The sequence below is a fragment of the Crocodylus siamensis genome, chromosome 9 (genome assembly GCF_052110815.1).
Source record: "Crocodylus siamensis isolate JL-2025a chromosome 9, ASM5211081v1, whole genome shotgun sequence".
NCBI classification, from domain to species: Eukaryota; Metazoa; Chordata; order Crocodylia; family Crocodylidae; genus Crocodylus; species Crocodylus siamensis.
Window position 1 is genome coordinate 53,968,410 of NC_143403.1, and position 72,089 is coordinate 54,040,498.

Here is a 72,089-nt window from a genome sequence, read left to right on the forward strand (position 1 = left end):
CATACTGATACACATTATGGTTTCTTCAACATCCCCTTGCGTAACAGGTGCCTCCCAGAACACACAGGAGTTTGTCCAGGATGGGGGTGGTGAGGATTCCTCAACTAGCATCTGTCCTCTGTGTGGTGTTGCCCTGGACCAGGGCAAAGCTACAAATGGTTTCCCTTGTAAATTTAAAGTTCAAAGGAAAGAATAGCATTGATTTAAGCTGAAGGGGTTCTATAAACGGCTCAGTGGTAATCTCTCTTCAAAGTTGAGTCATCTTTTTGTACATTTTCCCGTGAGGCTTTCGTGGTGGCACAAGAGCATTTCTTTCATCCAGATATCTCAAGTGCTGTACCCCCATTGATTAGTTATGTCTTATAGTCTACTTGTGAGAGACTTGTAATATCTGTTTCATCTTAAAGAAGAAGAAACTGAAGCTTAGTAGAGAAGCAACATACCTGGTATCACAGAAGGAGGTGAAGAACCCCTGTGTTCCCCTGTATGCATGAAACAACGTGATCAGTCCCCTGCTCTTTGAAATGACTTTTGCTTTAGGATAGAAGGCCTGATTTTGCAGTCCCTCATCAGTGCTTTACACTGCAGTGAAACTACTCTTTTATCCTGATAAGTGACAGAGGCATTAGACCCAACTCTCTCTAGAGAGGCAGTCTTTGGAGGATGCTAATCACTGGTTTTTCTTTTCCCTTCCTTTCTTACTGCTGTGGGGAGTTTCTTTTCCCTCCTCCTCTTTTTCTAACATCACCAATTTGGGAAGGACCATCTGCTTATTTGATTAATAGCCCCTCTCTGAAAAAGCAACAGAGACAAATATCCTTCTGATCACTGCAAAAAGAAAGGAAGAAACAGGCCGGCTAATTTTCAGCCATTATTTTGGAGCCTGAACTCCTTCCCAGAATCAACTTAGCTATTATTTCAAAAACTAATTAATCTTTACTCAGGCAGCTCCAAGGGACCAGTGTTTAGATAATTAACAGCCCATGGATTATGAAAAGTCTTGCTTTCAGATTCTGCTACAGTGCTTGCCTTTAAGAACACTTATGCTATCGTTCTGTTCAAAACCCTTTCATCAATCCATCTTTTTTGACAATTAAGAGCAAATAATTACTCGTGACGGATTTTGCTTGCTTTCTTTCTGGGTCGATCTATTTGCAGGGGGTGGAGAGAGGAGAGTTCTTAAATGTACTCTATCTGTACAATTTTTGGTGGCTTTATAGCTAATTCTGGCAGGATGGGTAGATCCCATATGTCCCAGGAAGATTCCAGCCTTACTGCAGCATTCCCTTTCTGAATGGGAACATGAAGCTGTTGTCCTCTTCCTCACAAAACTGTGGACAGGTTCAAATCTACATTCACATAAAGGCATTTGTGATGGCAGCTTGTTATGGGTAAGATCTTAAGCTGCCAAAGCATCAATGGCTTTGGTTTGCACTGCCTTCAGATCATCCATGAGTCCAGAATGGGCTGACCTTGGATCCAGTTCAGTCTATCCTGACTGAGAGGTTTGAATTGGCCTATCTCTGTCACATTCTCCTCTCATTGTAGCAGTTGTATTATAATTCAGTCCCTGCGGATGAGTTGTCCACTTGGGTTATGTCTACCCAGCAAAATGTACTAGTCTACTTCTGCTAGCTTAATCTTGTTAGGATGGATAACCATAGCAGATGGCTTTAGCACATGCTAGCAACCAGAGTTCAAACTCTGCAGGGGTCATGTGCTAAAGTTCATGCTGCTGCCTCTTCATTGCTGTCTCTACAGAACAGGTACACTAGTATATGTTACTGTCATGCCCTCATTTTGCTGGTTATATAGAATCATAGAAAATTAGGGCTGGAAGGGACTTCAGGAAGTCATTTAGTCCAACCCCCTGCTCAAAGCAGGACCATCCCCAACTAGATCATTCCAGCCAAGGTTTTGTCTAGCTAGGTCTTAAAAGCTTCCAAGGATGGAGCTTCCACCACCTCCGCTGTTTTGCTACCCTTCTAGTGCAAGAGTTTTTCATAATATCTAACCTAAACTTACCTTGTTGCAACTTGAAACCATTGCTCCTTGTTCTGTCATCTGCCACCACTAAGAACAGTCTTCATTCTCTTTGGAACCTCCCTTCATGTAGTTGAAGGCTGCCAAAAAATCCCCTCAGTCTTGTCTTCTCTAGACTAAAAAATCCTAATTCCCTCAGCCTCTCCTCATAAATCATGTGCCCCAGCCTCTCACCATTTTTGTTGCCCTCCACTGGACTGTTTCCATCTTTTCCACATTCTTTTTGTAGTGGGGGGCCCAAAACTGGACATGGTACTCCAGATGTGGCCTCACCAGTGCTGAGTAGAGGGGAATAATCACTTCCCTTGACCTGCTGGCAACACTCCTACTAATGCAGCCCAGTACACTATTAGCCTTCTTGGCAACAAGAGCATGCCGTTGGCTCATATTCAGCTGATTCTCCACTGTAACCCCCAGGCCCTTTCTGCTGTCTAGCCAGTCAGTCCCCAGCCTGTACTAGTACATGGGATTGTTCCATCCTAAGTGCAGGACTTTGCATTTTGTCCTTGTTGAACCTCATCAGATTTCTTTTGGTCCAATCCTCTAATTCGTCGAGTTTTCTCTGAATCCTAGCCTTATTCTCCAGTGTATCTGCTACTCCCCCCAGCTTGGTATCATCTGCAAACTTGCTGAGGGTGTACTCTATCCCATCGTCCAGGTCATTGATGACGATATGGAACAAAACTAGCCCCAGGACCAACCCCTGGGGAACTCTACTTGATACTGGCTGCCAACTAGACATCGAGCCATTGACTACTGTCCTCTGACCCTGATGATCCAGTCTGTTTTCTATCCCCCTTACAGTTCATTCATCCAATCTGTACTTCCTTAGCTTTCCTGCAAGAACGTTGTGGGAGATCATATCAAAAGCTTTGCTAAAGTCACAACATCCACTGGTCTCCTGGCATCCACAGAGTCAGCAATCTCATCATAGAAGGCAACCAGGTTGGTCAGGCATAATTTGCCCTTGGTGAATCCATGCTGACTGTTCCTAATCACCTTCTTCTCCTCCAGGTGCTTAGAAATGGATTCCTTGAGGACCTGCTCCATGATTTTTCCAGGGACTAAAGTTAGGCTGACTGGTCTGTAGTTCCCTGGATCCTCCTTTTTCCCTTACTTTAAATATGATCTCGCTTCCCCATAACTTGGTGTCATCCACAAACTTGGCCAGTGAACTCTTCACCCCCACATCCAAGTTATAGATGAAGATGTTAAAAAGCATTGGACCAAGAACCGACCCCTGAGGGACACCGCTGGCCACTTCTTGCCAAGAGTTCACAGATCCGTTCAGTAGACCTCGCTGGGTTCTACCCTGTAACCAGCTTCCAGCCCACCTAACTGCCTCAGTTAAGCCCCCAGTCTTCCAATTTTCTTATGAGAACATCATAGGATACCAGATCAAAAGCTTTTTGCAAGGTGTACAATGTCAAGGTATACTTGTAGAAACCCTTCTTGTTACCCTTCACATCTCTTGCTAGCTGCAACTCCAATTGCACTTTGGCCTTCCTGACTTCATTTCTACATGCCCAAGCAATTCTCTTATACTCCTCCCTAGTTGTTTGTCAAAGTTTCCACTTCTTATATGTACACTTCCCCTTCTTATATGTACATTTAGTCCCCCACCTTTCCCCCTTTCATGACAATTCAGTGGAAAAAACAAACCAACACCGTTTTCTCCATTCAACCCCAGGTCCCTCTATCTCAATTTGCAAACAAGCAAAAACACTCTATGGGTTTGTCTCTGCAATCATAAAAAGGAGACAATTAATACTATTTGATTATTGTAGAGTAGAGATTTGGGAAGGGGCAGCAATGGTAGTGGAGCAACTCAGTGTTTAATGAGTTTGAACTCTGGAAACAGATTAAAGAGCTCTGCCTGATAAGGCCTCTTAGCTATGAGATTATGTTTATTAAGTAGCCTAGAGCTCACTATGTCTTCTGTATTAAGTCAATGGAGTAACATCAGGCTCATCAAGCTTTGTTTCAGTAAATTCTGCTTCTATTTTTGCAGTGTTCAACCTCCACCAAACTTTAAAGGGTAGCCCTGGCAAGGCAGTAGTTTGTGCTGTCCAGGTCAAAAGTGGGCCCCATGATTTCCAACTACAGACTTCTGGTAACCAGTGAGGCAATTGTTAGGCAAGTAGCCTGTCTTGACAAATTATCTGGGAAGTCAGTGACTTTACAAGAGGTGGCAGAAAGGAAACCTGATGAAGAAAATGTAATACTTCTCAGGGTGCATCTATTCTAATTAGCTTCAACTGAGTTTGTGGTGTGTGAATTTGTTCCTTGGAATAAAATGCAAATTAGCATTTAATCATCTTGTAGAAACTGATGAAACCTCCCTTTGTCTGAATGACAAAGGGGGAAAAGACTTAGGGGAAAAGTGAGAGAGACCGGTCATTAATTCCCACACTGTTTAAATGGATCTGAGAACTGATATTGGCCTTTTTTTTTATTGGTGTCTGTAGGAAGGAATTTGACTTAGGGGTAGAGGGAAGGAAGGAAACTGGACATGTATTAATACTACATTTCTCTGGGTTTCAAGACAATAGTTGTGGTGCATCCAAAATAGTTCAGGGACTTGGGGAATGGTACAAATGCAGTCAGCTTGAGGTAGTGAAGTGAATTGTAGGGGGAAGTATATGAAGTTTACACATTCCCACTCGTCTCTATCCAGTGATAAGAGGCTCCGTCTTTGGTTCTGAAATAGTCTGTGTTTGTAAAAGAGATGGATTCCCTGAGACGAACAAACTCTTCAACTCAAAGATGACTAATATTAACAGACCCCATTGTCCTACACTTAACAAAAAGAGTGGAAAAGTTCATGGGTATTGTCATGGTTAAGTTATCTGAAAGGCTGAAAAAGAAATATAAAACCTGTTATAATTTCATTGCTTATTGGGCATTGAGCAAAACACAGTGGGAGTTCAACAGAAATTCAATGTGGGGATAATATAAGCTTTACCTTTGGGGTAAAGCTACTTTGCTAGGTTTCATTCTCACATCTGAGTTGGGAGTAACTGTCAAAATCTACTGAGTTTTGCCAGTTTAAAGTGGGTGGAAGTGGGCACCGGCCCCCTGTTAGTTTCTAATCTAATGAAATACTTCCTTTAAACTGCTTATTATCTAGAGTAGATTATACTTGTGTCCCATGTATTTCTGCAGAAAAAAACAACTCAATCTAGCAGGTTGAATTCTAATTATTTACCAAGATGGTGCCTTACCTGGAAGAAGTCTTGTCCTTTCTCCTTGCTTCCTTTTACATATTAGAGTAAGAAATGACACAAAAAGATTCTTCCCCAGAAAATGTACATAGTAAAGTAATTCTCTAACCACTTGCACATGTGCACAGACTCTCAAAAGAAAATTCGTATGACCAAAGTTTTGCTGGAGGTCCCTGAAGCTGCTTCTTGACCGTAAAGAAAGGGCCTCTCTTGTGCTAAAGCTGGAAGTTTCCCCGTCAGATAAGAGGTTATCTCCTTTAAGAGTAAGGAGGTAATCAAAGAGTGCAGCTCGGGTGGAGGCAGCTGTGGCTACAGATTCTCCTGAGATTAGCAACCAATCTGCTTGAAGATACAATGTGTAGTGGTAGACTGGTAGAAGGGGGGAAAACAGAGAAATGCAGTAAGATTGCTACTAAGCAACTGCTGAAACACGGGTCGTGCATTGTGGAGAGATGCTAAAATGCAGAGAAATGAACCAAAGTGACACAAGCTCAATTTTTAAGTGGCTGAACTCAGCAGTATAGACAGCATGTCTTCCTCAGCTAGTTACTCATGAGTGAAAGAGAGCAGCAGAGGTATCTGTGAGCTCTGGAGACACAGAGATGGGGGTTGTATAACTTGAATGCTGAGAAACCTAGTCTTTTTTTTTTACATATAGTTTATTTTTTGAAAAAATGGGGGTTTCTCAAAACTTTTTGCAAGTTTTGGTTGAATTTGAGGGACAGTTTGAGTCAAAAGAAATGGAGGGGGGTGGGAAATAGAAAGGATCCAAATATTTCATTTGATCTGAAATGATTTTTAGTTTTTGTTTCACTGAGAAAAAGAAAAGAATATCTGTTTGGGATTGACCTCAAAATACTTTTTCTCTCCCACTGTTTTTCCAGTTTGGATGCCAAGCCAAAACCTATGAGTGATGTGTGCAGTCTAAGGATTAATCCCCCTGTGTGTCATCAAGGGGAATGCAAGCAGTCAAGATCCACCTCTGGATTCGATGAATGATCCTGAGGCAAGTCACTTAATCTCCCTCAATGTTGCACTTGCATAATGGGAACAATATTCTTTCTTTCTCTTACCTTCTGCCTGTCTGGACTATTTACAACATAAGCCTTCTGGGTCTGGGAATATCTCAGACTCTGTATGTGAAGCACCAAGCATCATGAGTTTGTGTCTGTAGCAACATTCCTCATGCACTTTTTTGTTATTTTACACCTGTTGGTAAGCAGCAGCATTTATTAACTACTTGCTCTGTTTTGGAAAGAAACAGTGGGTAGTCTTATTCTAATGAACCACCACAGACTGCATCCCAGGTGTTTCTGCTTGTTTAATTTTTGGAGCTGTGGGCTCTGGGGATGCCAGGGTTGTCTGAGGTCATGTATATATAGTAATTCTACTCCAGAGGTTTGGCACTCTGCGTTTGGCCTTTTGCATTTACTGAAACAAATGTTTTTGCAGTTTATTTTCCCTTTCCAAAGTAGAATTGTTTTGGCAGACCCAGAACCAGAGGCTGCTGATCTTTATTGCCAGTTACATATATGTCTGTTACTCTTCACATCATGTGACTAACTGAAATCAGCTATTGGTGATAGTGACTTAAATGCCTATAGTGCCTATCTTCTCAGAAGCATCCCAGATGAATTCTGCCCAGTCTTATTATATAGATGGAAGTAGAGTAAGATATTGACCCTCTACTCAGTTGCATTGCCTCCCTGGGATCATCCATGAATAGGAGACAAAGGAAGAGGAAGCCCTTGGGGCTTTGACTGTTTTTACCCATCAAGCAGATGAGTAAGGAGTAGGCAGAGAGCTGGAAGAGTCTAGACTCTGCCTCCTTGGCTGCCCAGAACAGTATAATGTAACCCAAACCTGGCTCAGAGCTGTTAGAAGCAACTCAACCCATGCCCTGAAGTAGACTGGGAAGACATTGTGACTCAGTTCCTTGTATAGAACTAAGCCCATGGGCATGATTACACTAACTCACAACCATATCTGAATGGTTTCAGGCACAGCTGAAATGCAACCACCTCTGGGGAGGTGTACAGGTGCTATTTAGCACCAGAATTCTTAGACAATAGTTTAGGACTGGAAGTTCAGCCAGATCCAATTGAAACGGAAAGTTAAAGTAAAGTGTAATTCAGGAGCAGGGAAAATACAGCCCATGGGCTGGATCTGACCCACCAGGCCATTTTATCTGGCCCGCAGGGCACCTAAAAAGTTTAGAAAATGAATATTTATCTGCTTCTGGCTGTCAAAGATGATGGGATCCAGGGGCAGTAGGACCCAAGGGAAGCAGGCAGGACTCAGGAAAAAGGCCAGCCTGGCCCTGCCTCCAGCCCCCTCTGCACCCCCCTACCCAACTGGAAGCCTCTGCCTGCCCCAGCTTTCACTGCTTCCTTGCACGCCTGCCTTACCACCACATATCCCTGGTGCTGTGTTGCTGGACTGCGGGAGCACAGGGCTGCACTGTGCCCTGGGGCCAGGAGTGGAAGAGGGCTCTGTGTGTGTGTATGTGTGGTGAGGGAGGCACAGTATGTGTGTGTATGTGTGTATTCATAGGGCGAGTCCCACATGCACACCCCACCATACATATGCACCCCCACTGCACTGCCATACACACAGACCCCCCCCACACCCTCTCACACACCCCAGCCCCCCTCCCCCCACACAGCCACCCACAAAACCCATACCTACCCACACCCCACATAACCACACGTATAGCCATATGCTCCCTCATTCCACACCTATTCAACCCCCCACACACCCACAGCCTCCCCACACCCACTGCCCCACAAACCTATACCCACCCCCCATGTCACCCATTCCCCTACAATATACAAGAGTAAGACTTCATTTTCAGTTATTGTGCAATTCCCTCTGTGTACACAACACAAGCAATGTAAATCAGGACAAAAATATTTTTTGAAATCAAATTAATGAATGTTGTAGATGTTTGATTTTTAGAATATAATTTGATATTTTTCTGGTTCTGAGATGGCAAACCCCCTTGCTGAAAGGAGTATTTCCAGGGGCAAGGAGGGGGACTTCTGGTGGCAAAGGTCAGGGATTGGGGGGTGGGACTTTTGGTTCCAAGATGGCGATCAAGGGGGTGGGGCAGCTGTCAAGGGGTGGGGCTACCCATGTGGCCCTTGATAGCTTGCCAAAACTCAGTAAACAGCTCTGAAATAATTGCCCGCCCCGGCGTAATTGGTAGAAGTAGAATTTAGCTGGTGCATGGAGATAAGTAGAACTGGACAGAAAGTGGGCATCCATTGCCCAAAACTCTTTTTGAGATTTCAGAAATTTTCCTGCTCTGCATCTTCTGAAAACTGAGAACTCCAGGTGCTTTTGGGGAAAAACCAGACTGACAGAAATCTGCCTCACAAGAGATAAGAGCTGGTGACCAGGACACACACCAGTGATGGGCAAAGCCCATGTTCAAATCCCTCATCTGAATCAGGAAGAGTAGGCAAGGTACCTACCTACTTGCCCGAGTACCCCAGATCTCCAGGAAGTGCCATAACCTCGAGGCTTATGGCTCTTTTGGTGTGAGTGGGTCTCTGGTTCTAGGCAAAAATTCCATCCTTGGGAGACTTTCATTCAAAGTGCTGCATTGGCACAAGGTGTTTGTTTCGACACACATTCTTTAGAGCAGTAGTGTGGTACTCACAAAAAGTTCCCATTGCATCCTAATAGCCAGCAAATGTCAAGACCTCAGTAGTGAGAAAGGGCTCCTTCAGCAGTGCATTGCCCTAACCTCAGTCAAGGTGTTGGTAAAATAGTGACTTGTGGGAAGCATGCCCCCTACAAAAGCACTGAGTTTTACCCCCAGCCCTCTTCTTCCCCTACAAGCTCTAACGTGATTCCAGATCCAAAGTTTCTAGAAGTTAAGGCTTTCCCAAGGAGCAGCTCTGGCTTGCTATAAAATGTTACTTAAACTGTCTCTCCTAGCAAATACATCCACAGAGGTAAAGGGCAGACAACTAAGAAGATTTATATTGGGGGTGAGCAAAATATGTCCTATGGGTTGGATTCAGCCCACCGGTTGGTTGCATCCAGCCCCTGGTTGCCTCCGCAGCACTCCTCATTGAGGCCACGCCATACTGGGGCAGCCTGTGCTGTGCCTGCTGACACCCTGGCCTCAGCCAGCATGCACAGCTTCTCAGTCAGGCTGCTCCTGCTGCAGCTGCAGCCACCCAGGTAGTGTTTAACTCCCCATCTCCAGTGGCTCCTCCTCTTGCTGTGCCATCCCGCAGAGTAGATAGTGTGTGGAAGTGGTGGCAGCCATGAGGACATGTGCCAGGCACTGCACAGCCAGCCAGGTGAGGGGAAGCTGCAGCTGGGCAGGTCCTGCCCCAGTGCATGGGGCTCTGGCTCCAGGCCCTGGCCACCTTCCATCCCCCCTACCTAGCACAGTGAGCAGCTGGCTCTGTGGGCAGGGGCATGCAGGGAGTGGGTCATGGCTCTGCCCTGGGCCCCTGGCCCCGCACTGTCACTGCTGTGTGGGCCCCAGCTCCAGGTGCACCTCCCAATCCCTCTGCTGGAGGCTGCTGCCCATGGCCCCATCCTGTCTCCCCAGGCTGGTTTCCATGGAGGACTTGAGATCACCACTGTGACAGTGCAGGGCTGGGCCCTGTGGCAGAGTCACAGGGAGTTTTAGTGAGCTGTCGCAGGCTGGTTAGGGGTGGGGGTACTGACCTGGCCCACAACAGCTCACCAAAACCCCCTAAGTGGCCCTCTGGCCCAAATAATTGCCCACTCCTGATTTTATATCCATTAGTTCAGTAGGGGTTAGGAGCAATTTGGATTCCCCATTCAATGACAGGCATCTTGTCCAGGATCAAAGAGCGACATTGTCAGTCACCATGTACTCCACAAATCTAGTATCCTGCCTCAGTCTGCCCAGTGCCTGATGGTTCAGAAAGTCAGCCTCTCCCTGCAGTGCACCTGAACAGTTGGACAATGCCACACATGAGGAGGGAAGATTACTCCTTGACTCCAAGGAGTCTATTTACAACTTAAACTTCATGCCTAAGCATAAGGGAATTGCCTTGTATGTGAGCTCAGTCTTCTTTGGCACAAGTGCCACAAGAGTCAGTAGAGCAGCTTGCTGTGTGCTGTCTGCGGGGGTCCATATTGCCATCATTTTGCAGGGGACTTCACTAACACGAATGAAGACAAAAGGGCCTTCACTCAGCGAGGTAACCCTCCAAGTGGCTGACAATTTTATTCCTGGGTGTCTCCTTTCTCATTTTAATTCTCCTTGGTTGGAGCATTGCTTGTTCACAGAGGAGGGCTGAGCTGATTAATTGCAGCTTCTTTCCTGTTAAAGAGAATCCACATGGTACTCATCATTCCAGCTGATACTTCTGCCTTCAAAACAATGGGAACTGGGTGAGTCAGCACAAGAGAAATGCTTTCTCTCCATTTAAATACAATAATGATGAGTACGCCAGGAGTGGTTTAGATAGACTCACTTGTAATCTTCACCCAACCTCTGAGCAGGTAAAACTGAGGCTCCTATTATGAGTAGGAGAAGACTCTGCACGCTTAATTCTCCTCTAAAGACAATGGACTCTAGTAGTGAGACACTCTCCCCAGCTCCGGCTGCTTCACATCAACTAAAAGAACTAGAGCAGCAAAAGATGCCCTGTGAGCCACTGATCTGCCGGAGTGGGAAAGGAGTTGCCTGTCTTCTAAGGACCTGTATAGAAGGCACGTGTCGGGCTAGGCAGGCTACTGTAGTTGAAACCTCCAGAAATGTCTGTTACACCAGGGACCACGTACAGTCAAGAACTGAGTGAATGGAAAGGTAGCTTAAAACTACCTGAATTCCCCTTCCCTTTTGGGAGATAAGCTCTATTTTCCAAGAGAGACAGTACAAAATATAATTCAGGGTATTAATATGATCACTGTACTGTGTGAGTACCCCACAGACATGAGCTAATCATCCTAACAACCTTTATCATCCCAGTTTTAGTGTTTAGTGCTGAGACAGAGAAAGGTGATGATTGGCCTAGGGCAATTGGACAGAGGCCTCATGTATTCAAATTCAGCGTCTTAATCACAAGACTCTCTTTCCCCCTATCAGAGAACCAACCTGTTGGGGTGATGAGAGGAAGGTGGATCCCCAGAGGCCATTTGTATTTGCTCTTTGTTTGGCTGGGGAGATGGTCTGGTTTTAGGTACTGACCTACAAGTGTGATGACATTGCAGTACAAACCAGGCAGAATGAGATACATGTACCTGGGTTTTGTTGAATTCACCCATTATTACAGTAACCTGTTGCTAAGTCTGAGAATATTATTGCTTTGGACAGTCTCTGCAATTCGTGTTGGTCCTTGTTGGTCAGGAGAATGATAGATATGAGTCTGGGAATTCAGTTTAGTAGAATGGGTCAAATCCTACTTGCCATACTTTAACCATCAGTTGCCCAACCAGCATAAGACCAGCTGGACCTTAGTCCAAAATACTGTTGCCTTGTATCATATGAATATGGGTCATTATCCAAACCAATATGGTGGTGGAAAAGCCTGAGCCCCTTCTCCTTTTCACTATATCTGGGCTCTGACAAGTTTTAGTTGTATAATCCCCTCCACTGCTAGGGTATATTGATTGCACATACATGAGCCAAGGAATTAGTTCAGTGGAAATTCAAGGTCAGCTACCAACTATGTTAGCAATCTTAAGAATCAAATGAGTCCCAAGCCTAAATAACTAAGGATGCTACAGAAGTATTTGATACATTACTGATTAGTTTGACAGTCAGTAAAATATTTTGCATGTACAGTGTGTGCATGTGTGCACACATGTGGGGGACATTCAGATAGTCCTTCTAACAGTAGGTAGTATTAGCTGCAAGAAACCTGACTGAGTTCAGGGTGCTTGATGCAGACCTCTCCTAGCCATGGAATTCCACCTGGATCTGAGACTGGTTTACTGCCCTAGCAGTGACCATGCTCTGTGGGTTTATATCAGATCATTGGTGGCAACTCATTCTGAGGACCTATTCAGCTGGTTTTGTTTGGGAATTTGGTCTCCTTATTAAAGCTGAGTTCTTTCATTCTGTTGCCACAGTTCAAAATGCTGCATAAAATATTAAATACTGGTAAATATTAATACAACTGGAACTGTCATGTTTAAGTCAGCTAAGTCTGTTTGGGAGCCAGGATTTTATAGACAGTTAATGCACTAGGGCTAGCTTATAAATTTTGGGCAGTATTTCTTAAAGGCCCCTGCACAGATTAGCTCATTGCAAACAAACTAATTCTTGTTGCTCTTAATTCTTGGTGTAAATGTCATTTTTTCCTGTGTATTTCTCTTTCCATCTCTCTGGTCACGAAGAGACTCTGGTATGTTTATATGCAGTATATATTTATCTCCATGTCAGCCTGCTTCTGTTTAGAAAAGATGTTTCTATTCTATTCCATCTTCTCTGCTAGGCTTTACTATTGGCATCTCAGTCTAGAGTTGTGGTAATTTTCTATCCTTATGAGCCAATACTCAGTAAATTGGCCTGGAGAGTTGTGGACTATCCAGGGGAAGGTAGAAAACCTACAGAACAGTGTAATATGTGCCTATGGGCTGGAAGAAGCATATAATATACTGTATGTGTTCTATGAATGAAGCAGACTTTTGGCTTCTAGCTGCAAAGGGCCGTGAGATGAAATGCATGTTTCCTGTCCCTGGCAAAGGAAAGAAGGAGTGAATATACTTTATTGTGAAAGGGAAATCCCTGTCTCAACCTAGAGGGAGCTTAAGAAGTGGTACTAGACTGGAAGGACTACATAGTAGAAGTTAAGTCCAGAAAGGTCCACAAGAACGTTCAGTTTTGCAAGTTTCCTGGGCCTCATGGAGCAGTAGGTCTGCCAGTGGTACAGCTGGGGATGTGGGAAAGGCCCTGGCTCCCAAAAAGGAGCACAGTCTTACCCCCAGCTGAGAGGACCTTGTCTACAAAGCTTAGGCCTCAGACCATCTCTATTCAGCAAGACACTTCAGCATAGTCTTATGCCCCGTTGAAGAGCCTGAGTCCTTGCTGCTGAGCAGTATTGAGGGTGAGAGGCTGAGCTCCAGGACTGGTGCATTCTGGAGCACAGTTGTCTGTAAAGATGCAGGTTTGCTTCTAAGAAGTTTTATTTTGTTTTGTAAATTGGTTTTAGTCTGGAGGGAAACAGAACCTTTTCCAGATTTCCTACAAGCTGGGAGGTCCCTGGAACCTGCTGCTGCTTTCTTAAAATGGACAAGGGCAATGTCACTGAGGAGGTGCAGAGGGTCTCCATCTCTAGGATAGACCTGCCAGGTGGATTGCTTAGACCAGAGAACAAGACAGCAGGCCAGGAATGCAGGCAGGGTTTCATGGGAGTCCTCCCTTGGATCTAGCAGAAGTTGGCTGAATTCTACAGACTGGCATTGATCAAGAAAATATTTGGATGGAAAATTTCCATCCAGTGCTGATCTAGAGAGCCATGGCTGGTATGTAGCTAGAGCCCTGTTCAACACTGACAAGTATCGTGTGCTGTAGTTGAATCATAGCAGTCCTGCTGTGGCTGCTCCAGGTGACACATCCATCTGAGCAATTTCATTTCTGTCATCATTACTAGCTGCTTTAGGAGATGCTCATTTCTGCTCTTCCCCTAAACTGTGTTTTACAGCTCAGAGAAGGCAAAGGCATCCTGCTGTTTCAGTGTTAATTATGTATCCCACAGTTCGTAAGTAGGATCTCTGGAGATCACTATAGACCTTTCTCTGGGGATTTTTGCTGCAAGGAGAAGAGACTGGTGTTCAAGGAGCACACCTAACGAGGATTCAGAATGAGTGTTTGGGGAGGGGGTAAGAGTTTAACATGCACATCTGGACTGTGCTTGGCACAGAATGCCTGATCTTTCCAAGTTACAAGAGCATCAAAAGAAAGTCCCTAGATGCAAAGCAGTGTCATACAATGACTTGCAGCTAAGCAAAGCATGGCATGCTCCCACTAGTTTGGGTCGGGTTTATAACTGGAGCTGTGGAGGATTTCTGCAGTCTACAGAACGTGAAAGACCATCCTGAAATTTGGATACCTTAGTAGGCAGTCTGTTATTCTCAAAAAACCACAGATTTAAAATTATAAAGCTTGTTTATTCAGAGAGCCTTCTTAGCCTACTGATCATCTGTTCCCTCCTGCAGTCTGCGGGCTAGCGTAACCACTTGTAACGCTCTTAAAGGTATCCACACAGCTTCTCCCTTTACATGTAACATAGTCCCATATTATATTCACATTGCCAGTTTAGTTCAGCCCATACTTAAAGCACATTTTAACGGGTCTCCATTAGTCTTTGTGTTGGCGTTTTATGGTCTTCTCAGTTTCTCTACATTCTCAACCCCTATTGGTTCAGTTCTTGTTTGGTTTCCTTGTTCAGATGTCTCTACTTTTGTGTCATTTTCAATCTCCTCTGTTGTTTCTTGTTGTTTTGATGTTTCCTCTGTTTCCTTTGGTGAATCTCATGATGCTGCTTCTTTTCTCCCCTTTAGGAGTGCAAGTATCAGCTGTTCCTTCTTAAGACCTGTCCTTCCAGTGCAATCTGGGAGCTACTTTATGGGAAGTGAGTGCTTTTTTTTTCATGTTCATCCATCTGAAATAAGCACCATAACTTTGTTGTGCAGTTGTGATAACTCCCTGGAACCACTGTCATAGTACCATTTTTGTTTAAGTTTGTCTGTTTTGTAAAAATGTTTTCACATGTTGCTTTTCATTCTGATGAGCATCAATGACAAGATCTGGTAGCCTGGTTTTAAGTTTCCTGTTAAACAGCATTTCTTCTGGGGACAATCTATGTTTCATGGGCGTTGCCTTGTAATTTAAGAGTAAGAGGTAAACATCGGTGTTTGAATTTGTAGCTTTTTTTCAACAATTTGTTCACTATTTGTACTCCATTTTCCACCAGAACATTGGATTGTGGGTATTTAGGATGTGAAGTGTTGCAATGGAATCCATATTTGTTTGCAAACTCTTTAAGCTCAATACAGTTGAATTGGGGTCTGTTCTCACAATTTGTGCAATTCCATGTCTGGCAAAAATCGATTTGTTGTGAGTTATGGCGTGGTTTGCTGTTGTGCTTTTGAAAATGCAATTTCAAGATAGTGAGAATAATAATCCAGCACTAATACATATTTTTTCCAGCATGTAGGAATAAGTCAATGACCACTTGATACCAGCGTTATGGGCTCTTCCATGACCATTGTGGACTCTTTTCCTTGCATTGATCTGTACTTTAGGCACGTTGTATAAGTCTTTACAGCATCTTCTGTGTCATCATTTATGTTGGACCAATATAGAGCACCCCTTGTTCTCCTTTTGTATTTTTCAAGGGCTTGATGCCCCTCATGTATTCTGTTCAACATGTCTTTCTTTAGGAGTGCTGGAACAACAAGTCATGAGCCTTTGAACAAAATGCCATCCACTGCTAACAGCTCTTCCTTGAACTGAGAATGGGGGCTAGGTGTATGTTTTCCAGGCCAAACAGCACAAATAGCTGTTATCACATTTTGCAAAGTGGTATCCTGAGCAGTTGCTTCTGCAATTAGTGCCCACATTTTCTGTGATAGGAATTGCTCTTTTAATTGCATGAACATGTAGTATGCCCGAGTCTGGAATTCTGTCATTTTCTGTTGTGTCGTATGCCCTGGACAATGTATCTGCAATAAATAGATGTTTTCCTGGCATGTACTCTATGTCTAGATCACACATTTGGAGTGCACCTGAACACTGAAAAAAGAGTCTCTCTATTCTGGGTGGCACATCTGCTAATCCATTCTTTGCTATAGTTTCCAAAGGTTTATGATCAGTTTCAGCTATTGCAGGCTTCCCATAGATGACTATATGAAATTTCTTACAGCCATATACCTGAGCTAAACGTTCTTTCTCAATTTGTGCATATAGACACTCTGACTTAGAGAGTGCCCTCGATGCATATGCTACTGGCCTCCAGCTATCCCCATGTTTTTGAAGCAAAGCTGCTCCAGTGTCTTCTTTAGAAGCATCGGTTGACAATTTAATGGGTCTCAAGGTCATAGTATTTTAGTACTGGAGCTTTCATTATTTTTTTTTCCTTCAAGTTTTTTAAATTCAGCTTCATGTTCATGTTTGCATGTCTACTGAGCATTCTTTTGTAGGAGTGATCTACAATGTTTGTTCTGCTCTGCTAAGTTATGGAGATACTTCCCCTACAAAACTGATCATTCCTAGTAATCTCTGCACACCTTCCTTATGTGTAGGGAAGGGTATGTTTGTAATAGCTTTAAACCTTGCAGGATAGATTTGCACCCCTTTCTCAGAGAGCTTTTCTCCCAAATATGTTATTTCTTTGACCCTGAATTGGCATTTTTGTTTGTTCAGTTTCAAACCTGCTCTTCTAGTGCCTTCCTTAGCTTCAAGTCATGCTCTTCTGTAGTATTTCCCTAAACTAATACATCATCACTGTAAACCATAGCTCCATCAAGACCTTCAAAATTTGTTGCACCTTTCTGTGAAATACTTCAGATGCAGAAAACAGTCCAAAAGGACACCTACAAAAGCAATACCATCCAAAGGGCGTATTGAAAGTACATAATTTAGTGCTATTCTTTTCTAGGGGAATTGCCAAAACCCATAAGAGGCCTCTAACTGGAGAAATACTTAGCATCTGCCACATTGTCAAAAACTTCTTCCCTAGTGGGAATGGGAAAATGTTCTCTTTTGATGTACCTGTTGATTTGCTTAGGATCCAGACACAATCTTAAGGATCCATCTTTTTTTCTATTATGACCAGTGAATGAACCCAAACAGTTGGTTGCTCTATTTTTTTATATTATGTCTATCTTAATTAATCATATTCCTTTTTCAGTTTCTCCCTTAGTAGAAGGCGAACATTCTTGGAGCATGTTACTAAGGGGGAGGACCTGGTGAACAATCTGTGGATTAAGGGGAAGCTTGGTGATAGCAACCATGAGCTGGTCACCTTCTTAGTTCAATGAAGAGCAGGCAAACCCCTCAGTAAAGCAGAGTTCCTTAACTTTGGGAAGGCTGACTTCTGCAAACTGAGAGAACCAGTCAGTCAGGCAATCAGAGGCTATACCCACCCCCACCTCCCAGAAAAGGGAGTACTCAAGGAACGGTCATTACTCAAAAACATAATTCTTGAAGCACAGGGCAAAGCCATCCCTTTTCCTAAGAAATGCAGTCAACGATCAAGGAAGCCCCTATGGCTGAATAACAAACTGTTGGACCTCATTAAGCTCAAAAGAGTAGCCTACACCAGCTGGAAAACAGGAAGCATTACCAAAGAGGATTACTGTGCACTCACCTGTACCTGCAGAGAGTGGTCAAGAAAAGCCGATGCACAAACAGAACTTAGGCTTGCTACGGGGATCAAGAACAACAAAAAGTCCTTCTTTAGATATGTGAGAAGTAGGAAAAAGAACAAGGACAGTATTAGGCCCCTGAGAGATCCAACGGTGCAACTGACATCAGATGCCCAAGAAAGGCCCAACCTCCTAAATGACTTTTTCACATTGTTTTTTCACCCTCCCACAAGGATCACACTGCCAGGAATGGCACAAACCAACTCGGAGGTGGGTGACAGGCCTAAAATTGATGTTGATCAGGTGAGGGAACAGCTTGAGAAACTGGACATTCACAAGTTCGTGGGCCCAGACAAAATGCACCGAAGGGTCTTGAAAGAGCTGGCAGACATCATTGCATCCCCCTTGGCAGGGATATTTGAAAAATTGTGGTGCTCGGGTGAGGTCCTGTATGACCGGAAAAGAGCCAATGTGGTCCCTATCTACAAGAAAAGGAGGAGGGATGAGCCGGGGAACTATAGACCAATCAGTGTGATGTCTGTCCCTGGAAGAATTCTGGAGAAAATTGTCAAGGAATCCATTATCGCCAGACTAATGGAAGACAAGCTTCTGAATGCCAGCCAACATGGCTTTGTTTTTGGCAAGTCTTGCCTGACCAACCTCATCTCCTTCTATGACAAGGTAACATATGCCCTGGGCAAGGAAGATGATGCGGATGTCATTTATCTGGACTTCAAGAAGGCCTTTGACCTAGTTCCCCATGATGTCTTCATGGTTAAGCTGGGGAATTGTGGCCTAGATCATCATACGGTCCAATGGCTAGGGAACTGGCTATGGGGTTGGACCCAAAAAGAACTAGTTGAAGGGAGCAAATCAGCGTGGTGTAGTGTTACCAGTGGAGTCCCTCAGGGCTCGGTACTTGGGCCAGTACTTTTTAACATTTTCATCAACAATTTAGATTTGGGAGTCAGATACAAACTGGCCAAGTTTGCAGATGATACCACATTATGGGGGAGGGCCATCACACTGCAGGACAGGCTGGGGATACAGGCCAACTTGAACACACTGTCAAGGTGGGCCAATGAAAACCGGATGGCCTTTAATACAGAGAAATTCAAGGTGCAGCACATCAGTAGGAAGAACCCTCAGCATGCTTACAGGCTCGGCAGTGCTATGCTTGCTAGCACCATGACCAAAAGGGACTTGGGCATCTTGATTGACCACAAGATGAATATGAGCCACCAATGTGATGTGGTAGCAGGCAAAGCTAACCAAACTGGCATGCATCCACTGATGTATCTTAAGCAAAATCAGGAAAGTCATCCTCTTGCTGTACTCGGCCTTGGTGAGACCGCAGCTGGAGTACTGCATCCAGTATTGGGGCCCCCTACTTCAGGAAGGATGTGGAGAAGCTTGAGAGAGTCCAGAGGAGAACCACTCATACGATTCAAGGCCTGGAGGGAAGGCTGTATGAGGAGAGGCTAAGGGACTTGGGACTCTTCAGTCTGGAGAAGAGAAGGCTCAGGGGGGACCTGGTGGCATCCTACAGCTTCATAAGAGGGGTAATCAGGACCTGGGAGAACAGCTGTTCACCAGAGCTCCCCATGGGATAACAAGGTCTAACTGACTTCCTGCCCTTTGGGCAGGGGGCTGGACTCGATGATCTCCCGAGGTCCCTTCCAGCCCTGATGTCTATGAAATCTATGAAACTGCCATAAACTCCAGGAAGGCTGATTTAGACGGGACAATAGAAAAAAGTTATTTGTGATGCATGTGTCCAGGGTCTGGAACAAACTCCCCACAGAGGTGGTGCAAACACCACCTCTGGATTCCTTCAAAAACAGCTGGATTTATTTCTTGCTGGGGTCACTAGATCCCAGCTGACTTCCTCCCTATGGCAGAAGGGCTGGACCCAATGATCTCTTGAGGTCCCTTCCAACCCCTAATGTCTATGAAATCTATGTTTGGTGGGAGTCTTTGGCCCTCTTAGCTCTATTTTGTATTCAGTTGACAGTTTCCCTATGCCTTGAAACACATCGTAAAACTCTTTCTAGTCCCTCAATGGCATCCATTCTCTTAATCAAACCTAGAGTTTTACATGTTTGCAGCCCACTAACTGGCACTAGCTTTCCTGGGACTGTTATAAACTGAATTTTTACTGTATTACACTTGTATATAACATGCAGTGCACAAATACCCTTGGTTGCAATCATGTTCCCATCATATGCTTTAAGTCTCGCTTTCTTATTCTTATAGTACACAGATTTAGTTTTCATGTTTTGAATAATGTATTCTGGTATTACGTTGACCTGTGCCCCTGTATCTAATTTAAAAGTTACCATTAGTCCATTAGTGTCCAGGATGACTATCCAATTCTCAGAAGAATGAACTTCTTGCATTGCGCCAATGAGGAATTCTTTCTTTTCCTCATTGCACAGAGCATGCATCTGCTGTTTCTTGTGTGTTGCATCCTGCTCCTTTCTGCAAACTCTTGCAAGGTGATTGAATTGTTTGCATTTGCTGTAGTGCTTACCAAATGCAGGGCATTGCATGGGTTTGTATTAACCCCCACAGCACCTACAGTTGACCATTGTTTCTTGAAGCAGTTCTCTTTGGCCTGCTTCATGGTGAGATCCTTCTTTCTATATTGTTTGTGTGTTGCCTTAGGTTTCTACAGTCTTGTAATCCTGTCTAGTTCAGCTTGTTCTGCTTTTTCCTTCAGCTTCTGCAGCCTGGCATTTGTTATCTCAGCTGTTTGGCATATTCTAACTGCCTTTTCCAAATTAAGCTCAGGATCCTTTAGCAGTCTTTTTCTGAGGCTTGTATCCCTTATACACAATACTATTTGGTTTCTGATCATGGACTCTTTTAGGGCTCCAAAGTTGCAAGTCTGGCTCAGCAGTCTGAGGTCATTGACAAACTCCTTTATTGTCTCACATTCTTTCTGCTGTCTCATGTGGAAAGTATACTGTTTAAAGGTTTCATTTTGTTTGGGTATACAGTATTCCTAAAACTTTTTTTTATTACTGTGCTGTAGCTTTTCTGTTCTGCTTCTGACAGTTGTAGGTGATTATAAAGAGACAGAGCTTTCAGGAATGCTATATTTAAAAAAAATAACTACTGTGACTGGATCTTCCTTCTCTTTAGCTCCACTGGTAATCATATATATGGGGAAACTCTGCTTAAATTTCTTCCAGTTTTCTGCTGCCTTGCTGGACAGCTTTAACTCCCCTGGAATTCTGAGATGCTCCATTCTCAAAAGACCATGGAGTTAAACTTATAAAATAATAAAGCCTATTTATTCAGAGATCCTTCTTAGCATAGTGATCTGCTGTTCCCTCCTGCGGTCCCCAGGCCAATGTAACCTTTTGTACATAACACTCTTGAAGGTATTCCCACAGGTGGGTCACACCCAAGCATCCAGTTCAAGGTCAAGAATTCTTTCGACATGGTCTGGCTACCGCTGATCAAACAACACAGAGCTCAGGTATAGAAAGAAAGTTCAGGCAGATGTCTAATTATTTTAGGCTCTGGATAACTGTTTACAAACAGTGGGGCTGGTATGAAATATATATTTACAGATGTATAATGTGTTGGCCCCATTAATCACAAGCAGGGGGAACTGAACATCAGGGCTGTGTGAAGCTTCAGTCTCAGATTCAGTTTGGTGGAGATTTGGCTTGATTCAGCAGCGAAATCTCTGAATCTGAATCAAATCAGGAGACCCTTTAATGTCTCCGAATCAAATTGGAACCCTCTGAATCGATTTGGAGAGATTTGATGATTTGGCCATAGACACAGCTTTAAATGTTTTTTCTACATACCTCAAGGTACCAGGCAGTTTGTGAACACTGAGATAGTGTAGTGGATGGAGCGTCCCACAGGAGTGCAGGGGGGTCCCCAGAGTGCTGGGCAGCAGACCTGGAAGTGGACCAGAAACACTTCTGGTCTACTTCTGGATCCACAGCAGAGTGTGTGGGGGACTCCCCTTGCCCCCTCACTTGACAACTGGTGTCTCCTGGGTCTGGGGGAGCACCCAGGGTCACCCCACGGCTGATTGCTGAGCCGGGGGGGGGTGGGGCATGCATGCTCAGCAGCGGACCTGGAAGTGGACCAAAAGTACTTCTGGGTCCTCAGTCGAGCACGTGGGGGCCCCTCTCCTGCACTCTTGTGGGACTCTCCATCTGCCCCATTCACAATGTTCACGAGCTGCACCTGGCACTTTCAGGTATGTAGAAAAAACATTTAAAGCTGGGTCTGTGGCTGAATTGCTGATTCTCTGAATCAGCATCAAATCTTCAGATTCAGCTGAATCGAATTGGAACAATAATCTGAATCAATGAATTGAATCGCTGTCCCCGATTCGGGCCAAATCTGAACTGAATACGGCCTGTTTCACATGCTCCTACTGAACATAGGGTATCTCAAGTCACTAGATTATAGGCAGGTAGCACAAATGTGTCTAAATAAGTGTAATGATCCTCTTTGTAAGAAGCTGGGTGCTTTCGCAGGTTGCCGCAGACCCACTTGCCAGCTCTACAGAAGCCTGCATGATGGGTTGTAGTCTGCACACACAAACTTTCCTTGTAGTTTATTTACTACCTTTTTCTAAAACGGGAATTTGTAGTTTAATTTTTTTTTCCTTCCCTCCTTACAGACTTCTGAAAAATGTGGGGTAATGAGGCAGCTTCCTTTGGAAAGCTCTTTTAGATCTAAGCCTGCAAAGCACAAGATGGGTGTTAATTTTGGTGGTGAAATAGCTCACAGAATTTTACTTGCATCAAGGGATTGCAGGTCATGTCCCTAACGGTATAAGATGCCAGGGGGGAGGGCTTGGGGTTCTGGATGAAGGCTCTGTTCTTGTTGAAGGGAATGGGCATTATGCCATTAACCCCACTGGGAACAGGATGATCCTGCAAGTTTACCCCCTCAATATAGTCTCATCCCCATAGAATTTTCTGGCTCTTCACATGGGCTCAGAAGTCTGTCTTTTCCAACTGGCTTGCATGGGTAGGGTCCTTAGGAGAACAGTGGCCAGGGAAAGAACAATCCAGTCTCTGCTGGGCTTTATTCATGACCAACCCTGGCATCCCATTTGACTGCATGGAAACAGCACAGTGCTCACTTCCTTATGTCTGTAGGAATCTGCTGAGTTCAGTGTAATCCTTGAATGTAGAACAGGGGAATAATGAGTTAGAGGGTAGGGAGGTAATTTTACCTATCTGTAGCAGTGGTGGGTCTCATCCTGGAATGGTGCTGCAGCTATGGCAGAGCTTCCCAAACTTTTTCCTCAGCATCACCCCATTTATGACCCCGTTTCCTCAACATGGCCCCTCACAACTAACCTGCAGCCCACCCCTACCACCCCCTGGCCCTGCCAGTGCTCCTCACTCTCCAACCACAGCCCCCAACCCTACCAGCCCTTCTGGTGCCCTTGACTCACAACCTGCAGCCCCCTGCTACCCTCAGCCCTGCCAGAGGGGACTTCCAGCTGCCAGGGCTATGGGACCAGGGTCAAGACCCACAGCCCCCTGTCCCCCCCCCCAGCAGCCCCTGAGCCCCAGCTGGCCAGAGCCTGGCTCCATCCTCTGCCCCTTCCTCCATGGCCAGCATGGCCAGAACGGAGTCCGTGGGTGGAGGGAGGATGTTGGCTGCCCACTGCTGGCTCGGGGCTCCCTGCCCTACCTCCAGGGCCTTTGTGGCCCAGTGGGTGGGACCTAGCATGGGAGGGTGGGGAGGCTCAGTGCTGGTGGCCAGAGCCTCACACTGGCCCTGCTGCCATGGCAAGGTGCCCCCTGCTTGCCCAGCAGCAGTGGTGGCAGTGTGGAGTTTTGCTGCTCCCCCCTCTCCCACTGCTGCCAGGGAAGCAGGGGGTGTCTCACCATGGCAGCATAGCTAGTGTGGGGCTCCCAGCAGCAGCACCTAGCCTCCCTGCCCCACTCTGCTACAGAGGCCCTGGGGGGAGTGCAGCAGGGCAGGGAGAACTGACCCATCAGTGGGCAGCCTGCATCCACCTCTGTCCCTCACACAAATCTTGGGGGCACATGTCCCCACCATGCCTCCCTCCCTGGGAATGCATGCCCCCATTTTCTTGATTTTTGTGAGGCCAAATGGGGTCATGACCACAAATTGGGAACTGCTGAGGTATGGTGTCTGCATTTTAAAAATGGAAGCTGAAAAACCCAAGCGGATTCAGATAACGAACCACCCAAATTATTCAAGAGCTGAAGAAAATGCCTTGCAGCAAGAGACTCAAAAAACTCAATCTGCTTAGTTTATCACAGAAAGGATTGTGAAATGACTTGATCACAATGGAAAAATAACTTTCCGGGGAGTAAATTCCAGACCGTAAAGGGACCTTCAGTCTAGTAGAGAAAGGAGTAGTGAGAACCAATGGCTGAAACCTAAAGCCAGGCAAATTCCAATGAGAAATTCGTCTCAATTTTATTTTATTTTTTTTAACAGTAATGGTGGTTTGCTGTTGGAACAAACTCACAGGAAGACTGGATCCTCCATCTCTTGATGTCTTTAAATCCGAATTGGTTGTTTTTCTTGAAGATGTGCTTTACTCATTGGGCTCAATACAGAGGTAAGTGCAGGAAATGCAGTAGCTTGTGATACACAGACTGGACTCGACTGATGCTTACATACCCACTCTAGCCACCCTGGAACTGCAATGCTTGCAGCATCCACTCCAGTGCACATCCTGAAACTGGGAGCAGCTGCCAGGACATATGCTGGGTCCATCACACAGGGCTAGTCTGTGGGTCAAATCTGGCTAGCAAACCAGTCTGGTACCCCACATCTGTCCCATGGAGCTGGATGCTTTTGGCACCCCTGATCTAACGGTTCTTTCTGGCCTTAAACTATGGATTTGGGAGAGTTTACACACCCTTCTTTTAAATGCAAGTCCTGTATATAGCCCCACAGTGCATCTCCTGTGCCCTGTTTCCTTAGCCTGTCTGGGTTTATCTCTTCCCAATTAAATAGGTAGCCATAGTGTTTTAAATAAGGCCCTGCATATGAAAGATTCCTAATGATTTCATTTCCAACATGTCATGAATTACTAGGCAGTCTAGGAAACAAAGCCATTTTGGGACAAGCAGCTCAGCTAATTAGCTTCCCAACATCCCCTTTGCTGCTGCCACGGCTAGCCTGCTACCTAATTGTACCCTCCACCTGGTTGTATTTTGCTGGTTGTCTTGGTTAATTTGCAGATCTTGATAGGCACTTGGGTGGATTTTTTTTTGCAAGTTTATTAATGAAAACCTTATCTGTCTGTGCAGATAATGTCAGAAATAATTAGCACGCACTGAGGTTTGTCAGCATCCTTAAGCAGCCTTCCCTACCCTTCCTCACTATTTATGGGTTTCCTGGGTCTGTGTCAGGGATGAAGCATTTTTTAATTTTTAAATCTCTCTTCCCTTTTTTGTGTTATGGTCTTAGTGATTCTTACCAGCTGGATTTTGTTATTTGGTATCTGCTGAGGAATGATGCTAATTGGACAGATGTCCTTGGTAAGAGTGGGGATAGGGGTTGGGCAGCTCCCTTCTGCACATATCCCGCACTGCAGCTGCAGGATCTATCCTAGGTTCAGACCAAAGAATGGAGAGTCGGGACTTGTGGGGACCATTTTTGCCTGTGACATTGACTTGCTGCACAGCCTTGGGCAAGTCACTCAACAGGCCTTTGCCCTTCTAGAGAATGGAGTTATTCATTCTTATTTGGTGAGAGGGGGCTCTGTTTATGGGGGTCAGGGAAGCTTCTTTGGCCGTGGGATTTTCATCTGAAAGTTGCAGTAAGCTATAATGCTCATCATGGGGTGGTGTGGCCTGTGCTTACTTCCATCTGTACTGTATATGCCCCTCTCCTTCACCTGAGAACTAACAGCTGCCAGCCAATGCACTGCTTGTGTGGATAGAGACATACCAGCAAACCAGTGCTTTTGCCAAGATGGCTTATTCCACCCTTGCTCCCAAGAGAAACAAGCCAGATTGGTAAAAATGCAGTGTTGCTGGTATAACTATATTTACACTAAGAGCTTCTGTCAACCCAGTGTTAGAAGGCAATCCACACCTTCAGCACCACCATCTGGTATCAGAGTGGCACTAGTTGCAAGGGTTAAGCTAACTGCCTACAGGAGGCTGATCTAAGTATATAGGCTCAGACCTTCATTTGAGCCTTTGCTGCTCAACACCTCACACTGCAGCAGCTCAACCTTGCTCCATCTTTTGACCCTCTATCCTCTGACCCTTGTGCCTTGTTGCTGCCTCAGACTTACCTTGGACCCCGGTACCCTACTTGTGCCTCCCCATCATGTATTCTGGACTCCACAGATCCTGGCCTACAGATTTAGATATCCTTATGGACTAGAAATATAACTTGGATTTTCAGGGCTGTGGCCCCTTTGTGCAGCTTTGGCCCTCAATCCAGAGTCTCTGAAGACCCAGGTGCTGGTTTAACTCTGTGCTCTTCCAGACTGCTTCCACCCCAGTCCTGACACTTGGCGCTGTTGATTGGGGATGAGACCTCTCACACCTTTGCCCAGCAGAACTAGGTCAACAGAGAGCTGCTCTGAACTGAATGGGCCCTGCAGTGTTTTTATTGGCATCGTACAGCGCTTTGTTTGATTGTGTTTCATGAGCCCTAAGTGATTCCCAAGCTCAGGAGTGTAAACATGGTCTTAGTCTCCCTGTGCCTCAGCTCCCTGCCTGTGAAATGGAGATAATACTCTTTCTCCCATCTTTTGTTTAATTGCTCTGTTTAGTTTATAAGCTGTTCAGACTAGGGACTCTCTCTTTTACGTGTAAGTGGTAGAGGCTGATCTCCATGGGGTCCTTTCAGCATTGTTGGAATGCAAATAGACCATCATAATGTCCTCCTTTACACTGCTATAAATCCACAGTGAGTCTCTGAAAGTCAATAGAATCACTCCAGATTTACACCCACACCACTGTGAACAGGATCTGGCTCCCTGCCCACAATATCAGTGCAGTCCCAGCCCTTCTTTTCTTTTTTACGTTTAAAATCACAATCTCCTTATTTAAATCTCTGAGCCTGATAAAGGATGACAGTGCTTCCAGAGTAGCTGGGATGGCATAAATAATTCCAGTGCTGAGTGAGAGATTTACAATGATATAAATGTCAGGAGTGAGCCCGCTTTGTATTAATGGCCTTATTAGTTATGTTGCTGTAAAATACTGATACTCCAGTTGTTAAGCAGCCGTGGCTTTGCTCTGCAGCATTAATTCAATAAATTGGGGCCTTTTGATATAAATCTTGAAGTCCACTGAACCCCATTAGAAAATCCTTCATGATATGTCAGGGATCTTAAAATGGCTTTAAGTAAGATAGACCTGTGAATCTGGTAACAAAAATGCCATTAGAAACACAAATCTTCAGCAGCGACTTCCTGGAATCTGTTGCATCTCCACCAGGGGTAGGCAATTCTTTTGGTTGGAGGGATGCTTAATGAATTTTAGTGAGCTGTTGAGGGCTGCAAGAGTAGCTCTGCCCCTTGACAGGTGCCCCAACTGCTGGTCACCATCTTGGGATCAGAAGTCCTGCCCCTACCACTGACCTTTGCCACTAGAAGTCCTGCCCCTTGCCTTGGAAATACTCCTGGGGGGAGGGGAGGAGGTTGCCCTCTTGAAACATGAAAAAAAAAACCAAATCAAACATTTACTATAACTTATTTAAATTTTATTTAAAAATATATTTTTTCCTGATTTGTGTGCGCTTGCTTTGTGGATCTAGAGGTGATTGCATCGTAGCTCAAAATACAGCCTTACTCTTGTATATTGTGGGTGGTAGGGTGTGGGTATAGTGGATGTAGGGGTGCGTGTGGGGTTATGTGGTGGGGGGGTGGGAGTGTGTCTGGAGGATGTGGGTGTGGGGGTGGGGATCCTCGGAGTCCCTGGAGTATGCAAGTCCCTGAAGCTGCATATGGTGGCAGGCTGCAGGGCCAGCCCCATCTCACACAGCTCTCCACACTTCTGCAGCGTGCAGGGCCAGCTCAGACCGATAGCATGCTCCCACCTCCAGTGGGAGCACCCGGGCCCAGCCCAGTGGGGCCCTTACCTGAATGTTCACGTTCGCAGGCAAGGAGGCTGGGAACAGCTACGGGGTGGTGAGCAAAAGCCCCTGCCAGGCAGAGGCTTCTTGTCTCTTCAGTGTTCCCTGGCTCGGAGCTGGGGCAGGTCAGGTTAGGCTGGGGTGGGGGGTGGTTTTTTAGCAACCAGAGTTGCATGTCCTGCATGGAGGCACCGGCTTGCAGAGGGGCACCCCAGGGCCAGGGCTTATGGAGGGGTCCTGTGGGCTAGATGAAATTGCCTGGCAGGCTGGATCTGGCCCACAGGCCATATCTTGCCCACCCCTTATCTACACCATGCTGTTCAGATAGGATCACCAGGAACATTTCTGGCAGATACTCCCATACAGGCAGTGTGACAGAAGAACGTCAAAAGGGGTTTGCCTCAGAAATGCTCCTGAAAGGACAAAGGTGCCTCTCAAAACCTTAAGTCTTGCCAACCAGGCTGGGAGGCTCATTAGAACAGACGTCCTTCTCATAGGCAATTTTCCTGCTTCTACTAGAGGAAAAAAACCTGTATTCAGCATGAGGTGGGTGGGTCTAATTGCAAAAATTCTTACCCGGCTTTCTTAGATGTTGCTTTGGGTTCATCTTAAATGTGCACATTCCCTAAGCTTAAAGATTGGTTTTCAACCTGGGGGAAGATGTACATGAAGGGAAGCCTCCAAATATTTGTAACTAGCATTTTGAGATTGAATAGGCAGAAGATGAGACTAATTAATGCATCGAGGGGAGACACTTACAGTTCCCTCCCTATCTCTTTTGATGCATGTTCCCCTTGGCCTCCCTGCTTCCTGGAAGCATCCAGCCAGGCTGCCACTAACTGCTTTATATTAATGGCCTAGCAGTGCGCAGCCACTGTTTCTTCATGTTAGCTCTGAGGGAACCTGACAGGTTTGGATATTGCACCAGATGTGGTATTCAGGTAGTATGCATGATCTCTTCCATCTGTCCCAAGGCAGGTTCCAAGGTCTCTGTCCTCACCACTGCTTCCCTGTCACTGTCTTGACATGCCACTGTTGGCCCTGCTCTCTCTCTCTCAAGCTGATGTTTTAATAATATGCGCCAAAAACCCCAAGTCTCCTCTGCCTCACCTTTCACTCATCAGCACCTTGTATTGGAGATAGTCGTTCCTGCAGCGGCTGTTCTGCAACTCTGCAAACTTTCCACTGCTGATCTGCCAAGTGTATGGGGATAAGTGCCATGATAATTGAAAATAAATGATGCATTATATGAAATAAATGTTCTGGTGCAGGCGGCTTACTGCTGCTGAGTGTTATTTATTTATTTTTCCTGTTAACATTTGGAAAAGAGGATGTGGCAATTTGACGGGGAAAATGAGATTTGAAATAATTTAATGAAACACACATGGCTCTGCAAAGATTTCCCTGTCTTGCTTTAGGTTCTCCTTGTAATGCTGGATATTGTTTTTCACCCTGCAGCAAAGACAATGTTAGGAAGATGCTGCCTGGATTGTGAGCACAGCTGGAATGGGAAAACGGTTGCAGGGCTCTTTGCCTCTCAAGGAGCAAAGGAAATTCTGGTGCCTGATCTAGTCTGACTTTCAGGGTTTCCTGAATGCATGCTGGGAGAAGCCAGGCAAAGTGTCCAAAGACATTGTGCAAATTCACCTCAGCAGCTTTATGAAATTCCCTTTGGACAGCTCTGTCCCCTTGACAGTTGCTGCCAGTACACTTCCATTCTGACCTGCAGGCCCCCTTGCCCCTGTGCTGCCGGTCCTAAGAGATCAGCAGCTCTACTGATGCACATAGCTACAACATTTTTGTTGCTTGATTCCTAAGCTGCAGCACACCTCCACCAACACACTGTTCTCCTGTTTTGCAGTGAGTTCTACTGGAGCCTTCCAGAGCAAAGAGGCCAGATGCAAACTTCTGGATTATTTTTTTGACTGCATGACAAGTTGTTGTAAAGGAGCAAGGGCTGGTGAGTTTACTTATGTGGAAAGGACATGTGTGCAACTGAAGTTTACTGACTGGCCCCAAATCAAAGCTGGGGTCCAAACATGCACAAACTTTATGAGAGGGTGTTTTTGGAACTGAGATCTACATTTTGTGAATGGCCTCTAGCTCTAGTGGACTAACATAAAAAAATCATAGACAAAAAGCATTCCTAAACTTTGGAGATGTAGAAAGAGGGTTGTTCTCTAGATCTGAATGCTTCATTCTGGGCCTGTGGCTAATAGTTTTGTCTCTTCAAGAGAACAAACCACTCAAAACTAGCAAAATCATGAAAGGAAAATGTTTCCCTATTCTCACTGAAGGGCTCAGATTGACTGACAGTGATGAAGGGTCTGATTCTCCTTCCTCTTACCCTAGGCATTGGGAATAAAACAATGGGACTCAGTAGCATTGCTTCTGTTACTGCTCACCCCAGTCTAAGGCCCTGATTCAGGAAAGTGTCTTTGTAAAGCTTTTCCTCGATGAGTTTAAAGTTAAGCTGTATTATGTGATTTCTCCTGTTTAGGCCTAAATTAGAAGTAATTCCACTGGAGTCGGTGTAGTTGTAACAACAGGAACCCTGTGACAGTGAGAGGAGAGCGAGACCCTAAATATCCAATCTGTACTTTTAGTCTAATTGCTAATTATCCCCCCAGCTTGTTGGCAGAAATTCCACTTGGTGAAACATGTGACAAATTTTTCTTTAATGCTCGAGTGTAAAACAGCTTGTAAAGCAAATATCTTGAGGGCAGATATTTTGCCCAACTTGAATTTCATGTGAAACCTTCCTTTGGTGAGCATTAACCCTGTGACACTGCTATTTGTTGTGGGAAGAGACTGAATTTTCCTGGGAGACTTTGGATTTAACCATGAACATTGAGTTTTCTTCTCTCTTGGGTTCTCCGTGTTGGAAATTGACCATATCACGGTTATTAGGCCCTGGTGAGGCTTATCTTGGATTACTACTTGGCTGGCTAATTAATCTTAGGAGTGATGTAAAGGCTTTGAATTGATGTTTGAAGATTGAGTGAGTGATTTCTAGCCCTGTCTAATACACAGGATTTGGAGTTAAGAGTCCAACTCTGAATTATATGTGAATCTTTTCACTCAGTGGGCAAGAGTCTCTACTGCATTACACTGTAGTCATGCTGGCTTAGGCTAGGGGCTATGGGACCCAGAGTCTGGCTGAGAAAAGCATAACAGAAGCCATGACTGAAAGTTAAGACTAGATAAATTCAAATGAGAAGGCACAAAAGTTTAACAATTAAGAGATTCATTATTAGAACAAGCTACCAAGGGAACTGTTGGATCCTTCCACTCTTTGTGTCAGGATGCCAATCTGGAGTTTAGCTTCAGTCAAACACTAGTTATTGGGTCAATGCAGGGGTGCCTGGGTGAAATGTTGTGGCCTGTGATATGCAGATCAGACTAAGTCCCTAGTGGCCCTCCTAGCCCTCAAATCTTAGTCTATGATCCTGCTGTTCCTTCAAGTCAAGCAATTTAAAGCGAGGTCTCTACTTGAATGAGAGAAAACTAAGGGATGACTACTTGCTGCAGGATGTGGTCGTAGTGACTCAATAAGCAGTGCTCTTCTTTTCTAAGTCACTACTGAGCCCATTGCACAGGTGCTTCTGGGGATCTGTCTTCTGGGTGAGAAGTGAAACCTAAATCCTAATTACTTAAGAGTCTATAATGTTACACAGAAGATAAGCAGGAAGAATTGGAAGTCCTTGCACAGTCACAGAACTATGATGTGATTGGAATAACAAAGACTTGGTGGGAGCTCACATGAGTGGAGCACTGTCATGGATGGGTACATACTGTTCAGGAAGGACAGGCAGGGGAGAAGAGGAGGAGGAACTGCACTTTACGTAAAAGAGCCATATGATTGCTCAGAGCTCCAGTGTGAAGCCTGTTGTAAGTCTCTGGGTTATGGTCAGAGGGGAGAGCAACAAGGGTGATGTTGTGGTGGGGTCTGCTATAGATCACCAGACCAGGAGGAAGTGGTGGATGAGGCTTTCTTCAAACAGCTAGCAGAAGTTTTCTGATCACAGGCTCTGGTTCTCATGGGGGACTTCAATGGGGGGACATCTTCTGGGTGGGCAATACAGCAGTGCCAGGCAATCCAGGAAGTTTTTGGAGAGTAGTGGGGGCAACTTCCTGGTGCAAGTTCTGGAGTAGCCAACTAAGAGCCCTTCTACTGCTCGTCTTGACCTGCCGCTCACAAACATGGATGAATGGGTGGGGAATGTAGCAGTGGATAGCAGCTTGGGCAGCAGTGACCACAAGATGATCGAGTTCAGGATCCTAAGGAAAGGAAGGATGGAGAGCAACAGAGTAAGGACCCTGAACTTTATGCTCCCAGGGTGCAGTCACCCTCCTTGGAGGTGTTCATGATGAGGCTGGACAGGTACCTTGTCAAGTTCATCTGAGCCCAATAACTTCCTGCCCACAGGAATCTTACAGGTCCCTTCTGGTTCTATGATTCTGCAAAGTAGACTTCAACTCACTAGGGGAACTCATGGGCAGGATCCCCTGGGAAGCCAGACTGAGAGGGAGAGGAGTCCAGAAGAGCTGGCTGGCTTTTAAAGAAGCCTTACTGAGAGTGCAGGAACAAATCATCCCAATGTGCAGAAAGCCTAGCAAGGCTTAAATATGGCAGAAGACAAGTTTGGCTTAGCAGGGAACCCTTCAGTAAGCTAAATCACAAAAAGAAAGCTTATAAGAAGTGGAAATGTTGGAAAAATAACTAAGGAAGAATATAAGAGCATTACTCAGGCATGCAGGGATGAAGTCAGGAAGGCCAAAGCACAATTGGAGCTGCAGCTAGCAAGGGATGTGAAAGGTAACAAGAAGGGTTTGTACAAGTATGTTGGTAGCGAAAGGAGGATCAGGGAAAGTGTGGGTCCATTACTGAATGGGGGAGGTAACCTTGTGACAGAGGATGCAGAAAAGGCTGAAGTACCCAATGCCTTTTTTTGCCTCAGTCTTTACAAGCAAGGTCAGCTCCCAGATTACTGCAGTGGGCAGCACAGTTTGGGGAGGAGGTGAGCAGCCTTCAGTGGTGAAAGAACAGGTTGGGGACTACCTAGAAAAGCTGGATGTGTACAAGTCCATGGTGCTGGATGGGATGCACCCGAGGGTGATGAAGGAGTTTGCTGATGTGATTACAGAGCCATTGGCCATCATCTTTGAAAACTCATGGCAATCAGGAGAGGTCCTAGATGATCAGAAATGGGCAAACAAACATAGTGCCCATATTTAAGAAAGGGAAGAAGGAGGATCCAGGGAACTACAGACTAGTCAACCTCATTTCAGTCCTTGGAAAAATCATGGAGCAGATCCTCAAGGAATCCATTTCTAGGCATTTGGAGGAGAAAAAGGCGATTAGGAACAGTCAGTGTGGATTCACCAGGGGTAAGCCATGCGTGACCAACCTGATTGCCTTTTATGACATAGTGACTGGCTCTGTGGATGCGGGGAGATTGGTGGGTGTGGTGTACCTTGATTTTAGCAAGGCTTTTGATATGGGATCTCATCACATTCTCCCAGGCAAGCTAAGGAAGTACAGGCTGGAAGAATGGACTGTAAGGTAGATAGAAAACTGGCTGGAGCATTGGGCTTAGAGGGTAGTAATCAATGGCTCAATGTCTGGTTGGCAGCTGGTATCAAGTGGAGTGCCCCAGGGGTCGGTCTTGGGGCTGTTTTTGTTCAATGTCTTTATCAGTGACCTGGAAGGTGGGATAGAGTGCACCCTCAGCAAGTTTGCAGATGACACCACGCTGGGGGGAGTAGTCAATATGCTCGAGGCTAGGGCTATGATTCAGAGTGACCCAGAGTGACCTAGTCAAATTGGAGGATTGGACCAAAAGAAATCTCCTGAGGTTCAATAAGGACAAGTGCAAAGTCCTGGATTTCAGATGGAGCAATCTCAAGTACCAGGACAGGCTGGGGGTTGACTGGCTGGGCAGCAGCTCTGCAGAAAAGGACTTGGGGGTTACTGTGGACAATAAGCTGAAGATGAGTCACCAATGTGTCCTTGTTGTCATGAATGCTAATGGCATACTGGGCTGCATTGGTAGGAGTGTTGCCAGTAGGTCAAGGGAAATTATTATTTCCCTCTATTCAGCACTGGTGAAGCCACATCTGGAGTACTGTGTTCAGTTTTGGGCCCCCACCACAGAAAGGACGTGGACAAATTGGTGAGAGTCCAGCAGAGGGTGACAAAAATAGTGAGGGGGTTGGGGGACTGAGGGAACTGGGCTTATTTAGTCTAGAGAAGCGGAGACTAAGAAGGGCTTAATAGCAACCTTCAACTACTTTAAGTGGGGTTTGATAGAGGATGGAGCTAGACTGTTCTCAGTGGTGACAGATGATAGAACAAGGAGCAGTGGTTTCAAGTTGCAGCAAGGGTAGTTTAGGTTAGATATTAGGAAAAACTTGCTCACTAGAAGGGTAGTAAAACACTGGAGTAGGTTACCCAGAGAGGCAGTGGAAGCTCCATCCTTGGAAGTTTTCAAAACCTGGCTGGGCAAAGCTTTGGTTGGGAAGATCTAGTTGGGGATGGGCCTGCTCTGAGCAGGGCGTTGGACTAGATGACCTCTGAGCTCCCTATGAACCCTAACTTTCTATGACTCTAAAAGCAGGGAGGTTAAAGCCAGGGCCCAGACTAAATTCCAGGTAAGGTTCAACATGTGCTATAATGCTGTACTGATCAGGGTCTGAAGCTACATGCTGTCCAAAGTAGTAGAGTATTTGAGCTGAACTCTGCTTCACATTTGGGGTTGGGACCAGCCTGCTCAAAGACTTGGTATGAAGAAAGGAAAGGCAGGTGAGAGAAGCCTTTTATTAATGCTGTACTGACTCTTTGAGTGGGGAGGGGAGGGCTCAAGATGGGAAAGGGATAATCACAGTCAGGCCCTGAAAAGCACCATCTTTTAAGAGATTTTGTATTGCATTTTTATGATTATTGGAACTAAAAATGGTTCCAAATGCAACTGATGAATTTGTCTGGGGCTGCATCAATTTGGCAGAGAGGCTGGGAAAAAATCTGGCCAGCTTCCTTGGAGTGCTGGGCCTACATTTTCCCCAAGTTCTTTTATTTATTACCACAGGCAGATGCCGGCAGCCAGTAGTGGCCTTTTATGGTGGAGACTGCAGATGAAACTGTTGTGCATTGATGTCTGTAGCTTTGGGGCAAGAGCTGGATTTCAAACTGAGCATTGCGTAAAACACAGTGTCAAGAGGCCAATCCATTCTTTCATACTTTTTAAAGTTTCCCTAGGAAACAACACTGTTCTCTAACAAAATAATTTGAGATGGTTCTGTTTGACTTAGGGGGATACAAAAATAACAGTCTCTCTCAGTGCCAAACTAGATGGAACAGAGATTTTATTTGTTCAAACCTTTTATTTTAAATACTTTAGAAATGGTTTTATTGATTAGCTCTTCAGTTGCTGCATAATAGTGGAACAATGGGTTAAATTCTTACCATCTGCTCTTCACACCTTTAACTGTTGAAGGCTTTTGAGTCAGACTTTCCTGCTTTATCTCCTGCAGAAGACAGTTTCAAGTATATTGAGCTTTGTTATTAATTTCATTTCCAAAAGGCCTCTTAGATTGCCTGTAAAAAAGGGTTAATGTCATTTAGACACCATGTAGATTAGCAGCTGCAATATTTAAGAGCTGTGTAAATTGCCAGTTCATCTAAAAATAATATGCACTATGGCTTTCAGAAGTGACTGGTGAGCCAGTGTGAAGCACATTATGGGGGTGCTCATTTGCAAAAAGAATAGATTATTCACTCTTTGAAAATGAGGGCTGAGAGTCTATATTGCACTTCTAATAGATGCAGTGCAAAATTCATAGCTAAGAGGAAGAGTTGCTAAACTGGCTTTAGTTGTCTAAGTTACAAAAACTTCCCTGGACTGTCTTATGGACTGCAAAGCTAAATGCTGTCACTCCATCCCAAATGTGCCCTCCTGGCATTAACCTCACTTCTAGCATGCCCCCTGAGACAGGGTAAAGTTTCCACGAGGCTGTCTGCACTGGATGAGCCCTGTCCCAGCCAGATCAAGAACTTTTAGGGCCTCTTTATGTTGTTCTGGAACTTCTACTGAGTCAGAGTGGGCTTTGGGTCATTTTCCTGTATGCTGTTTAGTTTTGACACCCCAACTTGAGGCATCCAGGGTCACAAGTCAATCCTCAAAATCCTGGCCAAGGATTCTAGAATAAATTCTTATCTTCCTTCTGCCCAGAGGCCAGCTACATGTTGGGCTCAGGAAAGGACAGCAGCTCCCCCTCCTCCACTCTTACCTTTTTGAAACGTTGATGAAAGGCCCACCTAAAAGCTTCTGTTCTTTCAAGGAAATGTCTCAACACTGTTAAGAAACAAAAATCTACTTGAGAAAACCTGAAAAGTCATTGTTTTTAAAGAGCTGTTTGGTTAAATAATCTGAATTTGATTAATCAAAAGAACTGATTTGAATAACTACTGGTAATAGCCCTTCAGCTTCCTCTTCCCACTCTTCTTTGGTTTGTGACTCCCCCAATGTCTTCTCCAGCTCTTGACTTGTGTAGAGCGTTCAGTACTGACCTCAGTGCAGTGACTGTACTCCTGGAATCCCATAGCCATGGCCAGTTCTGTTCCCTAGTTTGGTGTATTTGCTCTTATCTCCCTGTCTTCAGAAGCAGGAATAGGCTGTGTGGTTTCCTTGACTGGTTAGTGAATCCACAAAAGTGGATGAAACATGATCAAGAAGAGACCTAAACATTTAAATGGGGAACTTTGGGGTTGGATAGGGAGTTCTGTTCAGTCCAGCTATTAATAGCTCTCACACTATATGGTTATCACTTGACAGAAAACAGTGGTAGTGATTTGCAGTCAGTGCCGATTGGGTAGATGAGAAGACATACTTACAGAAAAGCCAGCTTTGCAGTGGTCCAGAGAGACAGGGAATACAGACTCCTGCATTTGATTTTTTTTTCGTTTTCCACATCAGTGGTCTTGTCCAGAGAAATACTGAGTGCCTCCAACTTTTACTGGAGTCATTGGGAGTTGAGAGCACTTAACATATTGCTGGCTTTGCCCCTAGCCTCTTGACATGGCTGAACTACATTCCTCAGGAGTAGGCAATCTTGCATTTAAAGGATGTTGCTAAGTTACATATTGAGCACTGTCAATGGGGCATGTTCAAGTTACATTAGCAGACACACAGTGCGGAAATGCTGTGATACTTCCTGCTGAAAATAGTGTGATTGCAACATGTATCCAATTAAGCTGAACCACAAGGATTCTTGAAGCTTGTGCTCATGGCGTGTGGAGAAGCAGTTATGTCTGCGGCGAATGAGCACTGGAGCCACTGGGATTTCAGCACTCTGGCCAGTAACAGGACAGCTAAGTCTGAGCCTTCTCTGCGTGCACTTGAAATGTAACTAGTGCTTCGACTCCGATGCCTGCAAAGCCAGGCTATTAGCTTGCTGTTATTCTGCAGTTTGTTGGCAGGCTGACAATGTGTGTGTGGATTTTTTTATGCGGATTTTCATCAGCATGGCTGCTGGAATGTATTCAGTCCATCTACTCCCTTCAGTAGTTCAGAAAGTGCTCTGAGCTACAAGTGTCTTAACTGCAACAGGAAAGAAAAAGTTATGCTATTTACCTGTGCGTGCCTCTACTCCTTGCACAGTGCTAATGGATATCTGGGGAAACTTGTGTAGATCAACAGGTGTGAGGCTAAGAAAGCTTAGCGCAGAGCTTCACTGGGGCTCAGGGCAAAGACCTAGGTTTTCTTTACATTGCAAATTTCTGCCAATGGAGCTAAAGTAGAAAGATTCCACCCCTTCTAGCTGATGTACCCTGCTAGCAACACCTGTGATGTGGTCTCAGCTTTGCTAGCAGAGGGAAGCTTTGGTCAGCAGAGCTTGTTATTTGGGCTTGCTGATGTATCTGCTTGCAGAAAAGCCATTAGAGCTGCATCTAAGCTCCAGCAGAGGGACTGTGGTCCTCTCCCTGCAGCAGTTTGCAACTTCTGCCATTAGAGCTGCATCCACACTGAGAGGCCTGCCCAGATTAGTGCTGTCTTGGTACTTAGAGCAGCAGCAGTCCCCATAATTTGCCTGCCCATAGTTAAAGTGAATGTTTTGTGAGAGTCTACGCTGACTTCATAGGCCTGGAGAGTGACATCCTCTGTATAATGGCAGGGTAAAATGTATCCATGCTGCTTTGCAAGTGTGTTTTATTCCTGAGTAAGTGGAACCAACCCTCTTTCAAGGCAAGAGGAGAGGTCATCCAGACTAGCCAATTTGTCTTTCCTTCTCTCCCTGGATGCTGATAATGAAGTGACTGTGTACCTGACTTACCATTTCTCCAGACCTCAGGATGAAGGAGATCATAATGCCTTCTTCTAGAGCCGGTGCCAACAACCATCATGCCAATAACCTCCCCAGCCATCACTCAGCCACCATCCTCCCTCTTGGTAAGGTTTCTAAGAAGGTGGTGAATCTCATCTTTACTCACACCTTGCCTCTGACCTGTTTCCCTGTCTATCATGATTCATGTCAGGCATGGCAAGTTGTTCTCCTGCTTCCAGGCAAGAAGCAAACTCCTCAGCAGAGGCTGTGCCTGCTCTCCATGGCCCTTACTGGTGCTAGTGATAAGGTCACATGCACTTCTGAGATCCTGTGGAAGTGAGTGGAGCAGCCACTTACTCCTCTTAGACACCGTCTGAGAGTTAAGATAGGCAACTTCTCAACAAGGCCCTTATCTTATGGGGTCCCACAAAGCTCAAGCCTCTTGCCTGTGTAATGTGTCATGCTCACGAGACTGTGTCATTGCCTCCATCTCAACCAACACACTGAGAACTGAACCAGTGACCTCTAGGGATAAAATTGTGAGCACCTGCAGCTTGACCCAAAGGGCCAAGGCTCTCTGCAAACTGGGCACAACTTGGGGGCATGTCACCCATGCTCAGCAGTGGGTTACAATGTACAGGATTTGTCCCTTCAATGAAAGTGAAACCCATTCAGGGATCTCCTCCATTGATGTATTCTCCATTATCACCACGGGGCTGAGCTCCCTGGAGCAGGGCCACCCCTTCCTTGTCCTCTGAAAGCAACAAGAATGTTGTAGGCACTCACACAAATAAAAAACAGCACACTGTCAGGTGCAAGGGGTCTTCAGAGGAAGAGGCCATATTTCCTCCCAATCCTAATCCAAGGAACTCAAGGGAGGGGAAGCCAGAAGCTGCTTCACTGACTCTGTGGCATCAGAGCCATGGGACTCTTTAGCCTGGAAAAGCGCAGGCTCAGGGGTGATCTGATGGCCACCTATAAGTTTATCAGGGGTGACCACCAGGATCTGGGGAAGCGTTTGTTCACCAGAGCGCCCCAAGGGATGACGAGGTCGAACGGTCACAAACTCCTGCAAGACCGTTTCAGGCTGGACATAAGGAAGAATTTCTTTACTGTCCAAGCCCCCAAGGTCTGGAACAGTCTGCCAGCGGAGGTGGTTCAAGCACCTACATTGAACACCTTCAAGAGTAAATTGGATGCTTATCTTGCTGGGATCCTATGACCCCAGCTGACTTCCTGCCCTTTGGGCAGGGGGCTGGACTCGATGATCTCCCGAGGTCCCTTCCAGCCCTGATGTCTATGAAATCTATGAAATCATGGAGGACAGTACCAGAACTTGTGTGCCTACCCAAGAGTCGCATGTGGAATGATGTCAGAACAAGCTCCTCCCATGCTCTCTTTTTCCAACTGTACACCCAGCTGTCTGCAGAGCTGCTGTGGAGGAACAAGGCAAATGGAACCCTCTCATGCCTTTCCAGTGAGCAAAGAGTGGTTTTTTCATACAGCCGGCTCCCTGAAGGATTTTATGGGCATGAGAGAAGACTCCAGGCTTTGGTGTTCCTATCACTGGTAGCACCAAGACCTACGCAGCCTGCCTGAGAGCTCCCCATCTACATGGAACGTAGTTGGTTTGGCATCGGGATGAGGAGGGAGCAGGAGGGTAATGGCAGCCAGTATGCCTTGGTTAGGAATGTATGAGCAAGTGAGCTTGTAATTAAGTTCTGAGGGAAGAGCCTCCTTCTTGGACAGGGGTTCGGGCCCACTCAGATTGTGTATTCAGCGCTGTTCTATTTCAGACAGGGGAAATGCAGAGTGCCAAAATGCTTCCTTTTGTTTTGTTGTTGCTGCTTGGCATTAATTGCTTAATAAACATCTAATAAACTACCACTGAAGTGTGACGGCTTGTTTTTTTCTGAATGGTCTGGGAGCACTGAGTGAGGGGAAGTGGTGCTGACAATGTGGCAACATGTTCCAACACAGATACACAGTGATTGAGGAATTCAAATGGGGCAGAGACAATTAAGAGTGCTATGCTACATCCACTCTCCAGCTGCCATGTCTTGTGGAGCATTTTGGGGAGGCACTGTGAAGAAGTCCAAGGATAACCCTTTTGGCTCATTTAAGCTCCAGCAGAGGGACTGTGGTCCTTTCCCTGCAACAGTTTGCAACTTAAATAAGAAGGGAGGGTTAATGGTAGGATTAGCAATCATAGTCTGGGTTCTAGGGCACCTGCTATGAATGACAGGAGAACAATGGCTAGCAGAGTTCGATCGTCACCTGAGGCAGCTCAACATGGACCCCACTGCCTTTGACTCAACAGCAAGGCTGCCTGAAGTCATCTGAGGATTTGGCTCCCTCTCTGTGTCACTGTACCCCAAATTCTGCTCATGGAAGAGGCCACATCCAGCAATGGTACATGGCTTGCAGATATGGGGGCAAAACATTTATCAGTAATAAACATTTATGAGTATCAAATGGGTTGCTGGGGGCTTCACAGAGATTGAGGGCAAAAATAATCCCTTGGTTTGAAAAGCCTGCAAAGTATTTGCAAGGCTTTTTTGAGCCATTTTGCAATGAGTCTCAGATGCTAATTAAGTATTTATCTAGCCATGACCCAGAACAGTCATGGAAAATAGAGCCACCTCATCGGCACAAGGGAACTGAAAGCAGCTGCTCCTGTCCACTCTTGGAGACAGAGGCTGAGATCTAATTTCTGCAGTCTGGAGCAGCAGCTGGAATTGGGTGGGTGCTGTGGCTGTTAATGCCTGGGATGGATTGTCTAGCAGCTGGATACAAGGGATTCATGGTAAAACATACTTGGCTGTGGGCTTCGCTTCTACTGAGGTCACCCTCATCTTTGTGAAGAAGTGAAAACCATTTGCAAAACGTTCTTTTTCTTTAAAATGATAATATTTCTTTTCAACTGAATCAAAAGAAAGGTTTAAAACTGCATTTGGAGTTTTGAAAATGGCTTCTTTTGTTCATTTGGATTTTTCAGTATTGTAACTGCCTGCCCTCTCCCTTTTCTCCTGGACACAATTCTTCCCTTACACCGTCAGAGTCAGGTTCTGCTGTAGTGATGCATGTGGCTCCAGGTACTTACTACCAAGTTTTATCAACTGCCTCAACTGCACTTAGGGTGAGCACAAGAAAACTGCACTGTTGTGCTGTTGCAAAGCAAAGCAAGTGTTACAAGAGGTAATAAGGAGATGCAGGTGTTCTCTCTGCAGCAGCTAGCCTGTGGTTTCTGTTAAGAGTCGCTAAAAATTCAGTGAGAATTGATAACACTGGGTTCTACCTGTAAAGTCTCAGAGAGACAGTGCAACACATCCTGGTCATTCATACATTTTAAGACCAGAAGGGATCATTCTGATAGACTAGTCTGACCCCCTGTATAGCACAGGCCAAAGTTTCACCCAGTAATTCCTATGTTATGCTCATATTATGTTGTAAAATGCAGTCTTGATCTCAGCCATTATAGATTTATGCTTTCTTTATAGCTCATTGACTAAACAGGGACTGGCCAAATCAATACACAAAAAGCTACAGTTGCATGAAGTTGAGCAGATGATTCAGTGAGCAGCAGTCTTTCTTCTGAGCCAAAACTAAATCAGTGCCCCAGCATACAGCTGATGACACCTTGCGGTTGGGAGTGCCATCTTTGTGCAAGTGATAAATTGATGCCCTGGCCATTCAGGAACACAAACAATTTCCATTATACCTTCCAGAAAAGTAGGGGTATCAACAGCAATAATCTGGATACATTCCAATACAGTCAATGGAAAATCTATCTTGTTGAAATTTTCTTAATTTGTATTAAGGAAAACACTGTTCACTATTCATCTTGCAACTGGATGGTGCAGAATACTAGAATAGTTATGTTTCAGCGCTGGGTGAGAGGGATCTTTATTTATGCAGCAAAGGTTTTAGGATCCTCCAGTGTTAAGGGGTGTCATGAAAAAGTAATGCATTCATTATGAAGATATATTATCACAAGGACAACGATCACTTAACATAGCTGATACTGATCATATTTTTATGTTCTAGAACTGCTTTGAAAAATGTGATTTGGATTATACCATATAGAAGGGGAAAATATTTGCTTCTATCAACCCAAAGATAAAAAGAGGGATTGGTTTTTGCCCTGAACAAAGGAGTAAGTGGTTTAATTTATTTTTAAATCAAGGAGTGTTGATAGCTCAGAAAAAAAAACCTTTAGAAGTGATGGAAAGCGATGGTAATACAGATCTGTGTAGCAGCCATGTTTCTCTTTGGCATGGCTGCCTTGGGGTATGTTATGTATACCACTTACCATGCTGCATCTGAATAAACGGTTTCATTTAATTTGACTTGCCACGGGTTATATTGGGATAGATGGCTGTTTTGCTGGCTTGCAAGGGGGAGTTTAAGGCTGCTATGCAGAACATCCCATATTTTATTTCACTGAAGCATTTGGTTTTGTTCTGAGAAAATGATGCATCACATTTTTTAATTTATGTCCTTCACAAACTTTTTCAACCTGTTGGAGGTGAGGGAGCTGAAGGTGTTATAGGTCCTGTTTGGTTTAGCTCCGTGTCTTTATTTTTTTCCTTTTTACCATATTCTTTTTTCATTGCAGGGCCAAAAGAACTATCCTGCCAATCACCTTTCCAACCCTAGTAGCCTAGGACACAACCATGGTGTTCACAGTGAGACCTAGTCACCAACATACACCAAGCTAGTAGGATAATTCAATATGGTAGAATGCTCAAAAGTGGACTTCCTAGTTGCTTGGCTTGATTTGCCCTTCAGGGTGAATTGCATCTTAGACCCAGATGCAACCCAGTCATCAGATGGGGAAAATGAGGAATGAGCCAAACTCATTGAAAGGTACATGGCTGATTTTGCAGTATATCAAAGAAATGCATTCAGGCCACTTTGGGTGTGACTTAAAAAAAGTAGCTCAAGTGCATAGAGCCTGAGTCAGCATTAATCCTTTTGGGGAAAACTGCATGGCACCGCAGTTCAACTTGGATATCTACCGCAGGTGCAGGAAACCATGAAGAAAGTCAGCACCATGAAGGTTTTTGAATGTACAGTCATTGCTATATTGGAAAAGTAGGACTTGAAATGAGGGTGGATAGAGAAATTCTCATAGCCAGGCTGCCAGTCTGAACCCACCCTATGCTGACAATGAGTAACCACCCTATGTTGGAAATGAATGAAAATTTGGGTGATTTATCTGAAATAACTTGATTTTTTTGTTTAAGCTGCAAGTGAGAGTGCTGTCCTCATTCCAAGAGTTATGGCTACTTGTTAACAAGCTTGCTGGAGGAATTAGGGAAAGGTGGGGGAAGCTTGCACTTCCATGGCCCTTGTTGTCTTTCTTCTGTAGTTGTGGAGAAATAAGAACTTTATTTTTCAGTGCTTTGCATTCAGAACATTCCCCTAGGTGCTCAGCTGCTTCGGGGACGTAAAACCAAGACAGATGCTGAGGGCTTATCTATACAGGGTCATCAGTAGACCTTACAAAGGATGCGACAAAGCACACCCCACCCCACCTACCTGAATCTATTCACCTGGTCCAGAGCTGGAAGCTCTTCCATGAGGCTGCTCTAGACTTGTTTCCAGCAGCTTTTCTCAGATTGCTTCAGAATCCAACAGCTTGATTATGGGAATGGGGGTGGAGCAGCCTTGTGGATGAACTTTTGGCGTTCGGACATGGAAGCAGAGTCAGGTTGATGGAGAGTGGTGGGGAATACTTAGCTCTGTCTTCCCTGGACCGGCTGCTAACACAATGTCTAGGCCAAGAACTAATTACCAAGACACATGGAATACATGTCAAATAGACAAACTCCTTTGAAGAAGTTTCTTACTGATGTGTCCATCTCTTGTTGCTGTGACCTTTGACTCTTTCACCATGCTGCAAGATTTATTGAATTACCTCCGTATATTTTCCATGTCTCTGCAATTTCTGAAATTCTTTCTTTAAAGCTTATTAACTATTCTGGGAAAGACAAGAGCTTGATGAGAAATCCCCCCCCCTTGTTGCTATCACCACCAATGAAAAAAGTAAACAGGCACTGAAGAAAACAAGTGAGCACTGAAATAAATCATAGGCAGTTGCCAGCAGCTGTTCTTCCTGATCCTGAACATCTATAATATTGTGAGTGAGAGAGACAAAATATCACCAGGTGAGCAAAGATTCAGTGTGATTTGTTGCAGTAAATGAACAGCTGATGCGTTGTCCAAACCTGATGCACCCAATCCTCAGTTGGGGTAAATCAATTGCAGCTCCATTGACTTCAGTGCAGTGATGCTGATTTTATATCAGGTGGGTATCTGTCCCTTGTTTCCAGCTCATGACTGCTTTGCTTGCTGTTTTGCAAACTTGCCCTTTTGCTGAACCCCAAGTTCTTCATAAATAATAAGTTGGCAGTAAGATTAATTCCTCACCAAGTGTTCAGCAGCACAGCTGTTGTTATCTAAAGTTATCCCAACTGTATGAAGATTTAAGTGGCATCCCTGTGGGTCAGTTATGGACTAGATTTAGAGAAACATTGAGCTGACCCATTTTGCTGTTCTTCCCTCTAGAATCTGGTGCCTGGTAATTTGTGGGTGTTAAACAAGCCATACGCTCAGCCAGTTTATGGCACCATAAAGTGTCAAACTAGCCACACAGATGATCTGTGTATGATGTAGAACATATTGGTGGCTGGTTTGTATCAAATTGAACATGTGGTATGACCCAGTCTCCGTGCTGACAACCAGGTGATTGTTGGGGTGGGGCTGCCCAGAGGTCTGTAAGTGCCATGTGGTAGGGACTGATCAAGGCACCTGGTAGCAGCATGGTTGGCTTTCAGTTTGTCAAGGGAGGGGAAGCTGATCTTCTGTGAAGAGCAAGTGAAGCCCACTACATTCAGTAGGGTATAAACAACACAAATCAGTGTCACCCTCTCCCCGGGCTTGTTTGGATCCAGAACTATGAGGATGTAACCCTGTGCTAGGGAACGTAGGACCTAGCTTGCATTCCCTGCTTTCCTTTCCAAGAAGCCTCGGAGAAAAATAGCGAAGGAGCAAGTCAGGGATGCCAGCTGGTAGGGGCAGTTTCAGATATTTCCAGAGGATGAATTTTTAGCCACTCAGAGCAACTTGGAGTCAACTTTCTGTCCTGTGCTGAGTGGTTGTTTGTTCCAACCTTTTCCCTGCCTCCCTTCAGTCTCTTCACCTCATCTTTCCTCTACACCTGGCCCTTCTCAACCCCCTTGCCCTCTTCTTCCCTTCAGTGGCCCCTCTGCCTTCACTTTTATTTTGATTTACCTGAGCTCCTCCTAATGAACCCTTCCCCTAATGTATCATGACACTAATATGCCATTTAGTGCAGCAGCATTATTCTCTGTTTGTGTGCTGTGTATCTTCCCTCCTCCTGCGTTTGTGTAGTCTAGTGAGACTGCAGACTCTTTGGGGCATGTGCTCTTGACTGCTCTGTCCAGGTTCTCAGCTCTTAGACACTAACATAAGAGACATGACTAATAATTTCTAGAACTGGATACGGCATTTTTGGAGGAAGTATGTCTTAGGGCTGTTTGTATAGCTCTGGAGAATTAAAAACACATGTAGAGCTGATTCCCATCAGGCACCTGTACAAAGCTTCTGACAGCAGAAGAGTGTCCTTAATGTGCTGTGATATGGCCTTAGAACTAAAGCCTGACAAGAGCAAGTGTGGCAGGTTTGAGCCTCAGCAGGAACACTTCTCAGACTCTTCTGAGTAGGCTCGGGATGGCAAGTTTGGCAACCTCCAACAGTAGTGATTGCTGCTACACATACACTTATGTTGGTTGCACAGCTGTTGTAACATTAGGCTATACTGAATCAGATATAAATGTGTCTCTTGCCCGCAAAGGGTTAATGGAGCCAGCATTTCTGAAGAAAAGCTCACTTGTAGCACTGTAAGAACAAACAGCTGTTTTCCCCTCATTGTTGGAAATGGTGGTGCTGCTAAAATGGACTCATCAGAGCTAGGGAGACAAACTTTCAATAGTTCTCGGCCTGTGGTAGGGTTTTGAAGTACTATTCACTCTCCAGGCTCCTGTGGTTTCAGCCACATTAGCCTGTGTTTGTAGTGCTGTTTTGTCCATGAACAACCCAATCTCCTGAGATCTTATGCCAGCACAATTGATCTGAATCATGCGGCCAGTGTGACTGCTGAAAATGGCACCTCATTTGCTCAAATTATCTTTGCTTTATAGCACAATTGACAAAATCTCAGGACTGGGTGAAAGCTCAGAATCCAGCTGGACCATTCAAACAGGGGGCTGCAGGGGAGACCAATCCTCTTAAGAAGGGAAAAATAGCAATTTCTGTTCCTAATAACAGTGGTGTTAGAGATTAGAGTCTCAGTCACCAGCAAACTCCGGCCTCCCACTCATGCTCTTCAGAGATGTGGCTAAGACCCTCCCTGGTATGGGGATGTTATCAGATGTGCCCTGGCATCATTGTCTCAGCACATGTGGACGGAGCTGCAAGATGGTGACAGCTGCTTGTGTTCCTTAATCAGTGCTTGGGAAGGAGACTGAGAAGGCCCCAGTCTTGTTGGTGGATACACAAACATTTGTTCTGAATCTGCTCAGGCTTCTGGAAACATTCAGAGCTAGATCCTGTTCAGCCTACCATGTGCCTGAGTAGACTTAGGCATCTACACATGATCCTATTCCACCCTGTTCAAGTTCCTTGAAAAAGAATGATCATGCCTTCTTTTGTAACACTCCTCTATCTTAGCTTTGAGACTAAATCACAAAAAACAGTGAGCAGGATTTTTGCATTATCTGTTCTGTTGGGAGTGGGAATCTGGGAGGTGATTGGCAGTAGGTGTACTCCAGGGAGGAAACAGAGTTTGTGAAGTACAAATCTGAATTGCTGAGCCTGGGATCTGGTTGGGAAATGGTCACAGATGCCATTTTCCTTTTATTAAGCTCTCTCCATGAGGACAAGGAGGGGATTGTGTTTTTTTCTTGAGGGGATTACCGGTGGGTTTGACTACTGAGCAGGCATTTTCAGATGGCTCAGGGTGTTCTCTCAACTTCAAAAGGAGAAGAAAAATCTGAGCTTGAGAATAAATGGCCCTGAACAATCATGTCTCATCTATCTCCATCTCAATCTAAATGGTACAACTGAATGCATATTTTGTTTTAATTGCATACTGCTATTGTTGCTTGTCATACTGGGACACCCATGGAGAGACCTTGGGCTGCCTCGCTGACATAGTCCTGAATAAAATAAGAAGCATGGTGTTCCATGTCAAACTGATTTCTTGCCCTTGGTGCTCTGTTTATCCCCAGTACACAGTCGACTTATTCTGTCTGATCCATCTGAAAAGAAGAAATAGTTTCCAGGAAGCTTTGGTCACCATTGTGTTCTGTTTATTGATTAGAGCATCTTCAAAGACAGCGATGTTGGACATGGCGAGTTATTCCCAAGGCTAGCTGGAGGCTGCAAACACTGTTTTCAATTAATGTCTCTTTTAGTAGGTCTAGCAGTTTGCATCCATTCTGTTCGCCATCTCTTGGGTTGATTTTCATTAAATATTCTAGTGCATTAATTTGCTACCAAGAATCCTCACCAAAGACACTCAGTATTGAATTTGGGATCACAACCCTAGTAACCCAGTTCCAGGAGTTCCAGTCACCCAGATGTGAAACAGTAGCACAGGTCACGTGGTACCCAGCCAATTAAGTCTGGTACTGAGAATGATTCAGCTCTTCATTCCATAAAGACTTGATAAAAATGTGATGCTCAAACTGAGAAAAAAAATTCATATAAAGTTATTTGTAGGGAAAGGGACTTGTGCAGCTCAGGTTAATGCCTCCTGGCTTGGCAGAAGGGAGGTTCAATCTCAGTTAACTCACATATGAAATGAGTTGCCTGTCCCAAAGGATGATGAACTTTAGTATAGCAGTGGTCTGCTTAGGGGAGAATCAAGGACTAGACTAGCAAAGGTAGCATCAGGGGAGTCCAGGAGTGTAAGTCAGGCTTGAGGTGCCTGGTAGAGTTCCACAGGTGATGTAAGACTGCTCTATGTGGGTCCATAGATTAGACCTGAGGATCACTGGAAGGAAACTGTGAGAGCTCTACAATGGATTGAAGCAGCAGTATAACTTGTTGGGTGGGGAGATGAGTAGGGTACCAGCCCTGGTTGCCAATTTAGAGGGGATCTGTGTGCCTGCTGCCGCTACCACTGAAGCAGCCCGTGTTTAGGGAGCTTGCACTGAGACAGCAGCAGCCCCTGTACAAGTAAGTGAGTAGTCACTTTCCCCTTCCCACTTTGTTGTCCCTGTGCTGCCCAGGACACTAGAATTTTGAGTTGTGCCTCTGGATTGAAGCAACCAGGTGAGAAAACTCATGAGACATCCCTGCCAGGCTTAACAAGGTTCATCTGCACCCAGATGTGCAGAGTAGCATCTGGAATAGCTCATAGTGTGGGACAAGGAACATCTCTGCAGAAAACAAAGGAGAGATGAGGCAGGATTTGTTGATTTTTCTGCTGTTTTTCAAATAACAGCCCTGTAGGAGAAATCAATATGGAATCATGCCCCATTTTGTCCTCTCTGCCTCTGCTTTTCTTGAAAGTAAAACCAGATTTCTCTGTGTAACCTCCCATGCTGCTCACTAGTGTGTTTTACTCTCACTGGTTTTTTGGGTGCCTTCGTCTCCTTTAGGGTTGACAGCTTGTTGTCCAGTCAGATGTCTTGGATGGTCCCTAGGGGTTCTCTCCTGCCATGTCTTGTTTGAATAAATTTACTATCAGGAGGATGGTTTTAAGTCCTGCCACCCTTGGTTCCCTCCTTCAATCTTCCTGTCTGGCTTACCATTTTGGGGCTCCGCCTCCCCTGCATCCCGCCTTACACCAACCATTCCAAACCATGACTAAGACTGAGTTTGCTCATCACGGTAAAGGTTTTTTTTGTTTTGCCACCTTAGGCTAGAAAAGTCCAGTTTGGATGGTGTACCATCTGGTTTTGGGCCGTATGTTAACTGGCCTGTAATTTTACCTGTCCTGGATTACCTTGCTGCCAGGTACACTCCTGCCTCTCCTGGTTCTGGTTCACAGCAGCCTAAGGATCCTTCTCTCTCTCTCTCCTCAAGTTCATTGCTGTTCCATTCCCAGCTGGCTCTATCTGGGATCCAGTGCTTCGTCCCAGGTAAGTACCTAGGCCCTGTTGGGCTTATATTATCCCTGCATGACCGTTCTTGGGGCTGCCACCACATGCCCTTGGTGGGGCTACAAACAGCTCCAGGCTGCTCTAGGCCCTCTGGAGGACTTACTTCCGGTCCTCCCCCAATCCTTGTCCAGGGGGGATTTTATGCCCCCTCCAGGGGGCAGGATACAGGAGTTGGCAGAATACTGCCTGAGACCAGAAGTGCAGCCAGAATGGGGCTGCGGTGGAAAAAAAAAAAGTTGCACCAGAGACAGAAGAAGGGAAACTGCAATGGGCTGGGGGAGAGCTGGGGCCAGCACCAGCACAGACCTGCTTTATGGTGGCGTGCCAACACCAACTCACCAGCCAGCCCATTGCAGTTTCCCCTCTTCTGTCTTTGGTGCAACTTTTTTTTTCACCGCAGCCCCATTCTGGCTGCACTTCCAGTCTCAGGCAGCATTCTGCCAACTCTGCACCTCTCCTGGCTCTCCTTCCTCTGGTAAGTTTCCCTTTGTCCTGGTGTCCATGCCACACTCTGGCTTCATCCCCACTATCCATAACCTCTGGATGGCATTGAATAACCTCTCAACCAGAGGGTGTTGAATAACTTCTGAGTTTAACACTAGGCTGAGATTCCTTGTCCTGGATGGATTTATATTTTAAGACTCTTGTCCTTCTCTGTTACCCTGATACAAACCTAGAATTGCTGGAGTCTGTGGATCCAATAGGAGATAATTTTGTGGCTCCTGCATAAATCTGGAATGGTCTTGCCTGTCTCCAGATTTCTAGGGATGTAATTGAGGGAAGGTTTTGGCTACACTGTTAGATGCAGCCTCCTAACTAGTACCCACTGGCAGTTGCACACATCTGTGTAGGCTACTGTGCATACATGCATACAGCTCCCTATCTGTGTTCAAGAGTATTTGTCTGAAGGGGTTTATATTAACTCTCAGGACTTTCAGCCAGTAAAAATGTGAGTGCTCACAATGAATTTATACTGCATTTGCTGCAGTTTTTGTGCTGATTGTTCAGAATCACCTTTTACCCCAGGGCTCCCAGATGGACTGTCTAGAGTGCACTGATTGCATCATCATTTGTGTGGCCAGCCCAACCATACAAACTGCCCAGGCTGTGGGTCAGACTCAGTGCCACTGCTTCTGTACTATGGCTCTCAGCTGCTGTTGCGACCTGAGGTGCAAACTAGTCCCAAGAACTATTAACACAGGGCAGCACTGCAGCTCAGGATTGCCACAGCACCAAACCTTACAGTTGCCCTTTTGTCCCAGTAGGAATGCTTCACCAGAGCTAGTAAGGGGAATAGCATTATGTCAGTCACTTGCTGCTACTGCTCTGGGACAGTCCTCCCCCTAGCCCCTTGCTCTATGTGACATTTCAGGGCTGGAGCAAAGTCCTTCTTACGATTTGTATAGTCATCCAAACACCTCTACACCCTGCCCAGGGGAGTTTATTGCCACATATTTCATTGCTACCTCAACATCTCCTCTCACTATTTCTATCTGCACTTCTACAGTTGCATGCTGTAAATTCTTTATTGTAACTATAATTGCATGCACGTTTCTGGCCAAATTATACTAAGGGACTGGGAAGCAGTGGATACAGAACGAATCTTCCAATTGTGCTGACTGCAGAAAGATTATGAATAACAAATCCCCCCTCCAGCTCATATGCCTACCATCTCCTCCCCCATGACATCATGAAAATGAAAAGCCCTCACCCACTTCCCTCTATCCAGAGAGAGTGGTGGAAGAACGAACGTGTCCAGAATCTATTGCATGGGTTTTATTTGCTTTTAATCTGATAGCTAAATTCTATTCTTCCCAAATTTAATAAATGAGAAGTTCCATCGAAGCCAGCCAGCCGGCACTGATGAAATCTTGATGGCCTCAGAAAATATTGCACTTTCATTTCCCCCCCCAAATTTCCCTGATGCTTATTCATTCTCATTGTTCTTCCCCCCTCCTCTGCCCCCGGCCTCTTATTGGGCTGCTATTTTTCTCCTTTTTTAACTTTTAAACTTGTATTTGGGTCTGATTCAGATGAAATGCATTTATATGTTGATCAGTCCTTCAGTGGGCAATACTGGGCTTCTTTCCACATGGGCCTTGACTTGATGTGTGCAAGGGTTATTAACAAGCACAAGAGCATGGGTTCCAATTCTACCTGGACAGATCCCATTACCCACACACTGACTTCGTTGCTCTGTGGGGTCAGGACAACTCTCAGGATCTCAATATTGCACTGTTAGACAGGAGGGTGTGACACAATTGCACATATACAAACACACAAATCAATTAGGTGCGCACGCACGCGCGCACACACACACACACACACACACACACATATCCAAACCAACCTAGGCACATGCATACCTATCACCAATTCAAGCACATACACTATACACCCCAAAAGTTAGACAAAAATCAATTGTCCATACTCGCACACTCAGTATACATACACAGATCACTAACTCGTATATTATGCACACAATGACATATATACACACAAACACACACACACTCACCAGTTCACACACACATACAACCCACCAACACATACACACAGGTAAGTTCCTAACTTGGATGGTACAGTTTGTATGTGTGTGCTTGGGGTACCTGGGATACTTGGGGGAAGGTTAAGGAGAGAGAGAGAGAGAATGTTAAAGTGTAGAGAGTAAAAGTTGCCAGAACCAGGGTTAGAACTAGAGAGAAGCTGGCTCAGGAACTGAGGCTTGGGGTTACTTGAGGCAGATTGGGGCTGGAAACTGAGGCAGACAGCTGAGATATTGTCGGGGGGAGAGATAAGTGGTGGCAAGGAGGAGACAGCCAGGAAAGTGAGAGAGGCAAAAACCTGGGAGCTTGGGGCTGGAAACTGAGGCTGGCAGCTTAGAGATTGGGGAGGGAGTGCAGATAAGTGGTGGCAAGGAGGAAACAAACAAAAAACCCAACTCGGGGTTTCAGAATAACAGGTTTATTAAACAGACAACACACTACACAGCCCCATGAAGTTATTGGTACACACACGCACATGCACTCACAATGGCAGCAGGAGAAAGAGGCTCAGTAGAAGGGTTGGAGTCCAGCTAGGGAAGAGAAACAGAGTCCAAGTCCTTGGTTGAAGAGAGGGTGGGGGGTGATAGCTACCTATCCAGGAAGGAAAGGGGTCTTTGTCCAGTAGGTGTCCAGAGCGGGGTTGCCGGCAGGGCCTCTGGGTAGATAGGTGGTGTGGCATGGTGCTGGTTCAGATGGAGAGGGCATCCCAAGGAGTCAGTTTTCAGTGCCCCTTTTTATGGGGCAGACTACCTCTGATCTCCTATGGGGAGGGCCTGTCCAGGCAAAGTCAGTCCTGTCCCAGAGGGTTTCAGGTGTTCTTACTGAGCATGGGCAGCCTTGGCACAATGGTGGGTTGCCTCATCTTTTGTTTCTTGAATGCTGAGGGTGGTTCCAAGGGCTAGGTCATTGGTCCAGGTGTTGGTGTTGATGGTTCGGTCATTCAGAGGGAGCTATTTTTATACCTAGTGCCATTGTCTCCCAAGCACTCTCATTCATCCCCATTCATTTAGGAACCAACTTAACATAGGAAGGGTAGTATGAGTCATAGGTTACACAACCAGGCATGGGGATAAGATGGAGTCTTGACATTACAAGATGGAAACTTGACATGACTTATGCTAACTTACATATATAGGCCTAAAACAGTAATCACACAATATAAAAGCAGTAAAAAAATCAATACAAACATAATAATAATCACTTGGAAAACAGTGGCTATCTATATCAAAATAGCAGGGCACTTATTTCCAAAGAGGGGAGAGAAAAATAAAACTTACTACCTAAAATAAAATGTTAAAGCTTATCCTACATCTTAGCTTACTTATACTTGTCTATGGGGAATAGAGAGGGACAGAAAAAGTCAGAAATGGTTGGGGAAGGAGAGGGGATGCATTTTAAAATAAATACAAAACTCCCAGGGTTTTTTTTTTTTTATAACTTCATTAGGGCCTGGACTGGACAGCCCCTATTACAGGGTCAGATTGTGGTGCAGATCAAGTCATTGTACATATTTATGGCAGCGGTGATTTTTCTTGTTGGACGGTTAAGATTGTCACCCACAGATACGTGACCAGATCATTTTAGCCTTTCCATTGTTTGTGAATTAGTCTCAATCTACTACTGATTTTGATTTTGTTATTTTTACTTCCATGAGATGAGCACAAAACCTTGGCAGAAGCTTCTCTCTTTGTGTCATGCCATCTTCCTTTCATTCCTAATGCACATGCTTAAATACAAGGATCTGGTAGAGGACAGACACCTGGACTGGTGAATTTTTTCTTCTGCTTAGCCAATGCCTTGTTTATATATCCTCCCTGCGCAGGATAAATTTAGTCAAACTGCAGAAGCCAGTCCCCTTTCTGGGGTGTTTGGAGAAAGCTAGCTTTTGAGAACTTGTTTTTTTAATTAACAGTAAAGTCAAGGTTGAAACTGTTCTGCAAAGAACCCAATATAGAAAGTGTATACTATTAAATAAATATTAGTTGATAATATGACCAAGGTTCTGGCTACAGCCAGTGAAATTAAAATTTCTTCTGTACCAGTATAAATCCAGAGTAACTCCATTGACTTCATTAAGGTTACTCTGGGTTGACAGCAGTGTAAATAAAAGAAGACTTTAGCCCAGTTTCTGAAGTCCTTTGTTCTCATGGGCAGAAGCCCAAATTCAGCAAAAAAACTTAAGCATGTGCTTTAAATTAAGCATTTCTTTAAGTTCAGAGTTTTAAGGTGTACTTAAATGCTTGGCTGGACTTCTCAGGCCTTGGTGAAGATTGCTTACGTAGAACCCACAGCTTCTACTGAACGGAGCTGAGACTGGGATCGCTCGATGCTTCTGAGAGTCAGTCATTTCTGTATATGAATGTGACTTAGCAGAGTCCTCTGTGGGGAGCACCTGAGCTATCATAGTGCTGGATGGCTTCATCATTCTGTTTGAGATGCTTGATGATTGCCTTCTACCTACTCCATCTCTGCTGCCACTGTGGGAGTTCGAGACCCCTAAGGCCTGGGGAAAGTCCTGTCATTTTCACTGAACTACAGAGAATGCAAATTCCATCTGACATCAGCAATGCTGCCATCTGGCTTGGAGTTGTTATTCCATGGTTTCCTCTCTCCATATGGCCTTTTTATTCCAAGGCTATTCCAAAAATAGACTCTATAAACAGAGGAGCCAGTTCACAAGGCTCTGAAAATAAATTGCTTCCAAAAAAGAGGAAGAAGTATACGGAATTGTTTAGCCATCCCAATGTCTCTTAGATTCCCTCTGCCAGCCTAAAAATTACTTTGTTAACCCCCAAGGAGCTACAGGTTTAGACAACCTCTGGGTTTCTCCCTGAAATTGGATTTTGAATGGACTCTTCCCTTCCCTTCTAATCTGCTCTCTGCTCTATTATTTCTAAGCAGGTATCCAGGCTTGTCTCAGTGTTTGGAAGATAAGATCATGCAGTACCTGATGCGTCTGCTTGTAGCAGAAAGCCCCCTTTGTACATTTCCCTTCTGGACATTGATATAACAGAAGCCCGTTCTTGCCTGCACCTCCTTGCCCCAATTTTGTGCATTTCTTTTTCCTTCTAAGTATTGGCAGAGACCTAACACACTTATTGCATGGGTGTGGCAAGGCTCAGAACAAGCCAGAAAGCTGACATGGCTCTCTGTAGGAGAAACCTAAAAACTACATCTATATATCAATTAAGCTCAGTGTCACTAAAGAAAACAAAAGAACTAAAATATCCACCTCAAAGATTGTAAATATATCTTGGTGCTAACCTATCTCACTTACTGTCCCCAGTAACCTTTGATCCTCACTATCTCGCATTGCATTTTTATATATTTCTAACAGTGCATTTTTATATTTCATTTGTCTCATCTTTATCATGGCATTTTGTATTTTATATTTTATACTTCTAAACCCGTAAGGTGTGTATGCCCTGTAGAATGAATTTGCACCCTGGACAATTGTTAAAAACTGCATTGAAATTGTAATTGTAAAATGATAACATCTTCTATATTGGATGGTCCCTTGAGTGAATGCAAGTGTATGGTGATCAGTAGGTAATTAAATGATAACAGCCTAGCCAAAGGAACTTAGCATTACAAAACTCTACTATACAAGCCATTTTAGGCTAATCAAGCCAAGGAACTGAATCCTGGAACTGAGCACCCACCTTATTGACTATCCCTGTAACCCATGACAATATGGCCAGTAAGTCAATAAGTCAAGGGTGGACTCCTGAAAATTCAGGTAACAGCAAGCAGAGATCCCTGTGACTAACAGCTGTCATGTACTACTCAAAACCCATGTGGGACTGCAACCTCTGGGTTGGGCAGCCAAGATGATGCTGGGGGATCACGCAAGTCTGCCAGAAAGGGATAAAAGGCAGTGAAGCATGACCCTCAGTGGTGCCCTCTCATCCAGTACCTGACCTACGGAGACAGAAGGACAAGCAGGCAACCTTCTGGAAAAGACATTGCCTTGAAGGAAGCTGACCATCGACAGCAGACTCCAGGGCCTCGGATAGGTAGATATACTGACACCAGTGCTCGTGCAATCACTACAGCAGCTATTATACACTACAGTACATGGTTTAAATGACATGGGTTTGAATGAGTGAGAGTGTGTGTGTGCATGCGCATGCACACGTTAAGGTGACCAATACCACTCATAACTCAAAGTTTACATTTATGATTTTATTAGTAACTTCACATCCCATCCAATAAACTAAAATTTATGATGATCCTCAGAGTTGGTCCTTTGTAGCCAACATGTTTAGGAGGATAGAATTCCTTGTTGGTAAGGCAACATCACTAAAGTTAGTACCAGTTTAATACTGATCCTGCATAGGTATTTGCTGTTCCCATGTTTTAATTGGTTTGTTTTAATGGCTCATGGTCTAGAAGATGTAATGAACAGCTCAAAAGTTTGCCTCTGCCCTGAACTCACTCACTTGGATTTCTACCAGCACCCAGTGTGCTTCTCACTTTGGAGGAGAGCAGTGCTAACAAATGGTGTTCCTATGCTGCATCAGGTAGAGGAGGATGCACATTATAGTTAATTTAGTACTGGGGTGCCTGAAAGTAGAAGCTGTAAAATTCCAGTTTTCCAGTATGTTGCCCATCAGAGTGGCAATAGAGCTGTAGTCTAAAGCAGGCTAGTCTGCTGCCTCTGTGTGTGTGGGGGGGTGGAGGGTGGGGGGGGGAAGGATGTGGTACAGCTGGAGGTATGACTGCAGCATGAGCAGGTCTACCTATGCTAGCTTTAACCTGCTGAGCCCAGGCCCCTTCAACACAGGTTATACAAGCCTGTCTGGGAGCCTGGGCACTTCTTAGGTGGGGAACCAGTGCTAATGCCTGTGCTGCCAAGGCTTCATTGAAATGATACTTGAGCTGAGGTTAAGCTTGATTAAAATCCCCCCTACCTCCAGGCTACCCACTTCTCCTTCCATCCTCTTTCTGCCTGGTGCTGAGTCATACAGGGCACCTATCTTGTATTGGAAGGGAGAGCAGAGATGAGCTAAGGGGGTTGCTGTGGTGGGTGGTGTTAATGGGTTTCATCAAACAATTGAGTGATCTATAGCAGTAGTTCTCAACCTTTTTTGTACCAGGACTCATTTGTAAACATTGATGGCCTGTCCTGACCCAGTGCCCCTCTACTCCCAATCCACTGCCCCTGCCTCCACATCCCAGCCTCCTGTGTGTGGGGTAGGAAGTGAGGGTGTGGTGGGGGATAGGTGGCCCCTGATATGGAAATTCAGACAGGATCACTGTTTGGCTGTCAGAAGCACTTTATTTTGCCACGGAGAAAAGCAAGGGGCAGCTAGTTCTCAACAAAAGCAAAGCACAGACTTCTTTATATACTGGTAAGTCACATACAGATCAACCCGCCCCGTAACATATTTTTGGCAGTCTGACAGCGACTCATCCTGGTGTCTTGCTGAACAAGGCGCATTTTCTCAAGCTGTCTCCTGATAAGCTTATCCTGAAGGCCACCGTGTTGTTCCCGCTCGGCTTTCACCAACATCTCCCACCCTGTCCCAACACGTATACACTCCTTTCAGTACTTTTCCATTCCTCATCATTCCCCCCTTGTAAGCGCTTGTGCTTACACCTCTATATTCATAAAGCCTTTGACATTTTCTTGTCATTTGCACTCATAGGCCACCTCCCTGAGCACCATCATCTGCAGCTCGGTCTTAGAGAGCCTAGAAACACTCTGGGCAGTTTTTGATAAACAACAGTGTAAGTAACACAGAAACATTAGGATAATAATGAAAATGGCAAAAATCCATAATAAACTCAGAATACACAATTTTAGCAGGGATTTCAGCCATCCCCCTACTCCCATCAAAGAAAGGGTTTCTCCTCTGCAATTGCATGGATCACCTGCAACTGCCTTCTTATGGTGCGGAGGTCCTTTTCCACTCGTTGGTGCTGATTGATCCAGGCACAGCAAGTATGGTTCACAACCGTACATACCCCTTCTTGGGCGGCTAGGAGATAATCCAAAGCCATATGGTTTTTGGTAGCCACCTGCCCTATCTGAGTGATTTCATCATTAAGAGCTCCTAAAGCATCGATGCTGGCATTAAAAAAATCCTCCATAACTCCTGAAATGTTTACAATGGTTCTTTCTAATTCAGCTACCCCCAACCAAGGGAGAAATGCCCTGGTAAATTGATGGAATCTGGTGGGTCAGCGAACCAGTGGGTTTTCACCAGCTCGCCTATGTCTGGGCAAACCAGGTGGGAGATTTGACACCTCATGTCAAGAGAGGCTTGGGTGTAAATCAGACTCCAGGATGATTCTCCCCAGGGTACAGGTGCTGACCCAATGCCAGGGCAAAATCTTGTGGGCATCATTCCCACATAGCCAGAACAAGCCTGGAGCAGCTATAGTGCTGAGGTCCCTACAGGTTGTGCTCCCAATTTGGCACTTCCGATTGGCCTGTAAGGTATAGGAAGGGGCACTCCCCACCAACCTGTACCGAGATATTGATTGGTTACAGGAAGTAGAACCTAACAACATGTAAAATTTGTACCCATTCATTACCAGACTATGAGTAAATTTCAGGGTTTTATGGATAGTGAGAGACCCGTTGGTACACTGAAAGGATGTGTTTCCCAGCAGAATCCCAGATGTATTATGGGAGCAATAATCAAAGGTTACTCGGCATTTGAGGTGGTGCCCCACTGAGTAACCAGCTTCACCTATCCTACCACTCCCATTGGACCTATAACAGAGGGCTGTGTCAAGTCTAGAGGATGGTCTCCAACTATCTCAAGTCTTTTTCCACCATTCAGGGATTGGATCGACTGCTGCATTCTATTAGAGTGGGAGGAAAATCTGACAAAGCTAGTATTGGTACTGTTTCCCCAATCCTCAAGGGGAATTGGTACCTCAAGCACTGGGATTCCTCTGGCTGGGTGTGTAGGCCCATGTATGCATACCCAGCAGTTCATAAGGTTGCCTGCACTAGCAATGCTCTGCCCCAGGAACATAATACTGTTGTCCTCCCATGCCCCGACTAGAACTCTTAGTATGAAGCAGAATAAAAGAAAGGGCAACGTTTCAGGGCCTACTCGAGTGGGGTCCCAAATGCTGCTATCACTTACAACTTTGGAGGGCTACCTTGACTAAAACTTTGGCCTCCAGCACACTACCATCAATAAAATGCTGACCACAAGAATACAAAACAGCGCTACCCCCTGGGGAGTTTCTAAATCTACGTAATTATCCACAACTTCCCAAGGGTTAGTGTGATTCATATTAAATTACTAAACGCAATTCAACACAGAACAAAAGTTCATAGTCTCAAGTAAAACTTGGCTAGACATGCAGGCTATTTTTTGAGATTTCGTTGTCTGATCTTCACTCACAAGGAACCTCTTCAAGATTTCATTGTCTGATCTTCACTCACAGGGAACCCTCTGGATCTTCATGGAGGTATTGCTGGTGAGGGAATCCTTCCACTCCGTCAGGGCAGTTACCTTCTTGCAGTTGGAGGTATGGACCCAAGCAGAAACCTCAGGAACTTTCACAGCAGTTGAGGTGGTTAGCAGGACCTGGAAAGGCCCCTTCCACCAAAGCTGCAGGCAGTCCTTCCTCTGGTGGACCTTAATCAGGACCCAATCTCCTGGTTGGACCGGATTGACAACAGAGTCACCATCTAGAGACTGATGTTGTGCTGTGGCTTTAACCTGCAATGAGATAACCTTGAGGGCCTCAGTGAGCCCTTGGCAGTAGGTTAATAAAGAATCATGGAGGTGAGTCAGGTGTTGGGGTGGAGGTGCAGCGAGTCCCCTCATGGGTCAACCCATAACAATCTCAAAAGGGGTCAGGCCTGAGGACCTCTGAACAGAATTTCAGATTTGGAAAAGTACCAATGGAAGGGCCTCTGGCCGCTTTAGACCAGTTTGCTCACAAGTTTTCGCTAGGCGAAGCTTAATGTCAAAGTTTTTCTGTTCCACTTTACCCCCACTCTGAGGATGATTTGAAGCTTTTTGGCCACAGTGAGGGCATCAGCCCATCGGCAAGAGTATGCCTCAGGCCAGCCGCTAAAAAGACAGACAATGACCAACATGTACTTCCAGGGTCCTGACTTGGGCCACTCAATTAAGTCCATCTGGAGATGGGAAAAGAGGTAAAGACCTAAAGGTCTGTGGAAAGCATGTGGCCAGCGGGGTGGTCAGCCAGGACTGTGTCGCGGGCACTGGCGACAAAAATGGGCAGCCACGGCGGAAAAACCTGGGGCATACCAGTGGCGGTCAACTTCAGCTACCACCCCCCCTTTGGCCGAATGGGCTGCTGAGTGGGCCATATGAACCAAGAGGGACAGCGGGGCCCTGGGGGCTACAAGGCGACCAGATGGGTGCCGCCACAAGGAGTCGGAGTGGAGAGAGCAACCTGCAGTGATCCAGGCATCTTTTTCGGCATCTGGGGTGGCATCCTGGAGAAAAGAAAGGTCAGGGAAGACAGAGGAAGCAAGGTAGAGAGCAGCCTGAAGGACCGGAGCCAAGCGTTCTGACAGGGCGGCAGTCTTGGCCGCGGCGTCCACCCTATCATTTCCCAGAGACACAGGATCATCAGTGGCAGTGTGGCTTTGCACCATAGATTCATAGATGCTAGGGTCGGAAGGGACCTCAATAGATCATCGAGTCCGACCCCCTGCATAAGCAGGAAAGAGTGCTGGGCCTACATTACCCCAGCTAGATACACATCTAGCCTTCGCTTGAAGACCCCCAGGGTAGGGGAGAGCACCACCTCCCTGGGGAGCCCGTTCCAGACCTTGGCCACTCGAACTGTGAAGAAGTTCCTCCTAATATCCAATCTAAATCTGCTCTCTTCTAGCTTGTGGCCATTATTTCTTGTAACCCCCGGGGGCGCCTTGGTGAAAAAATACTCACCAATTCCCTTCTGTGCCCCCCTGATGAACTTATAGGCAGCCACCAGGTCGCCTCTCAACCTTCTCTTGCGGAGGCTGAAAAGGTCCAGTTTCTCTAGTCTCTCCTCGTAGGGCTTGGCCTGCAGGCCCTTAACCATACGAGTGGCCCTTCTCTGGACCCTCTCCAGATTATCCGCATCCTTTGTGAAGTGCGGCGCCCAGAATTGCACGCAGTACTCCAGCTGCGGTCTGACCAGCGCCCGATATAGGGGAAGTATCACCTCCTTGGACCTATTTGTCATGCATCTGCTGATGCACGATAAAGTGCCATTGGCTTTTCTGATGGTTTCGTCACACTGCCGACTCATGTTCGTCTTGGAGTCCACTAGGACTCCAAGATCCCTTTCCACTTCTGTGCCACCCAGCAGGTCATTTCCTAGGCTGTAGGTGTGCTGGACATTTTTCCTCCCTAGATGCAGCACTTTGCATTTCTCCTTGTTGAACTGCATTCTGTTGTTTTCTGCCCACTTGTCTAACCTGTCCAGGTCTGCTTGCAGCTGCTCCCTGCCCTCCGGCGTGTCCACTTCGCCCCATAGCTTAGTGTCATCTGCAAACTTGGACAGAGTACATTTCACTCCCTCATCCAAGTCGCTGATGAAGACATTAAAGAGTATCGGTCCAAGCACTGAGCCCTGCGGGACCCCACTGCCCACACCCCTCCAGGTCGAAACTGACCCATCCACCATGACTCTCTGGGTGCGACCCTCCAGCCAATTCTCCACCCACCGGACTGTGCAGTCATCCAAGTCACAGCCCCTTAACTTGTTCACCAGTATGGGGTGGGATACCGTATCAAAGGCCTTCCTGAAATCCAAGTATACAACATCCACCCCTCCTCCTGCGTCGAGGCGTTTTGTAACCTGGTCATAAAAAGAGACTAGATTGGTCAGGCACGATCTGCCTGCCACGAACCCATGCTCGTTTCCCCTCAGCATAATTTGTCCTGCCGGGCTCTCACAAATGTGAGCCTTGATAATTTTTTCAAAGACTTTGCCAAGGATGGAGGTGAGACTAACTGGCCTATAGTTGCCTGGGTCCTCCTTCCTCCCCTTCTTGAAAATGGGAACCACATTGGCCCTTTTCCAGTCCTCCGGGACTTGACCCGTGCGCCACGAGCATTCAAATATTCCCGCCAGTGGCTCTGCAATGATGTCGGCCAGTGCCTTCAGTACCCTCGGATGGAGCTCATCCGGGCCTGCCGACTTAAAGGCATCCAGTTCTTCCAAGTGACCCTGCACCACCTCAGGGTCCACGCATGGAAGTCTGGTGCCTTGCTGCTGCCTCCCTACACTCCCAGTGAGAGACTTGTTATGCCTCTCGCTTAGGAACACTGAGGCGAAGAACTCGTTGAGGAGTTCAGCCTTGTCCCCTCTGTCCGTCACCAATTGTTTCTGCCCATTTAGCAGAGGTCCTATTCCTCCCTGGGCCTTCCTTTTACTCCCTATATATCTAAAAACCAATTTCTTATTGTCTTTTACTTGGGTTGCCATCCTCAGCTCCTAGAACAGCAAGGGTGGAGGGAAGGAGAATAGCATCCAGGAGAGCAGTAATAAGGCGATGGTGAGAGATGGGAGTCCCAGCAGAAGTAAGAAAACCTCGCTGTTTCCAGATCTGTCCAAAAGAATGGCAGACACCAAAGGCATAGCGAGAGTCTGTATAGATATTAGCAGATTGTTCAGCAGCAAGGTAACAGGCATGAGTGAGAGCAACGAGTTCAGCAGCTTGAGCACTAGTAACAGAAAGTGGAGCAGATTCAATAACAGTATGATCGGAACAGACAGCGTAGCCAGGTTGGAGAATACCGTGATTATCTCGAAAACAGGAGCCATCAACGTAGAAAATGAGGTCAGGGTTAGTCAGAGGGGTATCGGAAAGATCAGGACGGAGAAGAGAAACAAAGTCCACAAGCTGAGTGCAGTCATGGGGCTGGCCATCTGAGGGTGAAGGAAGAAGAGAGGCAGGATTGAGGGGATCACAGCGGACAAGGGTCACATGGTCTGCAGCCAGGAGAACCACCTCGTAGCGGGTTAGACGGCCAGGGGACAAGTGCTGAGTCCCACGCTGGAGGAGGGTGAGGACAGCGTACGGGACAGCAAGAGTAAGGGGGTGCCCAAGGACGAGGTTGTCGGTTTTAGAAACCAGCAGAGCAGCAGCAGCAACAGTGCGGAGACAAGCAGGAAACCCAGAAGCGACTGGGTCAAGGGAGGCACTATAGTAAGCAATAGGACGGTGCGGGGAGGGTCCGAAGGGCTGAGTCAAGACACCAGAGGCAGTGCCCTGGTGTTCATGGCAGAAGAGAGTGAAAGGCTTAGACTAGTCAGGCAAACCGAGAGCGGGGGGAAGAAGAAAGGGCTTGTTTGAGGTGACAGAAGGCAGATACATGGACATCTTCCCAGGGTAGCGCATCGGGGAAGAGTCACAGGTGAGAAGGGTGAGAGGTCTGGAAGGTCCAGAATAATTAGGAATCCACTGCCGGCAGTAGTTGGCAGCACCTAGGAAACCACAAAGTTGGCATTTAGTGTGCGGGCGTGGAAGGGAAAGAACAGCAGAAAGATGATCAGGAGACAGATGACGGGTACTGTGAGAAATAGTGTAGCCCAGATAGGTAACAGAAGTCTAACAGAATTGGAGCTTGGAGCGGGAGGCTTTGTGGCCCCGCGCTGCCAGCTGTTCTAAAAGAGCGACAGAGTCAACTTGGCAATGAGGGAGGGTATCTGAACAGAGAAGCAAATCATCTATGTGTTGGACTAGCACAGACTCATGAGGCAACTGGACTGTATCGAGGTCAGACTTGAGAAGTTGGCTATGTATGGTGGGTGAGTCACGAAATCCTTGAGGCAGACGGGTGAAGGTGTATTGCCAGCCCTGGTAAGTACAAGCAAATAAATATTGAGAGTCAGGGTGAACTGGTATAGAAAAAAAAGCATTACAGAGATCCACCACAGAAAAATAAAGAGCAGAAGCGGCATTTGAGAAAGTACAGTGGCAGGGTTGGGTACCACAGCTGTTAAGGGAATCACAAAATTGTTAATAGCACGCAAATCTTGAACAAAATGATAAACAGGCAATCCCTCAGGTGTACGCTTCTCCTTCTTTTGGACTGGAAGGATTGGGGTATTACAACAAGAACAGGTAGGTACAAGGACACTCTGTTCTAGGAGACCTTGTATTGCAGGAGCAATGCCTCTGGAGGCAGCAACTGATAGTGGGTATTGCGGGATTGATGGGGGAGATGCTCCTGATTTAACCTTGATAGAAACTGGGATGGCACACTTGAGAAGTCCCACATTGGTTGTGGAGTGGGGCCAAAAGGACTCAGGAAGGTGAGCCAATAGTTCCTGTTGTAACGAGGAAGAATTGGGCTTGGGTTCCTGTTCCATTAGTGTCATCATCAAGGCAGGAATTTGGGTCTGGGGTAATGTGAGGAGAGGAAGACCCCATCTGGAGAACAGTGAACTGTTGCCTGCAATTTGCAAAAGAGATCTCGCCCCAATGGATTTACAGAGGCACAAGGACTCAGCAAAAAGGCATGTTGCTCAGTAAGGGGACCCAAGGTAAACGAAAGCGGCTGTGTAACAGGGTGGTCAATGGGTTGATCCCCCATACCTACAGCAGTGATTACTTTACCAGAAATGGGAACCTTAGAAACAAAACCAGAGCTAAGCATAGACAAAACAGCACTGGTGTTGACAAGAAAAGGAACAGTTTGTCCTCCCACAGTAACAGGTATCGTAGCATTGGAAAAGGTAGAAAGTAAAGGGGCTAGAGTCTCTGGGTCTTCTTGGCTGTCCTAATACTGATTTTCAACTTCGAAGAACTGGAGAGAAGCTGGTCTGGGCGGTGGAGCTCGGTGGGCACCTGGCTGAAATGGAGTGGCACTAGCTGAGAGTGGGGGCCCCCGGGGTTTATTTGGGCACTTGTTCTTCCAATGGCCTTTTTGCTTACAGTAGCGACAGACATTGTTGGGAATATCAGAGGGACCGTGTGGTCGGGCCAAGCGAAATGGTCCTGCAGGGCACCGTGATATGGTGCCACCTTGGAGATCTCTGATTTGCAAAGCCATCAGTTTGTCCTGAGCCTTTGATTTTTGCTGTTGGGCTTTAGTATAGAAGTGAGTGGCAGGAGCCAAAACTTCAGTGAGGGGTTTAGTTTCCCACACATTGCAGGCTGGAACTCTGCCAGTCTGCAAGGGAAAAGCCATGCTTCCCCATGTTTTTCTCCTTTAAAGGAGAGCCCATTTTTAAAGGTTGTTGATCCATTTTTAAAGTTTGTTCACGACTCTTTCATTTATTTTTGTGACCGACTTTTGGGTCGCAACCCATGGGTTGAGAAACGCTGATTTATAGGCTATTGCTGTGGTGTTGGCCTTGCTATTCAGATGCTCCCCATAATCCCTCTCCAGCTTCCTGGTCTTCACTGAAATTGCCTGGATTTTGCTCATCAATGCTTAGAACATTCCTGACATTTTTTGATTACTTGGCTGCAGTCTTCCAGGTTATCCTGTTACAGATAGACAGGCAGAACCATGGCCTCAAGGTGACTAAGGACCTCTCTTTGTTTGGACAACAGCCTTCTCACATTGTTTCTTCCCCACGTGTCCTTCATTTGAGTTGTTGATTTGTCTTCAGTTGACCTGGGGTATGGACAATATGAGTTCTGTGCCTGGCTCTGCCACTAGTCTGCCAATGGCCTTGGACAGACCACTGCCCATCCCTGTGCCTTGGTGTTGTCATCTACAAAATGGAGATAATGGCACTGACCTTCATTGTAAAGTGCACGGGATCTCCTGATGAAAAATGCTGGCTAGAGCTGGCATTTATTTTTTTATTCTCCTTTTCTTACTGTGCTGCTATGTAGACTGGGGGTTACACTTTATACACACCCTGCCAACTTGCTTTTGGAAGAAAAGGCTACAAGCTGCTTTCCTGGTACACCAGCCAAATGCCCCTCATGCTTCTTCAGTGCTGCACTACTTCAGCTCAAGCCTGGTACCAGGATCACCTTCTACTTCCTGATGATCTAAGCAGCTACTCTGGCTTGTCTCAGGGTAGCTCAGGCTGCAAAAGTCACAACAGGGTCTTTGGGCTGCAGTGTTTCCTAGGGGAGCAATCATGATTCAAAGAGATAACAGCTAATGAGGCTCTGAGGGGACAAGATTTGCAGTATTGGCACCAGGGTCCTGTCTGCTATTCTAGACAGCCTTCTGCCTGGGGCACACAGCATCTCTGAGATTGTTATTGATTTAGGGGCTGATCCAGCTCTCACTGGAGTCAGTGGAAAGGCTTTTATTGATTTACATGGGAGTAAAATCATGCTCCTAGTCCATGAAGCATCCCTGTCTCTCTATCCCTCTCATTTCAGTTGTTAAATGTGTGCATTAGCAGCTGAAGGTGATGTGCAGGGGCTACCTCTGTGAGCTCTCATTGCTTGTGTGTTCCCACACATTCACCCTTTTAGACTGTCAGCTCTTTAAGCTGTCATTCACTGCAGGTTTGTATAGCACCTAGTGCAGGTGCCTACCTGATATTACAATGTAATAAAAGTATTAGAGCTTAGACAGGGACATCACCCTGGGATAGCAAAACAGGGGTCTGGGCTCTCTAGTAGGGCTGTGTGAAATTCTGCCGGCTATTTAATGTAGACGCTGTTTTGAGCTCAAAACAGTGAAATCAAAATGAAACAGAGGGCTTTGAAACAGCCTCGAAATGAAACGAGGCCAGTTGAAATGTTTTGAAAGTTTCGAAACCTTTCAGGTTTCGAAGCAGTAGCCCAGCCAGGTGGTGGAAGGCAGGGGAGAGCCAGGGCTGCACACCCAGTGGCTCCATGCACCCCATGTGACTCAGCCCAGCAGGGAGCCCTGGCTGTCCTCGCCTCCTAGCTGCACTCCTTGGGGCTGGTGGAGCTGATTGGAGCACAGTGCTGGCTCTTCCTACCTACCAATGCCAGGCTGTGCTCCAATTGGCTCCACCAGGCCCATGAAGCTCAACCTGGTGGCAGGAGGCAGGCGGAGTTGCGGCTTCACTCTACCTCCTGCCACTGAGATGAGTTCCACAGGGCTGCAAGCCACTGGGAACCCAGCTCGGTGGAGATGGGTGCAGCACAGCCCCTGGGCTGCATCCGCCTGCCTACTCCAGGCTTCAAGCAGCTGGAAACCCAGCCCAGTGCAGGTGCTTGAAGTCCAGGGCAGGTGGGTGGGGTACAGCCCAGGGGCTGCGCTGTGCTGCTTGGCCCAGGCTGTGTTCCCAGCTGCTTGAAGCCCGATCACTTCAAGTTCCCAGCCTCTTGAAGCCTGATCACAGCACTGGGGAGGGGAACTCCCCTCCCCAGTCCAGCTGAGTTCCCTTCCCCAGGCCGATTAAAATGTTGAAATAGCATTGAAACAGTGAAACCATTTTGACGGAATGGATCAGTGTTTTCAAAATGAAACAAAACTCGAAAGGAAATACTGTTCTGTCGAAACGGATGTCGAAGCAGAATGCTCCTGTTTTGCAGAGCCCTGCTGTATAGTGCTACATATTGCATGAATAAGGAAAATATAGACAGTCCCTAATCAGGGAGTAGGAATCTAACTGTAGGGCAAGGCACAGGAGAGGGATAAACACATTTGGAGGTCTGGGGTGAAGCCTAAGAAAACATTAAAGTCCATCATACAAATAGTAGGGCTGTGCGAAACAGCACCGTTCTGTTTTGACTTCCGTTTCGATGGGACAGTGTTTAATTTTGAGTTTCATTTTGTTTTGAAACCACTGTTCCATTTTGTTTCGTCAAAACTGTTTCAATGCTGTTTTTATGTTTTGCCCATAGGCTATAATGAGGAATCATGAAACTGCCTACAACTTTGTCATTTGCCTGATTTGGATGAACCTTGTGGGGATGGTAGCCCCTTTTGAGGCCATGAACCCTGCCAAATTTCAAGGAGATAGGTGCAGGAGTTTCTGGGAAACTGCACTTCAGGCTGCTGACAAGTAAAACTTGTGACATGGGTGACTGTGTGCGTGTTAAGGCATGCCCTTACTGGTGCTGGGGCCTCTACATGACATGGTAGTGTGCCCCAATGAGGTATCCTCTTCCCCTACAGCCTCAGTCCAGTCCACCACTTTAAATGACAAAGGTAATAAAATAACTTAGTGAGCACTAGCACAGTAGCATCAGCAGCATCTCAGGCAGCCAACCTGTCACAGAGCCTTCCCTTCCTCTCCTGCAGGAGCTTCTTCTCCAGCATGTGTGTTAAGGTGTGCCCTCACTGTGTGATTGTGTGTGTGTTAAGGTGCGTCCTCACTGGCACTGGGGCCGCTACAGGATATGGTAATGTGCCCCAATGAGGTCTCCTCCTGCCCTACAGCCTCAGTCTGGTCTACCACTTTAAATGACAACAGGTAATAAAATAACTTAGTAAGCAGCACAGTAGCACCAGCAGCATCTCAGGCAGCCAAACTGACAGAGCCTTTCTTTCCTCCCCTGCAGGAGCTTCTTCTCTAGCAGCTGCCAGAGAACTTTCCCTGCCAGCTCCAGCCCTGGGGCTTAGATGTGCCCAGGATCCTGCATCCTTCTGGTCAGATGCTAGGGGTGTTGGTCTAAGGATATGGCACTGACATGGTCCTTTCCTTTTGGTCAATTTAATTTGGTATGTTTTAGCAGACAAACTGAACGGTTAGTTACAGAAATATATCTTAGCAAGGTTTCGGGTTGAAAAACCCTGTCAGGATTGCAGTTGGTGTGTGTGCAGTTCCTGAATGAAAGGAACAGTAAAGAAGTCAGAGGCTGGCATGCAATGCAGGCAAGAAAGCCAGTCAGTGAAAATGGACATGGGAGGCATCAGGGGGTGAGGGATTGGGGTGGAAAGCGAGATGTAGCAGTGCAGGTAAAAGTGGAGAGGTACCTGGGGAGTCAGATGTCCGGCAGGTTGTAGCATGTCAAAGGAGGGCTTTGGCTTCCTCAGCCACGACCGGTACATCATGACGAGAGACATGCTGGGGTGGGATGGGCTCCACCTTTCCCCTAAAGGTATGCATGTGTTCTCTTCTAGGTTGGCGGACCTCCTCCAGTGGGCTTTAAACTAGGCTCGTCAGGGGAAGGGGAAGATGGGAGCGGAAGAAATATCAGACTGCCAGACCAAACAGCACCCACAACTACAGCCCAGCCCAGACTGACAAGCGAAGCAATCGAACAGGTAAGAGAGAGGGGCCAGGGTAACGTTGGGACTAGGGGGTCAGTACACACACCCACAGGAGGCCTCAAATCCCTCTACACAAATGCTCGTGGTATGGGCAACAAGCAGGAGGAACTCACCCTCCTGCTGGCTGACGCCAGCCCGGACATAGTGGGGATTACGGAAACATGGTGGGATGAAACGCATGATTGGGCGGTCAATGTCAAGGGCTATAGGCTGTACAGGAGGGACAGGATAGGAAAGAGGGGTGGGGGCGTGGTGCTCTGTATTAAGGAGGAATACACATCCTCATTAATTAGCAAGGAGCCAGGGGAGGGGCACTCTGAAGTGCTTTGGGTTAGAGTACAAGGCAGTCGAGGGGAAAGGGACTTAACAGTGGGAGTCTACTACAGACCTCCCAACCAGGGTGAAGAGCTTGACCAGGAGTTCTTGGGTCAGCTCACAGAGGTAGTGAAGGCTAAGGATGTGGTAGTCATGGGGGACCTGAACTTCCCGGACATCTGCTGGGAAGAGCAGTCAGCCAGGAATGAACGCTCACGTAGGTTCTTGGCCAGAGTGCAGGACCTCCATCTAACCCAGGAGGTGCACAGCCCCACCAGGGGAGACGCCTTGTTGGACCTAGTGCTGGCCACGGGTGATGACCTGGTGAGGGGGCTGTGAGTGCTCGACCACCTGGGCGACAGCGATCATTGCCTGCTGGAATTCACCATCCAGCGCAAGGTGGCAAAGGCATGCAGTAAGGCAGCGGCCCTAGATTTTAGGAGGGCAAACTTCAACGAGCTAAGGAGGATAGTTGGAGAAGCGCTGAGGTCCCGGGGGGAGGGAAGCCAGGTGTCCAAGGAGAGTGGTCGCTCCTTAAGGAGATGATCCTCCAAGCCCAAAGGAAGGTAATCCCAATGAGGATCAAAGGGAGCAGGAGAGCACGCAAGCCTCCGTGGCTCACCAAAAGCATCTGGGAATGTCTCCTTGCTAAAAAGGAGGCTTATACCCAGTGGAAAGAAGGGGTCATCACCAGGGAGGACTATTCTGTAGTTGCTCGGGGATGTAGGGGGGCAGTTAGGAAGGCCAAGGCAGAGATGGAACTGGGAATAGCTTCTCAGATTAAGGACAATAAGAAGTCCTTTTTTAAATACATAGGGGGTAAAAAGAAGGTCCCGGGTAATGTGGGGCCCTTGCAGGACAACATGGGTAACTTGGTCGTCACACCAGACGGCAAAGCTAACGTGTTTAACGATTTCTTTGCCTCCATCTTCCTAAGTAGGGACCAGAACAGCCACCTCCCTGCTGGGCCCCCCTTGGGCCCCGGGGGAGGCACACCTGGGCCATGGGTTAGCGAGGATTTAGTTAGGGAGCTTCTGGAGGGGTTGGACGTATTCAAGTCAGCCGGCCCGGATGATCTCCACCCTAGAGTTCTAAAGGAACTGGCCGAGGTCATTGCAAGTCCCCTGGCACAACTTTATGAGCACTCGTGGTGCTCTGGTGAGCTACCGGAGGACTGGAAGAGGGCCAACGTGGTCCCCATCTTCAAAAAAGGCAGGAAGGAGGACCCGGGAAACTATAGGCCGGTTAGTCTCACCTCGATCCTAGGCAAGCTGTTCGAGAAAATTATGCTGGCACATATCCAGGAGGGGCCAGCAGGGGACTGCATGCTTAGGGGCAACCAACATGGGTTCATCAGTGGCAGGTCCTGTCAGACCAACCTAGTGGCCTTTTACGATCAGATCACCAGATCGTTAGACGCAGGGGTTGCAGTGGATATCGTCTTCCTGGACTTCCGGAAGGCTTTTGACACCGTCTCTCACCCCGTTCTCATTAAGAAACTGGGGGGCTGTGGTGTAGACACCCACACAGTCAAATGGGTCGCCAACTGGCTGGAAGGCCGCACCCGGAGGGTGGTAGTAGATGGGTCCTTCTCAACCTGGAAGGACGTGGGCAGTGGGGTTCCGCAGGGCTCGGTCCTCGGGCCCGCACTGTTCAACATCTTCATCAGTGATTTGGATGAGGGGGTAAAAATCACCCTGTTCAAATTTGCTGATGACACTAAGATGTGGGGGGACGTGGGTACATTGGAAGGATGCAACAGGCTACAATCAGACCTGGACAGGTTACAAGGGTGGGCGGACAAGAACAGGATGGGTTTCAACACAGACAAGTGCAAGGTGATGCACCTCAGGAGGAACAACCGGCACCATACCTACAGGTTAGGGAACTCCCCTCTTGTCAGCACGGAGGCGGAAAGGGATCTGGGGGTCATCATTGACTCCAAGATGAACATGGGCCAGCAGTGTGGGGAGGCAGTCAGGAAGGCCAAGCGCACCTTGTCATGCATCCACAGATGCATCTCGAGCAGGTCCAAGGAGGTGATTCTCCCCCTCTATGCAGCACTGGTCAGGCCGCAGCTGGAGTACTGCGTCCAGTTCTGGGCGCCGCACTTCAAGAGGGATGTCGACAGCATGGAGAGGGTCCAGAGGAGGCCACTCGTATGATCAGGGGACAGCAGGGCAGGCCCTATGAGGAGAGGCTGCGGGACCTGAACCTATTCAGCCTCGAAAAGAGAAGGCTGAGGGGGGATCTTGTGGCCTGTTATAAACTAGTCAGGGGGGATCAGCAGGCATTGGGGAGTCACTGTTCCCCTGAGCACTGCCAGGAGTGACCAGGAATAATGGTCACAAGCTGGCAGAGGGTAGGTTTAGGTTAGATATCAGGAGGCGCTACTTCACGGTCAGGGCGGCTAGGGTCTGGAACCAGCTTCCAAGAGAAGTGGTGCAGGCTCCTACCCTGGGGGTGTTTAAGAGGAGGTTAGACGAACACCTTGCTGGGGTCATTTGACCCCAGTACTCTTTCCTGCCATGGCAGGGGGTCGGACTAGATGATCTGCTCAGGTCCCTTCCGACCCTACAAACTATGAAACAATTCCGAAGTCTATATTGAGTCCATGAGTTTCTGTACCTACTACCTGGGAGGTTGATGAAGTGAAGCTCATAGGTGCATCTGTGAAAAATGGTTTGTAAATTCCCTTTCAGGATCAGGCCTGAGAGACTGGAGACAGAGTGGGTTTTCTGTGAGAAATGTGTACTCACAGGTAGTTGGGTATTCTTATCTTTGATAGATTCTGGTGTGCAGTTTGTGGGGGTACTGGAGATTGTTGGCAGGTTTTGTGTTTAGAGCTGTAGTAAGTTGGCTTCTGGTGATGAGGCTAGGTTAGCAAGGTTCGATGCTTGTTTGAATTTACAAACCACTTTTCACAGTTATGAACTTCACTTC

The 72,089-nt window shown here is 46.2% G+C and overlaps 1 long non-coding RNA gene and 1 pseudogene across 1 annotated transcript; one reads left to right on the forward strand and one right to left on the reverse strand.

The window, feature by feature from the left end:
* The first annotated feature begins 14,806 nt into the window (after positions 1–14,806).
* On the forward strand, positions 14,807–42,133 carry LOC149857579 (uncharacterized). The gene is made up of 4 exons (XR_016444128.1): positions 14,807–14,842; positions 24,045–24,168; positions 29,515–29,613; positions 42,024–42,133. It is a non-coding gene; the product is annotated as an uncharacterized LOC149857579 (long non-coding RNA).
* A 15,425-nt stretch (positions 42,134–57,558) lies between these two features.
* On the reverse strand, positions 57,559–59,519 carry LOC149857580 (uncharacterized; annotated as a pseudogene).
* Between the last annotated feature and the right edge of the window lie 12,570 nt (positions 59,520–72,089).